At 36.3% G+C, this 69,449-nt stretch overlaps 4 protein-coding genes and 1 long non-coding RNA gene across 6 annotated transcripts; 1 reads left to right on the top strand and 4 right to left on the bottom strand.

Annotated features, from left to right (window-relative positions):
* The first annotated feature begins 34,326 nt into the window (after positions 1 to 34,326).
* LOC101890708 (putative uncharacterized protein DDB_G0271606) lies at positions 34,327 to 68,774 on the top strand. 2 transcript variants are annotated; one of them, XM_059121985.1, is made up of 2 exons: positions 34,327 to 34,704; positions 67,977 to 68,774. In XM_059121985.1, the coding sequence occupies exons 1-2, from the start codon at positions 34,450 to 34,452 to the stop codon at positions 68,763 to 68,765; spliced, it is 1,044 nt and encodes a 347-aa protein (XP_058977968.1). In that variant the 5' UTR covers positions 34,327 to 34,449; the 3' UTR covers positions 68,766 to 68,774. The 2 variants fall into 2 exon arrangements, with proteins under 2 accessions (XP_058977968.1, XP_005183372.2); XM_005183315.4 differs by lacking the exon at positions 34,327 to 34,704 and adding an exon at positions 67,714 to 67,880.
* LOC101890539 (uncharacterized) lies at positions 37,310 to 37,940 on the bottom strand. The gene is made up of 2 exons (XM_059121986.1): positions 37,737 to 37,940; positions 37,310 to 37,663 (listed from the first exon to the last, which is right to left on the bottom strand). Exons 1-2 carry the CDS (start codon positions 37,803 to 37,805, stop codon positions 37,388 to 37,390), a joined length of 345 nt encoding a protein of 114 aa, XP_058977969.1. The 5' UTR covers positions 37,806 to 37,940; the 3' UTR covers positions 37,310 to 37,387.
* Positions 43,937 to 44,430, bottom strand: LOC109612531 (uncharacterized). The gene is made up of 2 exons (XR_002194576.2): positions 44,281 to 44,430; positions 43,937 to 44,220 (listed from the first exon to the last, which is right to left on the bottom strand). It is a non-coding gene; the product is annotated as an uncharacterized LOC109612531 (long non-coding RNA).
* LOC105261794 (uncharacterized) lies at positions 54,334 to 55,570 on the bottom strand. The gene is made up of 3 exons (XM_011294150.3): positions 55,526 to 55,570; positions 55,102 to 55,250; positions 54,334 to 54,912 (listed from the first exon to the last, which is right to left on the bottom strand). The coding sequence occupies exons 2-3, from the start codon at positions 55,243 to 55,245 to the stop codon at positions 54,529 to 54,531; spliced, it is 528 nt and encodes a 175-aa protein (XP_011292452.1). The 5' UTR covers positions 55,246 to 55,250; positions 55,526 to 55,570; the 3' UTR covers positions 54,334 to 54,528.
* On the bottom strand, positions 59,837 to 63,243 carry LOC101891527 (protein no-on-transient A). The gene is made up of 2 exons (XM_005183319.4): positions 62,988 to 63,243; positions 59,837 to 60,739 (listed from the first exon to the last, which is right to left on the bottom strand). The coding sequence occupies exons 1-2, from the start codon at positions 63,096 to 63,098 to the stop codon at positions 59,906 to 59,908; spliced, it is 945 nt and encodes a 314-aa protein (XP_005183376.2). The 5' UTR covers positions 63,099 to 63,243; the 3' UTR covers positions 59,837 to 59,905.
* Positions 68,775 to 69,449: the final 675 nt, after the last annotated feature.

Below are 69,449 nucleotides of genomic sequence, written 5' to 3'. Positions count from 1 at the left end.
TATCCGAAGACCTAGACCCGCACAGACAATTTTCTGTCACAGACTGTAGTTCCCATAACGAACATCAAATACCAATTTTAAAACAATTCCGGTGAATAATGTCGCTAAAATCATCAAAATACCGAATATAGGGAGATACCGTTATATGGGGGCTATATGAAGACGTGGACCTGCACAGACAATTTTCTGTCTTAGGGTGTAGTATCCATTTTGAACTTCAAATACCAAATTTGAAACAATACCCGTGAATAATGTCGCTAAAATCATCAAAATACCGAATATCGGGAGGTACCGTTATATGGGGGCTATACGAAGACGTGGACCTGCACGGATAATTTTCCGTCTTAGGGTGTAGTATCCATTTTGAACTTTAAATACCAATTTTGAAACAATTCCCGTGAATAATGTCGCTAAAATCATCAAAATACCGAATATCGAAGGGTACAGTTATATGGGGGCTATACGAAGAAGGTCCACGTCTTCGTAGCCCATTTTCAATACCACATTATTAACCGGACATTATTAACCGGAGTTGTTTCAAATTTGGCATTTAAAGTTCGTAATAGATACTACAGCCTAAGACAGAAAATTGTCTTTGTAGGTCCACGTCTTCGTATAAGCCCCATATAACGGTACCTCCCTACATTATTCACCCATTTTTTTTCTAAGTTTCGCATTTGAGTATTGTAATGGCTCATGCAAAAAATTACCTAGGCATGTCCATGTAGTCGTGTTGACCCTAATATAACGAATACATTCGGTATTTCTAAGATTTTAACGGATTTTATTGTTTTTGAGAATTGCCAAATTCGTTCCAAATGGTGGAGGGTATTCAAAGTTTGGGCCGGCCGAACTTTTTTACTTGTTTTTTTTTTTTTTTAATATCATGTTTATACTTTGTATGTTGTAATATTTTATCAAATTAATTTTATTGCCTTGAAAAAAGTCCACAATTATGGAAAAATGCATCATGTATTTTTTTTAATTGACGCATTTAAAAAAAATTTAAATTATTAATTGGTTTTATTGACAGAGGAATACCCTCAGCCAAGTATATTTTGGCTTGCGCTATGAAAATTTAAACTGTAGACCCTCTTTTAAAATTTTTTATTCGAGGCGAATATAAAAATTATTTTAAAATTTTATTGGGGAAAACAATGTAAATATCTATTTCGAAGAACCTACGTTTTCGTCCCAGAAGAATACTTAATTTTTTTTAAATACCTTTAATTATATTCTAGTGAAATATTATTTAATGAAATTCCACATTTCCATATTAAAAACATTTAAAAAATTTCGATTTACGATTTTGTCGTACAATTTAAAAAACTCTGAAGTAAAAATTAAACGCTCATTGGACTGGAAGACCAAAAAAAAAAAAAAATAAAAAATAATCTTTGGCAGGAGCCACATAACATCGTCCAATTTAAACAAATATATTTAGGAGTGCAAAAATTAGGAAAAATCGAAGATTTCGTTTAAACAATACTAAATACACAGTTTTCCAGAAATCAACCTTTGATTCCCTTTTTTATACCCTCAGCCATATGGCTAGAGATGGTTATATCATTTGATATGGTCGAAATAACGATTTTAGACTCTACGTCTCTTTGGACCAAATCCGTTTCAGAACATTTGGAGTCGATCTAGCGATGTTGGTCCGTCCTTCCGTCTGTCTGTCAAGCTGGTTGGTGAACACTATAACTCTCGAAGGGAGTATCTGATTTGATTTAAACTTGGTACATCGTAATGTTATTGTCAAAATCCGATCCACTGCGGAGATGGGCAATATCGGTCCGCTCCTTGGTCGAAATTGTTTATATTTTCTGCACAAAGAAGAGAAAGGATAATCCGATTTTGCTCCAAATTTGCAAATCCTAATGTTTGCGTCAGTGCTAGGTCAGGTGCGAATATGGGTCCACTCCATCAAGTACCTTCCCCATAAAGGGTCAACATTTTGAATAATTATGGCTCCTATAAAGTGTGGTGTAAGAGTCCGATTGTCATTTAATTTCACATATCCCAATTTTTTATTAACCCAAGGCCTGGTGATAAGATGGAATATATCGGTTCACTCCTTCTGGTACCTCCCCCACAAAAGGTCGAAGTTTTGAATATCCATAAAGCTCATAAAAAACAAAATTTATATCCGATTGCATTCGGACTTGGCACATCTGCATATTTCTATCAACGCAGGATATGTAATAAAGACGGTAGAGATCGGACCATTCCTTCTGGTACCTCCAACACAAAGGGTAAAAGTTCTGAATAACCAAAACGTTACTAATATACGAAATAAGAATCAAGTTCCCTTTATATTTCACACAACCCATTATTTCTAAAGCGAAATTTACATCCGATTGCATTCACACTCGGACCATTTCCTCTGGTACCTCCCACACATAGGATTCAATATTTTGAAAAACAAAACGATGAGGAAGAAAGCGAAATAAACATCCAACTCTCTTCAATTTCACACATACAAACATTTTTGCTAACACAAGATTGGTTGCGTAGATGATATATATCTGCGAACCCCTTGTGGTACCTCACCCACAAAGGGTCACAATATTTAATATTTTTATCTGGCATAACTTGCGAAACAAATCAATAGTTCTTTTCAACTTGCTATGCCTTAATATTTTTTTCAACCAGAAATCTCTGATGAATATGGAATTATCGGATTTTATGACTTCCCATAAAATTGGATATAAATGTTCGATTTTCTTTTAATTTTACCCATATCAATATTTTTATTTGTATTAGATGACGTATAAAAATGTAATACACTTTGGTAGACTATATCTGGTACCTCACGCATATTTTAACATTTTTAAAAATCATCACATATCTAATATAAAGTGAAGGAAGTAAACAGTATAGTCCAAACCTATCACGTCACAATATTTATATCATATTTATTTAGGTCCGATACGAAATGGACAATATTGGCCTATTTGAAATCGGAATCTACTCCATAGGGGGTCAACAATTTGAATACTCATAACAGTAGTTAGAATATATTTAAATAATCGTACATTGGATGAGGGTATACATCTGTTGGCAAACCCGACTGATGCTTTTTAACCTGTTTTTTGTTTTTGCATTCACATTCGTGCACCCATACAGAAGCAGACGATACTTGCCACCAAAATGTTCAAAGTGTTTCGACAAAAACCTTTAGCATTCAAAAATATTTCACTTGCCATTATGGTATTAGGATATATATTTCATTTCCGGAAAATACCACTCATATAACCACAATATATTTGTCATACATATACGCACACACACAGAGTGAAGACTTCGTTGGAGTTATGTCATTTATGACTTCCATTAGTTAATGAAAAAAATGTACCATATGCCTCTAACATCTTGAAATAAACATAAACACATGCACATGTCTGTATTTATTTAAATAGAGATCAATTTACCCAGTTTTCCGACATGTGTTGCAAATAATAAAAAAACAGTTTCAACACCGTTTTTATTGATTTTGCAATTAATGTCAGCTATAAACATTCGCTACTCTTTGTATCACACACACACACATACTTGACTTTCGAAAAATTGGCTTCGTCTGAACGAACACTCATGTACTCACACGCACACACACACGCAGAGACACAGTAATGCATTGAAGAGTACCCATACACAAATTTGCATTTTTAGTGATGCATTTATTCACACCTGATCCAAGAGAGAGAGAGAGAGAGAGAAAGAGAAACAGAGAGGGAGCGACATTATCCAAAACGAAAACACAAACACCCACACCGTTTCGAATAGCAATGCATTTTAAAAATTCATGATGACAATGAATGCATGAATTCATGCATGCATCGTACTCTTACACACATTTGTAGTTGTCAATGAATGAGGATGTTGCAGCAATCCAATGTACGAAGAACAACACATTGTGAGGAGAGATTATGTAATGGGGTGGAGTATTCCCAGAATTGAAATGGGGAACCTGTGCCTAACTTTGGCAAATGAATAAAGATGTTAATTAAACAAGTTAAAACGTATATGTCGATTCTGCCGATATATGTATACCCTCAGCAAATGTTCGATTATTGAAATATATTTTGACTTGTGTTATGATTATTCAAAATTTTGACCCTATATGGGGTAGACTCCGAAGGAATGGGCCAATATTGTCCATTTCTTATCGGACCTAAATAAATATGATATAAATATTGTAACGTGTCAGATTTGGACTATATTGGTTACTTCCTTCACTTCATATGTGCTATGCGATAATTTTTAGAAATTGTTAAAATGTGCGAAAGTTACCAGATATAAAATCGACCGAAATATTCCATTTTCATACTTCATCTGGTACAGATACAAATATTGGTATGGGCAAAATTACAAGAAAATCGAATATTTATATCCAATTTTATTCGAAATCATAAATTTCATATTCATTTCAGGTTTCCGTTTGAGAGAAAAATTTAGATATAGCAATTTTTAAAGAATCGCTGACTTATTTTGCAGGTTATGACAAATAAATGTATTGGAAATTGTGACCCTTTGTGGGTGAGATCCTCACAACGGATCTTGTGTTAGCGAAAATGTTTGCATGTGTAAAATTTGAAGAGAGTTCTTTGAGCATTTTGTTTATCAAATTCTTAAATCCTATGTGGGGGATCAGAAGAAATGGTCCGATCTCCACCATCTTTATAAGTTAACTTGTGTTGGTGGAAATATTGAGATATTCCAAGCCTGAATGGTATTCGATATTAATTTCGCGTTTTATGAGCTTCATGGATATTCAAAATTTTGACCCTTTGTAGGGGAGTTACCACAAGGAGTGGATCGATATATCCCATCTTCACAGCAAATTTTGTGTTAGTAGAAATAATGGGATGTGCGAAATATGAAGAGAAACGGATGTTTATTTCGGATTTAATAACCGTTTTGGTTATCCGAAGCGTTGACCCTTTTTGGGGTAGATACCAGAAGGAATGGTCCGATCTCTACCATCTTCATAACAGCTATTGTGTTGATTGAAATATTGAAATGTGCAAAGTCTGAACGGAATCGGATGTTAATTTCGTGTCTTATGATCTTCAGGAATATTCAAAATTTTGAAACTTTGTGTGGAGGTGCTAGAAGGAGGGGACCGATATATTCCAACTATACAACAGATTTTGTGTTAGTAAAAATAATGGGATGTGTGAAATATAAAGAGAACTGAAAGCTTATTTCGAATTTAATAATAGTTTTGGTTATTCAAAACTTTGAACTTTTGTGGGGAAGGTACCAGAAGGAATGGTTCGACCTCTGCCATATTTATAACGGATATTATGTTGATAGAAATATTGAGATGTGCTAAATTTGAATATAATCGGATGTTAATTTCGAGTTTTATGCGCTTCATGGATATTCAAAATGTTGACCCTCAGTGGGACAGGTACCAGAAGGAGTGGACCGATATATTGTATCTTCACAGCAGACCTTGGATTAATAAAAATAATGGGACGTGCGAAATATGAAGAAAAACTGATGCTTATTTAGGATTTTTATAATCGTTTTGGTTATTCAAAATTTTGACCCTTTATGGGGGAGGTACCAGAAGGAATGGTCCGACCTCTGCCATTTTTATAAAGGATATTGTGTTGATAGAAATATTGAGATGTGCCAAGTTTGAATGGAATCGGATGCTAATTTCGCGTTTGGTGACCTTCATGTATATTAAAAAAATGTTAACCCTTTGTGGCGGAGATACTAGAAGGAGGGGACCGATATATTCCATCTTCATACCCGACCTTGGCTTAATAAAAATAATGTGATGTGTGTAATTTGAAAACAACCGGACTCTTACATCATATTTCATAAGAGTTATAATTATTCAACATTTTGACCCTTGGTGGGTTGGGAAGTACTTGAAGGAGTGGCCCTATTTTTTCCATTTTCGCACCTGATCTAGCACTGATGTAAATATTAGGATTTGGAGCAAAATCGGAGCATCCGTTTTCCTCCGTGCAGTATTATATTTTTTTTTTTTAAAATGTCGATCTTCTGTATCGAAGAAGTGGTCCGATATTGCCCATCTCCAAATTCGATCTGAGGTTGATTATAATATTACGATGTAAAAAGTTTTGACCAAACCGGATAACCCCTTCGAGTGTTATCGTGCGCACCAGCCAGACAGACTGACGAAGAGACAGGCATTGCTAGATCGGCTCCAAATGTCCTGAAACGGATTTTGGCCCAAAGAGTCCTAGGGTCTAAAACCGCGATTTTTATGAGTCACGTTATGGCCGTATCAAATAATATATACCCCCTCTTGCATTATGGCTTATATAGTTGAGGTTAAAACAATTGACTGGCTTGCTGCCCGGCTGGCTACTTGACATGACTGCAGGGTGCATTATTTGTCACTGGCCTGAATGTGCAACATTTGTTTGCTTGTGCGTCTGTTTGTTTATCAATTACCCTGTCATTCACAATGGCTCGGTTAGAGCCAGTTTAAGCGTTATCTGCAAATGTAAACAAATGTGACATATGTCTTTAATAATCGACACATGTTGGTGGGTATTTTCAGAAACTCTAATTAATCTCTTTAATTGTATGCAAACAACAGCAACGATGCGACACGAGTGCTAGCCAAAATGACATTATCATGGCAAATATTATTATGGGAATTTTAATGGCAGAGCGATTTAATCTGAAAAATCAATTTTACAAAATTGCTGAAACTCAAAATATTTGAAATATAAATATTGGTAATAAAACGAATCGAATTTAGCCAAAATAGAGATTGGTCAAGGTCGTGCAATTCATACGCACTAGCTGATTCATCGGAGCTTACGTAAAGCGGCTTGAATTTCATTTCTGATATTTGGCATGTAGTTCATTTTTGGTGTGTAGAGATTAGACAGGGATATATTTTTGGAAATTCGCACCAAAATTAGAATGTTTGTTGTATCACAGCTATTGAGTAAGTGGGAAGTAATACTTTCAATTATAGCTAAGGTGAGATTTCGGGCAGAACCAGAAAAGAAAAAATAAATCATTCAAAGTATTATACTAAACAATACGAAAAAAGTGACCGAAATTAATAATTAATTTTAATTCTGCAATTAAAAAAATAATAACGGAAGAACTCAGTAGAGCTGAATGAGAAGACACGTAAATCGGAGTTTTCAAAGTTTACATGGCAAAGTAAACAAAATAGGTCGGGCAAGTTTCTCTCTTTCATATTTTTTTTTATTTTTTTTAATTTTTGGAATAGGTTTCTTGATATCCTCACATTATAGACTTATAGTGCCTTCGGCAATTTTACTAATGACAATACGAGGATAATTTTGACTAAAACTTCTAATTCTCAACAGATTTGCCAAAGGATATTTTTTTTCAAAAAATGGCTGGAGACTCCCTAGAAACGGGATAGGGGGAAGTCAAAATATTCTAAAAAAATTATTTTCCATAAAATAGTATAAATGTCCAGGAATACATCCGAAGTTTAAATCTTACATTAACACCCTCACTATCATGAACATTAAAACACATTTTAGTGTTAAAGACGTACTTTATACGTCAAAGTTTCCAATTTCACTATAGGTCAACAAAGAAAAGAAATTTCTATTTCCATGGCATACCAAGAAAACCTCTGTTTCAGTTTGCCAAAACAAATATTAATCGATTTTGCCGATAGATGTATACACTCAGCCTATATCCGTTTATCTTCATTAAAAAAGGAGTGAATTAATTGACTGACTGACTTAACGATTCGTCAACGCCCGGATTTTGGGTAGGGGTCACTCTGGGTCCGAAAGGGGTCAGATAAAGTCCCATTGTATTTGAAGAAGTAGTAGAGCCAGAACCCTTAAATTTGGAATGAGGGTCACTGATGGAGTGTATGTTAGTTGTACCTCAGGGTTTTTGGAAATTCGCTCTATAAGTGTACGACAAGTACTAAGCGGTACTAAATTTAATATAATTTGAATTTGGAAGAAAGGATGGAGCTGGTATCCTGAAATTTGAAGTGACCATTACTGGAGGAGTGTAGGATTGAGATATGGAGCTAGTTTTGGAAATTTGAACTTATGTTCACGAAAAGTGCTAAATAATTCACATGAACCGAATAATATAACTTTGAATTGTTGGACTGAGGAATGTAGATTGTTTTGCAATTCGTACATATAAGTACTAAATGGTACTAAATTTTGGTACTATTGGTATTGGTGGTACAATTTAAATTGTGGCCGAACCTTTAGAGTTGGAATCCTAACATTTGAAAAAAAAGATTTTTGTTAGATAGGTAGGTATGATGTAGGTAGTTATGAAAATATATACCTAAATGTACTAAATGGTACTAAATTTGGTACAATTTCCATTTTGGTGAACCAATAGTGCTGATATCTTAAAAATTGTAAATAATATTACTGTCGAAGTGTAGAATTGGGATATGTGAGATCATAAAATTTCGAATTGAGATCACTGTGGGAGTGTAGAATTTTGGTATGTAGGAAGCTTTAGAGATTCGTACTTATGTCTACTAAATGGTCATAAATTTGGTATAAATTGGAGTTGTGATGAACCGAAGGAAATGGAATTCTGAAATTTGGAATGAGAGTCAATGATGGTGTGCATGAAAGATGCACCAAAGTTTTATTGGAAGTTCAAATTTTAAATTTAGGAATGTTGCAAAACTTCTAAATTGGTACCATATTATTTGAACGGGTAAAGCTAAAAACTCAAAATGATATATGAAGGTGTTTTTAGAAATGAGTACTAAGTTTGCGAACTATACTGTACATGCAACAGTTTCGTTTAGGGTGAACAAATGAAGTTGGAATTTTTAAATTTTTACAGTTGGTGGTTGGACTTAAATTTGATATTTAGGTCACTGCTGGTATCTTAGGGTTGAGATGTGAATATTTTTATGAAATTGTGTGTATTAACTGTACAAGTAGAACTAAATGCTGCTAATTTTGATATAGGGTGAAGAAATAGAGCTGACATCCTGAAATTTGATATGGATGCTACTATTGGTGGTTTTGAAAATGCGTACTATGAACGTACGAAAAGTGCATAACGCCACAAAATGTGCCGTTATGAGATTTTTAGTATATCTTTGTGAGAGAAGGAGGGGGATTTGGGAATATATGATATGCTTGTTCGAAAAGTACTAAATTGTACTAAATTTGCCGTTGAGTGAATGAATATAGCTTGAGTCCCAAGGGCAAGGAATGCTTGAAGCAAGAGATTAACTAATATGCTCTTCGCTGAACTTCAAAACGAACGCTTTTGAATAATTTTAGTGCAATAAGTTATCATTTTCCTAGCATTTTGAATACCAAAAAGGCATAACACGAAGTGCTAGTGAATATTTCGTAAATAGTAACACTTAGCTCATATTTGATTTGAAAGGTAGTTAGTTTTTTCCTTCCGCTGAAAAATATGGTTCTGTATGCGCTTAAACTACATTGGGAAATATAGCGACATTACTTCAAAGTCATGGCAATGTTGTATGTAAACCAGCAAAACTGTCGTATATGAGGAACCTAAAATCCTGTACGGATTTTGACCCAGAGGCATAATTGGGAGCTTTCTTATCATTATCGAACCATGTTGAAAGAATTTAAGAGGAGCATATTGCCTACACATGACAAATTGCCTAAAATTGGACAAGGCAGTAATTTTCGTAATTTTTTTCCCCATTATTAACCGGAAGGATTGTACTCTCAAATAAAAAAGAGTATTAAGAAAATATCCAGAAGTTCCTATAAAATCATTACCAAAAAAATATATCTTCCCACCAGATCTTATTCTGACAAAAATATTAAGATGTGCGAAATTTAAGATGATCGAGTCTTATTATTTCATAATTGATCCCCCTTTGTAGGGTCGATCCTTTATATATAATTTATGTATATATATATATATATATATATATATATATATATATATATATATATATGTCGATCTTTTGTGGGGAAGGTGCTTAAAGCAGTGGTCCGCTATATCCCATCTTCCCACCAGATCTTATTCTGACAAAAATATTAAGATGTGCGAAATTTAAGATGATCGAGTCTTATTTCATATTTCATAATTTGTTTAGTTTTGTAGAAACTGTACTTGTTGTATAAATAGTTTTGTATGTTTAATATACTTCTTTAGATTCTTATCTCATTCTTATTTGTCTTTTCCGAAGAATGTAAATTAGTTAAACAAAGAAAACACTTAAAGATGCATGTGCTTTCTATATGCTATGTTTATCGTCGGTAATAAATAATGTAATTAATGGTACGGCCACAAATAGAAGATAAGAAAGGGTCGATCACACAGTAGGTATGTTTCGTTCTCCCGCAACGTATTGTGTGCGTGGAGTGCATTATGTATTTTGGGAGAGCGTGCATTAGTAAATAAGCTCATGTGTATTTTTATGTTAGATGTTAAGGCTAGATTTAGTTTTTCTATTGAATAAAGAATCAGTTCTCGTCAAACACTCAACAACATCGTTTCATTCCCTCTCCCCCTAAACATAATTGATCCCCCTTTGTAGGGTCGATCCTTTCTTTTTCAAAAAGGTAAATTAATGTTGACGCTGAAAATCTTGACATTTGATGGGGCAGGTGCCAGAAAGAGTGGACAGATATTGTCCACTCTTTCTGGCACCAGATGTTAAAATAGATCTGGTCCAAAGACCTAGCGTCTAAAACAGTTTGAATGGATACAAATTGTCCTATATTTTTTCACAGCTTTCACGTTTTCAATTTTCAAGAAATTTCCCAGTGTATCTGGTCCCACAATTTAATACTTAAATCCAATAACTTTAATTTCCAATATTATCATTTTTCAAAGCGCTCTGGTTTTTAATAAAAATTATTCACACAAAGATATTAAATATTGTGCGTTGCAACTGATGCTGCTCTATTTACAATTATTTTACAGAATAGTCTTTTATATGCTCTCTGACGATTATTAGCTAAATGTAAAATTTGAGCGCAACAAACGAGCGAGCATTGTGTCGTATAATTTTTGTTTTTATAACTGACCATAATCACTGAATTTGCAATTGTAACTGCAAATAATGTCATGCCAACGGCGGTAAATAATGCTATGCACTCGTACAAGCATTCACATACACGTACACACACATACAGTTAATACTTGAAAGTAAATGTCTGGGTATGTATGTACGTGAACGGGGGGATCTATCACAAATGAAAGCAAAAACCTATTGTCCATACACATGATTGTCATTACTTTAAATGTGTACCAAGTACGCATACAAATTGGTAGCACACAGACACATTCTCACATACATATGGCCAGTTGGAGTGACCATAAGCAGCAAATACCCAGTAAACAATTTTTGAGGAATTCGGTCCGATTTCTGTCAGAATCTCTGAAAAAATGTCCGATTCTGATTCCGAATTCCTTCCGATTTCGGTACGAAAGTTGTATGGACGTGGTCACCGAATTCGGAAAGATTTTCTGAAAAAAATCTGAAAAAATATTAGATTTTCTGGACGAATTCGGTCCGAATTCGGTGAAAATTCTTGAAAAAATAGGAGAAAAAATTAGATTTTCGGAAAAGATTCGGAGGACAACTCCGAATTTCTGAAAGAAATCGGGCAGAAATCGTCTGGAAATTCGGCGGAATATTCTGATTTTCTGAAAGAAATCGGTGAGAATTCGAAAGAAAATTCGGAATAAAATTCAGATTTTCTGAAAAAAAAAAACGCTCAGAATTCGGGAGAAAGTTTCGATTTTCTGAAAGAAATTGTTCAGAATTCGGAAGAAATATCGAAAAAATCGTCACACCACTTAAAAATGAAAAAAAAAAAAAAACACATATTTATTTAAAAAACAAACAATTTATTTCGGGTTTCGTAAAAATGTAGTTTAAAAATTACATCTATAATACATTTACATTATAAATATTATTTTTATTAGGAACATAACATACAGTAGCACGTTTCTGTTTCAACTGCTAAACAAGAACTAAAAACAAGTTAAAAAGTATCAGTCGGTATTGCCGCCAGAGATATACCCTCAGCCTATGTTCGATTATCTAAATATATTTTGACTAGTGTTAAGGTTATTCAAACGTTTGACCCTCTATGGAGCAGATCCCGAAGGAATGGGCCAAAAGATGATATAAATATTTCGACAGATGTGCCAAGTCTAAATGGAATCGGATGTTAATTTGGCGATTTATGAGCTTTATGGGTACTCAAAATTTCAATATTTTGTGGGGGAGGTACTTGATGGAGTGGACCGATATTGTCAATTTTCACACCTGTCCTAGCACTGACGCAAATATTAGGATTCGCAAAGTCGGAGCAAATTCGGATTAGCCTTTCTTTTTCTGTGCAAAAAATTTGTTTTTTTTTTTTGAAAATTTCGACCTTTTGTGGGGGAGGTACCAGAAGGAGTGGGCCGATATTGTTCATCTTAACACAACACCTTGGGTTAATATAAATATTGGGATGTGTGAAATTTGAAGACAGTCGGATTCGTACATAACATTTTATGAGAGTTGTAATTATTCAAAATTTTGACCATTTGTGGGGGAGGTATTTGATGGAGTGGACCGATATTGCCCATTTTCACACCTGACCTAGCACTGACGCAAATATTAGGATTTGCAAAGTTGGAGCAAATTTGGCTTATCCTTTCTCTTCCTGTGCAAAAAATATATTTTTTGAAAATTTCGACCTTTTGTGGGGGAGGTACCAGAAGGAGTGGACCGATATTGTTCATCTTAACACCAGACCTTGGGTTAATATAAATATTGGGATGTGTGAAATTTGAAGACAATCGGACTCTTACATAACATTTTATGAGAGTTATAATTATTCAAAATTTTGACCATTTGTGGGGGAGGTACTTGATGGAGTGGACCGATATTGCCCATTTTCACACCTGACCTAGCACTGACGCAAATATTAGGATTTGCAAAGTTGGAGCAAATTCGGATTATCCTTTCTCTTCCTGTGCAAAAAATATATTTTTTGAAAATTTCGACCTTTTGTGGGGGAGGTACCAGAAGGAGTGGACCGATATTGCCCATCTCCGAACTCGATCTAAGTTTGACAAAAATATTACGTTGTAGCCAATTTGGAGCAAATCGGATACTCCCTTCGAGAGTTATCGTGCGCACCAGCCAGCCAGACAGACAGACAGACAGACGGACGGACGGACGGACGGACGGACATCGCTAGATCGACTCCAAATGTTCTGAAACGGATTTGGTCCAAAGAGACCTAGGGTCTAAAACCGTTATTTCGACTAGGCACGTTTTGGCCGTATCAAATGATATATACCCTCTGTAGCCATATGGCTGAGGGTATAATAAAAAGCAGTGCACACGGAAAACCGGTATGTAGTTGTTTTTGCAATTTTTTTCCATCATATTTTTTTGGGAACGAAAGAGAAAGAGGCTGATTCACAACAACAACAAAACGCACATTTTTACAACGGAAAATCTAACAGTTCACAATAACAATAACAAATAGCATTTTTGCTTTGCGCTTTGTTGTTGTTGAGATCTTGAAATGAATGATCACAACAACAACTACTATGGGAGAGAATGTGTCAAACCACCACCATCCGTTTACATGTGGGAGAGAATATGCCAGAGCAATAGACAATCTACTCTCTCCGTTTGTACATTTTTCGAGTTTTTTTCGCTTAAAAACACAGGAAAATGTGCAGAAATTCTAAAAAAAAACGTTTAGAAAATCGGACCAATTTCTATCAGAAATTTCTGAAAAAAACGTCAGAAATTTCGGAAAAATATCTAAAATCAGAGCAGTCGGAAAAAATTGTTTACTGGGTAGTAAAGGCACACACAGACACACTCACGTACTTATGCGGAAAGACAAGTCTGCATTTAAATGCCGCTCTCACTCTCTCGGCAACGATAACAATAATGACTTATTTTATTTTTATACCCTACACCACAAGGTGGTCAGGGTATTATGTCTTTGTGCATTTGTTTGTAACAGGCAAAAGGAGACGAGATAGACCCATAGTTCCTTTTGATGATCTGCATAGAATCACATTCTGAGACGATTTATGCATGTCTGTCTGTCCGTCCGTCCGTCTGTCCATATATTTTTGTAAACAAAGCACAGTTCGCATTTATTGCCCTATTCAGATGAAATTTTGCACAAATCATTTGTTTGGCCCAAGGACGAACCTTATTGAAATTGGAGATAATCGGTAAAAATTTAGTTATAACTCCCATATATATGTTCGTCCGATTTGCCTTTTATTGTGCACCAAACGTGTAATATCAGCCCGAATAGTATGGAATTTTGCACATACAACCAAATTAGGCCTAAAAATAAGTATGCCAAATTTGATCGAAATCGATCGGTTCAGATATAGCTATAGCTCCCATATATATTGTTCATCCGATTTGTTATTTTTTTCATCCGCAGTCGTAATATGCACTCTATAACAACAATATTTGGGGAAATATATCGAATATAGCTCAGAAATACATTTGCTAAATTGGTTGGAGATTGGTTCAGATTTTGATATAGCTCCCATATATAACTTCGTCCGATTTACCTTTTATTGTACACCAAACGTCTAATATTTGCCCAAATGGGATAGAATTTAGCACTTAGGACCGAATTGATTGTCTAGAAGCTAGTATGTCAAATTTGATCGAAATCGGTTCAGATATAGCTATAGCTCCCATATATATTGTTCATCCGATTTGTTATTTTTTCATCCGCAGCCGTAATATGCACTCTGTAACAACAATATTTGGGGAAATATATCAAATACAGCTCAGATATAAATTTGCTAAATTTTATCGAGAACGGTTCAGATTTGGATATAGCTCCCATATATAACTTCGTCCGATTTACCTTGGATTGTGCACCAAATGTCTGATATTTGCCCAACTGGGATGAAGTTTGGCACTTACGACCGAATTGAGTCTAGAAGCTAGTATGTCAAATTTGGTGATGATCGGTTCAGATATAGCTATAGCTCCCACATATACTGTTCATCCGATTTGTTATATTTGTTACCCACGGCCGTAATATGCACTCCGTAACAACGATATTCAGGGAAATATATCAAATACAGCTCAGAAATATATTTGCCAAATTTTATCGAGATTGGTTCAGATGTGGATATAGCTCCCATATATAACTTCGTCCGATTTACTTTTTATTGTGCACCAAACGTCTAATATTTGCCAAAATGGGATGGAATTTGGCACTTACGACCGAATTGAGTCTAGAAGCTAATATGTCAAATTTGGTGATGATCGGTTAAGATATAGCTATAGCTCCTGTATAAATTGTTCATCCGATTTGTTATTTCTGTCCTCCGCCGCCGTAATATGCACTCTATAACAACAATATTTGGGGAAATATAACAAATACAGCTCAGAAATACATTTGCTAAATTTTATCGAGATCGGTTCAGATTTGGATATAGCTCCCATATATAACTTCGTCCGATTTACCTCTGATTGTGCACCAAACTTCTAATATTTGCCCAAATGGGATGGAATTTGGCACATACGACCGAATTGAGTCTAGAAGCTAGTATGCTAAATTTGGTGAAGATCGGTTTAGATATAGCTATAGCTCCTGTACATATTGTTCATCCGATTTGTCATTTCTGTCCTCCGCCGCCGTAATATGCACTCTGTAACAACAATATTTCGGGAAATATATCAAATACGGCTCAGAAATATATTTGCCAAATTTTATCGAGATCGGTTCAGATTAGGTTATAGCTCCCATATATAACTTCGTCCGATTTACCTTTTATTGTGCACCAAACGTCTAATATTTGCCAAAATAGTATGGAATTTGGCACATACGACCGAATTGAGTCTAGAACCTAGTATGTCGAATTTGGTGAAGATCGGTTCAGATATAGCTATAGCTCCTGTATATATTGTTCATCCGATTTGTTGTATTTGTTACCCACAGCCGTAATACGCACTCCGTAACAACGATATTCAGGAAACTATATCAAATACAGCTCAGAAATATCTTTGCCAAATTTTATCGAGATCGGTTCAGATTTGGTTATAGCACCCATACATAACTTCGTCCGATTTACCTTTTATTGTACACCAAATGTCTAATATTTGCCAAAATCGGATGGAATTTGGTACTTAGGACCGAATTGAGTCTAGAAGCTAGTATGTCAAATTTGGTGAAGATCGGTTCAGATATAGCTATAGCTCCCATATATATTGTTCTTCCGATTCGTTATATTTGTTATCCACAGCCCTAATATGCACACCGTAACAACGATATTCAGGGAAATAAATCAAATACAGCTCAGAAATATCTTTGCCAAATTTTATCGAGATCGGTTCAGATTTACAATTCCGAATTTTAAAGATACAAATGCTTCAGCATATTTAGTCCTTCGAACTTTAAATTATAATTATAATCATAGCGTGTATGATTGAATTCTCCCATAAAAACTTTTAATTGTTATGTGGAGCTCTACTAACTAAGCAAAGTGGTGTAGGGTATCAAAAAGTGGGCACCGCCCGACTTTAAGACTTTCTTTACGTGTTTTTGTTGGAGTACTTCCAACCAACAACGACAGCCACAAGATACATACCTACATAAGTATGTACTTATGGATATGTACATATAAGCTTTGTTAAATCATTCTTCAGTGTTGTTGGTAAGACTTACTACCAATGCGGTAATGGCCAAGAACACCAAACAGCTGATGCAGCCAGCAACAGCAGTGACAAGTAGTAATAAACAAACAGCAGCAAAAGCAACAGTAGCAACAGCTGTTGTGTTGTTTTATTTGTTGTTGCCGTCGTTACTAAGTGGCAACTGTTGAGTGTGTGTGCGTGCGTGCGTGTTTGTGTATCTGTATAAAAGGTATAAAATGTTGAGTGAGTGCTCTGCCACCGTTAAACGTTAAGTTTATTGGCTTAAAGCACGTTACGTGTTTTGAATTAAAATGAAATGCAACAATACCGGCAATACATCGACACATACCACACATTAACAATGACAACAACAGTAACAACAACGACAATATGTGTCTTACAAAAAATACCCAGTAACACACTTGTTGTGATAATAATGGCAACGATGTTGATAATAATCGGACATTATTGCATTACAAATGTAGATGTTTCGAATGTTGGTATGTAACGGAAAGTATGTATTTATTTTTTATTTGGAAGTAATTGAAAATATCGTAAAATATTTTGAGGTGTGCGGCTTCAGATTCCGTCAAGATAATTAGTTGGTAAATTTGACAATGGAAAAATACAGCTCTGCACCTTCAGCTCGTGAACATTTTAACAATTTTTTTTCTTTTCGCAAATCCTAGTAAAATACAAAATATGCTCGATTTGGACAATATATTGATATTGTTCCATTTTTGTACTAAGTTTCAGAAAGGTTGGAAAGAAAGTGTTCATTTATATCTATTGAACATAATTGTTGAAATTTTGATATAAATATTCGGACCAATCTAAACAGATACGTCTTCCGATTTGTTTCAAACTTAGTACATCTTAATATTTTATCGAACTTAGATGGAGTACGGAGATGTCTATGTGAATAACAAAACCGATCCTTTCATTCGTAATAACCATACGGTTCTCTTCATATTTCACACATCCCAATATTTCTATTAAAACAAAATCAGCTGTGAAGATGGGATATATCGGTCTACTGCTTCTGGTACCTCATCCACAAAGGTCACAATTTTCAATACTTTTATCTCTCATAGCTTGCTTTTTATTTGTTATTATATATATATTTCTATTTCTAATATTTCTCTCAACCAGAAACCTGAGATGATTACACATAAAATTAAATATGCAGGGTGAAATAAAAAAACTGCAACAAAGTTAAACGCCATAATTTTCACATTTTTTTTCTTTTGTTTAAATTATTTAAATTATTTATTAAATAGCATCAAATTTTAGAATAACTTTAGATTTGTTCGAATTGGTGACCTCTGGCACGAATTATAGCCTTTAAACGGCCAATTAAACCGTCACACGGTGCCCGAATGTTGCTCTGCAGTATTTTGGCCCATTCCTGGCTAAGCGCTTGCTTGAGGTGATCGACACTTTGGTATTTTTCATATATACTGTAGATATAATAGTCCAACGGATTGGTATCCGGAGATTTTAGTGGCCATTTTGCGCTGGAAATGAAGCAAGGAACCTTATTTTGTAACCATTCTTGTAGTGTCCAAAGTCTGCGGCCAAAATGTTTGCGTGCCCAAGGCTTTAATTAATACTGTTATGGCGGCCCATACCATAACCATGGCCGGTAAAGGTGCACATTTTAAGCTGAAATCTTTGGCAAGTAAACACGATCATTTTGTTTGCTGCTGCTGGACAACGAATGTTTTCTCATTGGAGCGAAGAAAACCAAATTCGGCAGTTCACCAATTTCGACCAAGCGAAGCAGCTCTTTTGAGTCTTTTTTCTTTCTGTTGCGGTGTAAGTTCTTGCACTTTTTGGTTTTTCAATGGCTTTATTCCGAGCTCATTTTTCAATATTCGCGATATGTTCAGCTCACGAGCCATTTTTCGGCCACTGCGGCGCGGGTTTCGATCAAGTCGCTTCTTTACTTTTTGAACCATTTCTGCCGATGTTGCTTTTTCTTCCGTCCACTTCCTTGACGTCGGGCTACGCTACCAGTATCACGGTAACGAGCGTGGTATAAGACACAAATGATTTTTTCACATTTAAATGCTGGAGTGCTCTAACGATATCCACTTGAGGTTTTCCAGCCAAGTATAAAGATATGACGCTTGAATTCCATCACGAAAAACCTTTTTTTCTGGAAAATTTTCACCAAAATGCTTTGGTACGCTTGTAAACAATAAAATGAGCTGTCACTGGAAAATTTTAACAGCTGTCGGACGAGTGGCCTAAAAATAATAACAGTCTGAAGTTGGTCGCAGTTTTTTCATTTTACCCTGTATGACTGAGTGTATAAAAATATTAAATTCGGACGGGCCGAACTTTCAATGCCCTCCATCATTAAATAAGTGTCATTTTTAAATAAAAGTATCTGAATACAAACGTGTTCCATTGTAATCTACAAATGCCTGTGAGAGTAGGCAATGTTTTAAAATTCAATGCAAGAATTTACTACTACAAATTCAAGACAATGTGGAAAAATGTGGCTAGGATCACCAAAATACCGAATATTGGTAGGTACCCTTCTATGGAATTAAACGAATATGGACAATATTTTGACACATATGAACTGCAAATATCAATTTAAGAAAAAAAATCAATAGAAAATGCCGCCTAAATCGTAAAATACAGAGGAAGTATTGGAAGATCTTAATGGGTACTACCATCTATGGAAAAAAACTCGTATACAAGTCCACGTCTTCCTAAAGCCCCCACATGACGGGGGGTATTTTCATTATTTTAGCAACTTTATTTGCCGGAATCTTTTCAAATTTTATAATTAAAGTTCATAATAGGTACTACAGCCTATGACAAAAATTCTTGTATGCATGTCAAACTCTTCGTATAGCCCCCATATAACGGTACCTCCCGACAGTCGGTATTTTGATGATTTGTGCGACATTATTCACAGGAATTGTTTCAAATTTCGTATTGGAATATCTTAATGGGTACTACAAGCTATGGCAAAAAAATTCCCTATGCAGGGCCACGTCATAGTATAGCCCCCACATTACGGTACCTCCAGATACTCGGTATTTTTATGATTTGTGCGACATTATTTACAGGAATTGTTAACAATTTCGTATTTAAGGTTCGTAATGGGTACTACAGCCTATGACAAATGATGTCATAAGCAGGTCCACGTCTTCGTATAGTTTCCATATAACGGTTTTCATTTAAGTAGTAGTTTTAGGATTTTTTTTTGAAAATTTTTTCAAACTAGGCGTTTTTCGAGTTTTCTGAAGATGTATCGGATAAATTTAGGGAAATTACATATAAAGGGACCCGCTGTACAGAAACTAAGAATAAAAGGTCTCGGAGAGTAATTTTAAATTGATAAATTTCCAAAATAATCGAAAGTACCCTGAGTGTGAGTTTTTTGCCTTTAGATTGAAAGCGTGGCTAAAACAATAATAATACGGAAAATTAGGTATTGCAAAAAAACCTTATTTTTATTATAAACAAAAAAATTGGAAGATGATTTATAATCATGAAGATTGTATGGATGTCAACATTGCCCCTACAAAGCCTTGTGGCGCTAAGGCTTAAAAAATTAATACAAATAGAGAATTGATGGATAAAAAAAAATAGAACAGTTATATGGGTGCTATACCAAATAGGAAGTTATCGGCATGAGAGTTTAGGTGAAAACTGCAAATGTAAATATATAGCTAATTAATAGCAAAATCGAATTAGAATTATTGGTATGAAGTATACAGAACTTAAACGAATTTCGAGATTTAAAGTACACATTTTTGGTGGATGTCTTACAAATTGATTCTACCATCTACTTACAAGATATAAAAATCGAAATCCCTAGAAGACTTTAGGTTAAGCTGCAAAAATTGAAGTTCGACTTTTTTGTTTGTGAATATTCATCTTGGCTACGTATTTTTAAACCACTATTTTGTTTTCAATATAAACTTCTTGATCTTTTATGGATCATGGTATATAAAGTTCTTTTTTTAAGTAACACATAAAATTTCAAAATCATACTTCTTTATAGACATTGTATTGTATAGCTATGTCCGTCAAGATAATTTTAAATTTAATTAGCAAAGACACAATCCAGGGTGATTTTTTCTCCGGTTCGCAAAGAGAGAGAGAGGGAGAGACAGATAGAGGGAGTAGTTAACCAGAGAAAAATTAAAGGTAAATTAAATTATATTAGTTTTCATCAAATTTCATAATTTTCCGTACAAATTTCAAATTTAAAATGAAATTTTAATTAGTTTTTTATTTAGCGATTTCATTTTCATTGGCTCCCCAGTTTTTAATTTCGATATACCCCAATATGTACACGCATATTGTGTACATACACGAAAGGACTACGTAGGATAGTTGCTATAGTTATGACCACCGTTACTGAGAAAATATCCCAATATTGTTTTCGCTGCATTTTTTATTTATAGCAAAAATTCTTAATGCCTTTATAAATACAATACAAAACGAGGTATTTGTTGTCGGTGAAAAGAATTTATTTTTAAATAAACGGGTTTTTTATATATTTATATATTTTTTTTTTATATATTCATATTATTAGCAGAAAAATGGTATTTACTTTTATCCTTAACGAAAGAAAAAATTCCGAATTTTATGATTGTTAGAGATGTTAGCATTCTCCATGGGGTACAAACTATGAGTTCTATTAATATTCCTCTTTATTTATATCTAAAAACTTTGTTTTTTATTTATTCAGAATCCAAAGAAGCACATAGCAGTATGCATGTTTCGTTTTATTCTAGATTAGATCTTTGCCAAAAAAAAAAAAAAAAAAAAAAAAAAAACAATTGTTAACCTTGTTCAGCGAGTGCGATTAATTGAAACATTCTAAATATACAGCAATCACCTCCATCGCGAGTGAGTATTAAGTAGATACTTATCATCATTATCACGTACACGCTTATGTGACGTGGAAGCAAAAGTGAGGCTCAAAATGAACACCCGCAGACTTCACTAAAAATCTTCTTGTTAACTACTGTTGGGCTCCAACAGGTGCATTATATCGCAGCTTGACTTTATATTGATTTGTAACAACAATTTGAGCAAGAAATTCCTAGGGAAAAATTTAATTACCCTACATGGGCATTAAACTGGTACGTGGCTATAATGTTTGAATTTTGTTTGGGCATTTTGAAAAGGTAGGTAGGTGGTTAAATACAGAGTTAACTTGTTAAGTTTTTGTGTGTCTCCATATGGTTAAGGGCTACCGTGGCCGCACGTGCTTCTTTATCGAGTAAAACGAAAATATAAAGCCGTATCACGTTGAGTGAAATTTAATGAAAGTCATAAGTAATATTTGGTTGCAAAGGTAGGCACAGTCACAGTATTAAAAAAATCGAATTCGCACAGTGGGTGCATTTTTTAAAATCTTACCATTTATACATTTTTGAAAAAAGAAATCAACCAAAAGTTAATCTTATGCCTCGAAGGGGTATCATTTAACCTGGTCAGAGAGATGTGCAGGGGAATCGTAAGATTTCTTGTTTCTTTGGTCCTACGATTCGTTTGCTCCTTGCGATTCGTTCGCTCCCTGCAATTACTTGCTGTCGTCACCTACCCATATAATTTCTTTGCAGAAGAACCCCGAAATTCGTATCATGTGAACGGTTAGAGCTAAATAATAGCCATGTATACGAAAAGTACTAGACGGTACTAAATTTAGTATAATTTGAATTTGGCGCCGGAGTTCTGAAATTAGAAATTAATATTGCAGCGTAGGATTAGGAAGAAGTTTTCGAAATTTGTACTTGTGTGCACGAAAAGTACTAAATGGTACTAAATTTGGCACAATTTCGATTTGGGTGAACCAATAGAGATGGAATTCTGAAATTTAAATTTATTATTTCTGTTGTATTGTAGGACTGAGGAATGTAGGTAGTTTTAGAAATTCGTACTTATGTGTACGAAATGGTATTAAATTTTTTGTACAATTTAAATGTTGGGAACACCAATAGAGTTAGAATACAGAAATTGGGAAAAAAGATTTCTATTGGACTATGTGATATAGGTAGTTATAAAAAATGTGTACTAAATAGTATTAAATTTGGAACAGTTAGGAATTGGGTGAGCCGATAGGGCTGGAATCCTGATATTGGGAAAAACGATTTCTATTGGATTGAATTGGATGCAGGTTGTTATGGAAATGTGTTCCTATGTGTAAAACATGGTACTAAAATTTGTACAAATTGGTCAAAACTAGAAACTTGAAATTTTGCACGAGGTGCGTAGGCGTGTGGTAAGGCTGGGTTTTTGGAAATTCGGGTACGAAAAGTACTCAAATTTATTTAAAACAAGTAAGCAAAGGCTATAGTCGTGCGGGGCCGACCATGTGATACCCTACAACACTACAATATGTTCAAAGTCACTTTTGTCCAAATCAATTTTGGAAGATTTCGGTTTTGAAAAAAAAAAAATAATGTCCCTGTTCTTAAATTCCGTGTCGATAAGTTTTCAATTGTGGCCTATAGAGCGACTACAAAATTAGAAAAAATAATTTTTTTAGTCAATTTGCATCTCTAAATGTCCATCTTGAGAACAAGAGGCTTTAATTTTGACCCCATGAAAAATTTCGTGAGGATCGGACGATAATTGCGACATGCATATAATACCCTCAAAACGTAGTGTTGGGGGGTGTAAACATTCAGAAAGTTTACAATTCAAAATTGTAAGTCAAATTGAAAAAATCGCAAGCGATAAAAAATATGACAAAAATTAAAAAAAAATCGACAAAAGATATTCACTTTTTATTGGTATATTTTTCCGCGAATTTCTTAGATTTTATCGTTTTCTGGCAATAGACCATTCCGAATTTATTGGAATTTTGAAAATCCACCCAGCGGTTCTTGATTTGTATGCAGAATAAATAAGATCAAATCTTTTACATACATATTGTACCTATTTTGCTATATATCCGATTTCTTGGCTATTAGCATCACTGTAATGGTCAGAAGTGCTCTTTTAATGTATTTGTGATTTGGCTGGGATTGAAAATATTCGCGGTTTAGTGTAAATTTTCCTATTTTCTTACATAATTGGTAGGTTTCTGCCCACTCCAAAACTCTAACTCCATGTAAATTTTCTCGTCGATTGGTTCATAATTGTGGCCTATAGAGCAAGTGCAAAATCAGGAAATTTTTCTGTTTTTGGTTCATTTTAACCCCATAATATATTGCGGACATCTTTGAAAACAATAGGCCTAGCCCTTCTCAGCCTAACCCTACCCTTTTTCGTGAGGATCGGACGATAATTGCAATATGTGTATAATAGCCCCAACCTGTGTTGTAAGGTAAAAAAATATTACAAAATGTACACCTCAATATTATAGGTCAAATTGAAAAAATCGCATGCGATAAAAATATGAAAAAATAAAAAATGTCACAAAATGCTACAAAATCAATATTAACATCATTATTCGCATCTTTAAATGCGATTTTTTAAATTTTATTCTTTCATGTCAAGATGGCATTCTGAATTGACAAAATTTGTCAAAATCAGTCCAGCCATTCTTGAGATATAAGCATTTTAGCTTACATCCCCTTTCTTTGTTTATGCACATTGTATATGTTTCGCTATATATATCCGATATATTTACTATAGGTATCTACGTAACGGTCAGAATTGACCTGTTCGTCTATTTGTGATTTTGCCGGGACTAAAAATATTCGCGGTTTAATGGAAAATTTGGCTTTTATATAACACAAATGTTATAGTTTATTTCACCTACTAAATATTACCCGATGACCATCAAAATTGGAAGGCTTATGCCCAGCCCGAAGCTCTTTCCCCATACTATTTTCCGCGTCGATTGGTCCATAATTGCGACCTGTAGAGCAACTGCAAAATCAGGAATTTTTTCAGTTTTTGGTCCATTTCGACCCCTAAATATTATGCGATCATCTCGAAAAGAAATAGGGTTCTATTCCGACCTTAACCCCACTTCCATAATAAATTTCGTGATAATTGCGACCTGTAGAGTGATTACAAATTAACATGGACAGACGGACATACATAGCTAGATCGACTCACCTCGGCGAGATAGGAAGAAGCATATATACTTTCCTATGTGGGAAACCAACATTTCGTGGTGTTACATAATTTTTGGCCCAATCAAACTTATAATACCCCCAACACATAGTGTTGTAGGGTATAATTATATACTTGGTATTGTACATAGAATTTGGAACGAGAGTCGCTGATGGAGTGCAGAATAGATGTACCAAAGGGTTTTTGGAAATTCGAACTTTAAGGTTAAGGTTGTATAAGAATTAATGTGGGAAAAGTAAGTTTGATATGTGAAGGTGGTTTTAGAAATGTGTACTAATTATGCGAAAATGTGTACTAAATTATGGATTTAGTACTAAATGGTACTAAATTTGAAGCAGTTTGTTTTTGGGTGACCGAATGAAGCTCGAGTTTTGAAATTTTGCATTGGAGTCCCTGTTGAAGTTAGGTTTGTGATAAAGATATAGTTTTGGGAATACGTACTACAAGTACACGAAAAGTACTAAATAGTACTATGTTTGGTACAATCTGATATTGGGTGAAGAGATAGTGCCTGAAATTTAAAATTTCGTATTAGGGTTGCTGTTCACGTGCAGCATGTATGAAAAGTACTGGTTGGTACTAAGTTTGATCTTGGTTGAAAGGAACTTGATAAAATTCGGGAATTTAATACTTAGATTACTGAAGGTATCTGTGTTTGAAATTCGGCGGTGGTTCGGAAATGCGCCCTTACTTTGTACGAAAATTACTTAATTTAACTAAATTTGATATTGAGTAATAGAATAGAGATTGAATCCTGAAATTTGATATGTGTATCACAGTTGGTGTCAGTGGTAAGAGATGGAGAATGTTTTGCAAATGCGTACAGTAATTGTTCGAAAAATACTGGATGGTACTATAATTTGTATTGGATAAAAGGGATATAGAAAAAATTCTGAAATTTGATATTTAGATTACTGATGGTATATTTGTTTGAGATCTGGCGGTGGTAGTTCGGAAATGCTTCCTATATTGGTGCGAAAAGTACAAAATGGTACCAATTTTGGTATTGGGTGAAGGGATAAGGCTGTAGTCCTCAATTTCAATATTGAGGTCTCTGTTGGTATCTGAAATTAAGATATGGAGTTGTTTTTTAAAATGTGCACTGTAATTGTACGAAAAGTACTAAATAGTACTAAATTTGGTATTGGTTTAATAGATAGAACTGGAATTCTGGAAATTGATATGAATGTCATTCAATGTTGGTATCTGGAATTGAGATACAGATGTGTTTTTGGAAATGTGTACTACAAGTGCATGAACATTTTTAAATAGTACTATATTTGATATAATTTGGCATTGGGCGAACAGATAGTGCCTGAAATCTGAAATTCGGTATTAGGGTCGCTGTCCATGTGTAGCCTGGACAAATGGAGGTGGTTTCCGAAATTTGTATTATAATTGTACGAAAAGTACTGAATAGTACTAAATTTGATTAAAGGGATAGGACTGAAATCCTCAATTCCGATGTTGAGGTCTCTGTTGGCTGGGATTGAGATATGGAGATATAATTGTAGGAAAAGAACTAAATTGTACTTAATTTGGTATTGAGTGAATTTATAGATATTGAGGTCACTATTGGTTTTTAGGCTTTACACATGGAGACGTTGAAATAGTCTTGCACAGAAAAATTGGATGTGAATCAATTGTGCAATGGTATTATTAATTTCCTCCTCGGTAAACTTCAACATAAAAGATTTTCAATATTTTTGGCCATAAAAGGTAAACAATCTCCTTTCATTACTTCCAAAAAAGGAAGAGGAAACTTCAATAATATATAAAGCCTCAAAATTTGATACGATGTATGAAGATTTGACTAAAAAATAATAAAAATTGTTTATTTTTAATTTTGGTTACTAAAAAAACCTAACACGGACTGTTAGAACGAATCTCAGATTTTAAAGTGAACTTTGCTGTCGAAGTGGCTTCCACTTGCTAGTCTTATAAATAAATTATAAAATAGTTCTCCAATTTCACCGAACTTAGTACATTATGATATATCTTCCACCACTAGATCAAGAGTGAATATGGAATATATCAGTCACCTTCTTTTGGTAACCGATATTAAACCGATAAATATTCTCTTTATTATAATCCACTACTTTTTTCAACATTGCAATTGATGACAATGTAGCCTAACTGGACAACTTAATTCAAAATATTTTTTCTTCTGTAGACTTTTTTATTTTTTCAATTTATACTTCCTATTGGTATTTAAAATCCACACCAATTCCACCCACTGTATCATCTACCTTTACCGCAAAATTACCTATGGACAAATATTTTACTTAGCTAACAATCTGCATGTATGTGAACACATATACATACAAATTCCAACAATTTCCATAAAATAATTTCATCGAATTACCTTTTTTTGTTCGACGTGAATAATAATGCATCCATAGAGTTTGTGCGTTGATTACCTTTATTGTAACTGTTGCAATCAAATTGTACTCTTTCACCGAATTTGGAATTAGGTATTATTTAATTGGACTTTTTCAATCGGTGGTGTTATATAATAGTATTTATTTAAAAGGGCTGGCTACTTTTTCGATTGGGCTGTTCATTTGCTTGATTTAAATATTTACAAAAAAGCGGATAAACTTTTTTGATATGGCGCTATATGGAAATTAAATTATTAGTTTTTTTTTACTCTGTTGATATGCATTTTATTTACATTCGAAATTAATTTGACATTTTCATCGAATTAGTAATGCAAACAAAGAGCAATTCATTTATATTGGCAAGCAAAATTTTAAATGTAATTTTAATAAAGAGCAATTTGTTTACATGGATGATTTAAGAAAAAAAATTAAATATATTACATGAATTTTTATAAACAAACAAACGTATTGTAAAAAAAAAACAAAATCATAATTGTAAAGTTTGACAACTTTTCCAAGAAATTAAAAAAAAATGTGAAAAAAATCAGTAAAGGGATTATCTATAAAAAAAACTCTCTACAAAACTAAAAAATAAATAAACAATAATTGGAGAATTGTGGAGCAAAGGGGGTTGAGTAAACATAACATACAATATTGCTCCGCATACAAATTTAAACAATAAATGGGTATTTCACACACAGTTGCCAAAATCTTTCGCAAATGGTAACAGTCGAGAAAACCTTAGCACTTACATTTTTCGGCCACTGCGACACAAGTCTCGATCAAGTCGATTCTTTACTTTTCGAACCATTTCTGCTGATGTTGCTGTTTTCTTGCTGTTTTGCTGTTTTCTTGACGTCGGGCTACGCTGGTAGCGGTATCAGGGTAACGATGGTAAGACACACAAAAGTTTTATTCACATTTAAATGGTGGAGTGCTCTAACGATAGCCACTTGCTGTTCTCCAGCCAAATATAAAGAAATCATACTATCACGCTAGAATTCCATCACGAATAACTTTTTTTCTAGAAAATTTTCATCAAAATGCTTTTGTACGCTTGTAAACAATATAATGAGCTGTTATTGGAGGAATTTTAACAGCTGTCGGACGAGTGGCTTTGAAATAACATCAGTCTGAAGTTGGTTGCTGTTTTTTTTTTCAACCTGTAGACTATACCATTCCAGGGGTTAAAGTACTCAGAAGGAACTCCTTTTGTGGATTTTTAGACAATTTCAATAAAATACCGATTATGGGAGGTTACCATTTTATGGGGGTTATATAATACCGTGGACCGATATAGCCCATCTTCGAACTTACCTGTCTTATCTGTGCAAAATGTTAGCTTCCTTTCTATGTATGGTGGAGGGTATAACACTGATTGCATAACCCTTTTTATATCCTCCACCATACAAGTCGATTTAGCCATGTCCGTCTGTCTGTCTGTTGTAATCACGCTATCTTTCGAACGAATTGAGATAGAAGGCTAAAATTTTGCACACGTGTTTATTTATAGACCCCATTATAACGGCTATATTCGGTATTTTTAAAATTTTAACAGAATTTTTTAGGGACTTTATTTTTTGAAAATTACCAAATTCGTTCCAAATGGTGGAGGGTATTCAAAGTTCGGCCCGGCCGAACTTACTGCTTTTTAACTTATTCCAATATATATATGGGCGCTCAGGAAACTCTTTTGAGTCAAAGCAAAGCAAAGGTCAAACATTTCCACATAATAAAATTTAGATTCTCTAAAATTTTTGTATGGAGCTGACAAATGTACTAGTCTTTTTGAAACGTCCAAATTATATAGAATTAATAAAAAAGCCAATCTTCTTAAGATTTTTTTATAAATCAAAATTAAGATAAATATTTGGACACTTGATTATAAAAGTTCTTCTTTGGCAAATTCGATTTTTTATTCAAAATGCAATTGGTTTTAATTTTCAAGGAAGTGCTACAATTCATGTCGCGTCTTCAGCCGTTAATTTCGTGTTTGTTTTGCATTCGCAGATTAGTTTTATCTTCGTCCGCATTGCTTTAACACCCACCATCAACTTTTTTTCCATTTTTTTGCATAACCATGAAATTTAACATTCTGCTCATTTCTGCTACCAAAAGCTTTAAAATTCACAAATTAAGACAAACCGTCCGAACAATGAATAATTCACTGCTGACAATGTTAATCCCGAGTAGAGCACGAACAGAACTTCCAGAAAAGCAAAACATTTAGCGTTTGAAATGCCAAAGAGTTGAATGGCATTTACTTCCTTCATCATCAGCAGCAGCGCTTAGCAGGCAAAGTGAACGCCATGAATTACTTATATTACGTGAGAGTGTGTGTGTTTGTGTTGGAGAGCGGTCGGGTCGATTGCAAGTCTAAACATTCCATCAGTGGCTGATGATTGTCAGTCGCTCTTGTCTTCTTCGTCTGCAAAAATTATGAGTGGAATAATACATTTTGGGGGGCGAAAATTAAAGCACTTTGTCGGAGAGAATTTGCATTGCAAGCAGTGGCTGTGCACAGCTCTTCTTCTTCTTGGCTTTTAGGGCCAGGTATGGAAATGTTGAACTATAAAACTTTTACTGCACATTTAAATATTTAAGAAAATTCTTTCTGGAGAAAATTCTGGAGGTTTTTAATGGTTGAAGACTTACTGAGGGTCTTATATGGGTATGAATGATTGAAGAGAAGACATTCTGGAGACCACCTATGCATGGATACATTTTTCGGGTCCTTCTGTGGGTAAAAGACTTTCTACAGAACTTCTAGAAAGGAGATCTTCTAAGGCTAGTTCATGGCTTGAAGACATTCTGTAGGTTTTTTTATGAAAAAAAAAATCCTGAACCCCATCTACTAATTGGAGAATTTTTATGGGGCTTCTATGGATAGGAGAACCTTTATTAATGAAGTTTTAATTGGAGACCTTCTGGGGGGCTTCTATGGATAGGAAAACCTATATTGATGGACTTTTTCAAGACGAGCTACTGGGGCGATTTCCGGCATAAAATATTTTCACGGGGCCTTTGATATATAGTAGACTTTTTAAGGTTATTCGTCTGAAGATCTTCTATCAATTGGAAATCCTATGTGGGCTTATTCTAAATAAAATAAATTCGGATAAGAAAATTTTGCAAGATCTTCTAAAGATAACAAATTTACTGAATACTTTGGGTAGTTTTTATACCCTCCACCATACTATGGAGGGTATATTAATTTTGTCATTCCGTTTGTAACTCCTCGAAATATTCATGTCAGACCCAACAAAGTATATATATTCTTGATCAGCGTAAAATTCTAAGACGATTTAGCCATGTCCGTCTGTCTGTCTGTGTGTCTGTCTATCTGTCTGTCCGTCTGTCTGTCTGTTGTAATCACGCTATCTTTCGAACAAATTGAGATAGAAGGCTAAAATTTTGCACACATGTATTTTTTCCCAGTAGGCAGGTTAAGTTCGTAAATGGGCCATGTAGGTCCAAGTTATCATATAGCCCCCATATAACGGTACCTCCCGATATTCGGTATTTTGATGATTTTAGCGACATTATTCACCGGAATTATTTCAAATTTGGCATTTGAAGTTTGTAATGGATGCTACAGCCTAAGACAGAAAATTATATGTGCAGGTCCACGTCTTCCTGTAGCCCCCATATAACGGTACCCCCCGATATTCGGTTTTTTGATGATTTTAGCGACACTGTTTACCGGAATCGTTTCAAATTTGGTATTTGAAGTTCGTAATGGATACTACATCCAAAATCAAAAAATGAGCCATGTAGGTCCACGTCTTCATATAGTCCCCATATAACGGTACCCCCTGATATTCGGTATTTTGATGATTTTAGCGACATTGTTTACCGGAATCGTTTCAAATTTGGTATTTGAAGTTCGTAATGGATACTTCATCCAAAGTCAAAGAATGAGCCATGTAGGTCCACGTCTTCATATAGCCCCCATATAACGGTACCCCCCGATATTCGGTATTTTAATGATTTTAGCGACGTTATTTAAAGGATTGTTTCAAATTTCGTATGTGAAGTTCGTAATGGATACTTCAGCCCATGCCAGAAAATTGTCTGTGCAGGTCCACGTCTTCGTGTAGCCCCCATATAACGGTACCCCCCATATTCGGTATTTTGACGATTTTAGCTACATTATAAACATATTTTTCTTCAAGTTTCGCATTTAAATATTGTAATAATTTATGACAAAAGTTGCCTATGCAGGCCCACGTCGTCGCATAAGCATTCGGTATTTTTAAGATTTTAACAGAATTTTTAACGGGTTTTATTTTTTGGAAATTGCCAAATTTGTACCAAATGGTGGAGGGTATTAAAAGTTCGGCCCGGCCGAACTTACAGCTTTTTTACTTGTTTTAGATAGAGTATCACCTGGGGTTTTACTCTGAACAGAATACCTTATAGATGCCCTCTATGAATAAATTACATCCTGTAGGTCTATTTTTGATAAAACTTTTCTTTCTTGAATATGATGCCTTCTGGTGGTCTTCTCATTATAGGAGCTTCACTATGAATGGATGACCTCCAGAATCTCCTCCTTTTAATAAAATAAAATCGGGGGCCTTCTGCTGATATAAAACTTATGTAGGTCTTTCATAGGTATTATATTTAAATAAGATCAGAAGGTATTATATTTAAATAAGAACAAAGAAGGTTCAAAGTTCTTTGAAAAGAATACCTTCTGGAGGCCGTCTATAGATAGAAGAAGTAGCTCGACGCATTCAGTGGATGGATGTTTAGATACAAAACTTCGCGAGGTTTTTTATAGAAGTCCTGCTGGCAGTTTTCTATTGATAAAAAACATTCTGGAGCCCTCCTTTCGAAAGAAAGCCTTCTTGGACTCCTTTATGGATAGGATAGGTTTTTTATATATAGGAAATCTTCTGGAGGCCTTCTATCAATAGACGATCACTTAGATATCTCTTTTTGATAAGACAATTTCTGCTGGCCTTCTATGGATATACAAAGTTCTGGAGGCTTTCTTTGCATATGATACCTTCTGTGGGTCTTCTTTGACTGGGATTCTATCTGAAGGCCTAAAAATACCTTCCGGAGACCTTCTTTGGATCGAAAAATAGCTCGACGTATTCCGTTGATGGACGTTGAGATAGAAGACATCCCGAGGCCTTTTAAGAGCAGAAGTTCTTGTTGGCGGTCTTCTATTGATAAAATAATTTCTGGAGCTTTTCTTTAGAAAGGAAACCTTAATGAGCTCTTCTAGAGATTGGAGACCCTCTGGAAGTTTTTTACGTATAGCAGAACTTCTGTAGGCTTTCTATGTATAGGTGATCGCCTGGAGATATTCTTTGATAAGACAAATTCTGGTGGCCTTCTAGGGATATTAAAACTTTTGGATGCCTTCCATGAATATGGTACCTTCTGTGTGTCTTCTTTGACCTTCAACCGATAGAGAACATTTTAGAAGAAGATACATAGAAGAATTTCATACACAGAAGATTTGCTGGTGGTCTTCTGTGGATGGCGCTTAGATAGAAGACATTTTGCAGGCCTTTTATTCATAAAATACCCTCTGGAGGCCTACTATGGATATAAAACATTCTTGGTTTATCCTATGGATAGGAGACACTCTGGAGGTCCTTGGATGTATATAATATCTTCTGGGGGTCGTCTGTGGAAAGAATACCTTGCAGAGTCCTTGGATGTACATCATATCTTCTGAAGAGGCGCTTCGGGATGTCTCTATAGATGCCCTTAAGGATGTATCTTTAGACGCCCAGAAGGATATCTTCGCAGACTCCTCCAAGGACGTATATGTAGACGCCCTTACGGATGACTCTATTCATACCCTTTGGGCTGTCTCTATAGATGCCTTCAGGGCTGCCTCTTTCGAGACACCCTTAAGGCTGTCTTTATAGACGTCCTTAAATCTATTTATATAGACGTCCTAAGGGCTCTCCCTATAGGACGAACATAAGGGTGTCTCCATAGACTCGCTTGGGGATGTCGCTTTAGACGCCCTTATGGCTGTCTCTATAGACGCCATTAGGGTTGCCTCTATAGTGTCCCTTAGGGCTGTCTCTACAGACGCCCTAAAGGCTATAGCCGCTATAGCAATCCTTAAGGATGTATGCGCCACAGAAAGACTCCTGTCTCTATAGACGGCCTTAAGGCTGTCTCTATAGGCGGCCTGAAGACTGTCTCTATAGGCGGCCTGAAGACTGTCTCTATAGACGGCCTTAAGACTGTCTCTATAGACGGCCTTAAGGCTGTCTCTATAGGCGGCCTTAAGGCTGTCTCTATAGGCGGCTCTATAGGCTGTCTCTATAGGCGGCTCTATAGGCCGTCTCTATAGACGCCCTTAGGGCTGTCTCTATAGACGACCTTAGGGCTATGTCTATAGACCCCCTTAGGGTTGTTTCTAAAGACGCCCATAGGGCTGTCTCTATAGATTTCATTATATATGTCTCTATAGACGCCCTAAGGGCTATCTCTATAGTCGCCCTTAGGGCTGTCTCTATAGACGCCCTTAGGGCTGTCTCTATATACGCCCTTAGTGCTGTCTCTATAGACGCCCTTAGGGCTATCTCTATAGACGCCCATAGGGCTTAGGGCTGTCTCTCAAGACGCCCCTAGGGCTGTCTCTACAGACGCTTTTATGGCTGTCTCTACAGACGCCCTTAGGGCTGTCTCTATACAATCCCTTGAAAATTCCTCCACAGAAGCCCTTAGGAATGACTCTGCAGGCAATCTTGGAAATATCTCGTTGAATTGTCATCTTTTGGTTTTCCATCCCTGCTTGTGGCACTGTCTTCTCCTCACCTCAGCCATTTTCCCATCTGTCTCTTCACCATAACAAATGACCAAAAATTTGGAAATTTTTGGTAAAATGTCAGTAAGTGTGTTTGTGTGTCAATTACTGCTGTCATAATATTAGCCACTTACAGAGACAGTAGTCACAACAACAACAACCAAGCGATTAGCCAGCTTTGGTTGTATTACGTCGACGAAACGTTTAACATAATAATTTATAAACGAAATTGTATGACACAGTTTTGAGTGAGTAGCATGAGTTCGCACATGTGTGTGTGTGTGTGCGCGCGCTCGCTTGACTGATAACGATTGAATGCACGTTTAGGCCATCTCCAAAATGTCTTAAGCAACGTTATGTCGTCGCCACTAGTTTAAGCATTCACATTTTTTTTTTATTTTTTTTTTGTTTATTATTTCAAAACAAATTGTTCACTTCAATAAAATATAAAATCTAAATACCCATCGAGAAGTATAAACAGTTGCCAAAATCCATTCAAACGTAACGTAGCCATTTTTCGCTTGTCCGGTTGCCATTGCATTAACACCTCCATATTTCGTGAAACGAGAAAAGGATACAACATCATTATGTTTGCCCAACGTCGTCATTCATCTTCCGGTCGCATGGCCTTCAGTTCCGTTGCCGTCGTTGTCTTGTGCTGCCTGGCCGTTGCAGCTGAGGCTCAACTGGCCTTCCACACGGATGCCAATACCAATTCGTTTACTTTGAAAACACCCGGATTACAACAAAGTTTCACACGTTATTTTGGTGGACAAGGTGCTAACTTGCAACAACAACAGCAGCAACAACTCCAACAATATCAACAACCACAACAAGCCCAGGTAAGTTGCTGGTGTTCTCCTCCGTTTGTGTTTACCCGTGTCCGTGACAAAACAAGGATATTCAACGATTGTCATCCTCCAACAATGCATTAAGCCACCATCCTGTGTGTGAGTGTATGTTTGGGGGTCATTTGCCATATGGCTTCATTAGAACAGGGAATTAATGGGAGTCGATTGTTGTTCTATGGAAATTTCCCATTATGACCTTATCAAAGGGGGCGGTTAAATATTGCGGAGAAGCCATAAGGATGCACCATAAATGTTAAGAGAATTTCATTTGAGATGGCATCAGAGGTTGGGTAAGGAAAAAGGGATATAAAGGCTAGATGATTGGAAGCCAGGAAACATTAAAGAGAATTCAATGCAAGAAATCTTAATAATGTCTTCTGAGACGGTCATAAGGCTGTCTTTAGATATCTTAATAGTGGAGTAAAAGACAGTCTATATAGACACTTTCAAGGATGTCTTTAGATGATTTTAAAGATCTCTCAATAGACGCTTTTAAGGCTTCCTATTTAGCTACCCTCAAGGCTGTCTCTGTTGACGCCCTTAAGGCGTAGACGTCCTAATGGTTCTCTCTATATATGCCCTTAAGGCTGTCTCAGTAGACGCCCTTAAGATGGTCTTAAGGCTGTCGCTATAGACTTCCTTAAGGTTATCTCTATAGACGTCCTTAAGGTTGTCTCTATAGATGACGGTAAGGATACCTCTCAAGACGCTCATAAGGCTGTCTTTCTAAATATCTACAAAGCGGTCCCTATAAAAACTCTCTACTTGAAGATGGCTCTGTAGAGGCTCTGAAAGATCTCTTCACTCAAGCCATAATGGATGTTTCTTAAAACGCCCTTAAGGGTGTCTCTAAAGAGAGTCTCTATAGACAGGTTCAAGGAGCAGTAAATCTCTATAGACCAGCTGAGGCGCAGGGAGTCTCTATAGAAGAGCTGAGGCGCAGTGAGTCTCTATAGACGTGCTCAGGCTCAGGGAGTCTCTATAAACGATTTGAGTCTCTATAGACGAGCTGAGGTGCAGTGAGTCTCTATAGACGAGCTGAAGGCGCAGTGAGTCTCTATAGACGAGCTGAAGGCGCAGTGAGTCTCTATAGACGAGCTGAAGGCGCAGTGAGTCTCTATAGACGAGCTGAAGGCGCAGTGAGTCTCTATAGACGAGCTGAAGGCGCAGTGAGTCTCTATAGACGAGCTGAAGGCGCAGTGAGTCTCTATAGACGAGCTGAAGGCGCAGTGAGTCTCTATAGACGAGCTGAAGGCGCAGTGAGTCTCTATAGACGAGCTGAAGGCGCAGTGAGTCTCTATAGACGAGCTGAAGGCGCAGTGAGTCTCTATAGACGAGCTGAAGGCGCAGTGAGTCTCTATAGACGAGCTGAAGGCGCAGTGAGTCTCTATAGACGAGCTGAAGGCGCAGTGAGTCTCTATAGACGAGCTGAAGGCGCAGTGAGTCTCTATAGACGAGCTGAAGGCGCAGTGAGTCTCTATAGACGAGCTGAAGGCGCAGTGAGTCTCTATAGACGAGCTGAAGGCGCAGTGAGTCTCTATAGACGAGCTGAAGGCGCAGTGAGTCTCTATAGACGAGCTGAAGGCGCAGTGAGTCTCTATAGACGAGCTGAAGGCGCAGTGAGTCTCTATAGACGAGCTGAAGGCGCAGTGAGTCTCTATAGACGAGCTGAAGGCGCAGTGAGTCTCTATAGACGAGCTGAAGGCGCAGTGAGTCTCTATAGACAAGCTGAAGGCGCAGTGAGTCTCTATAGACAAGCTGAAGGCGCAGTGAGTGTCTATAGACGAGCTGAAGGCGCAGTGAGTCTCTATAGACGAGCTGAGGCGCAGGGAGTCCCTACAGACGAGCTGAGGCGCAGGGAGTCTCTATAGACGAACTGAGGCACAGGGAGTCTCGATAGACGAGCTGCAGTGATATAAATATGCAATGAATCTGTATATACGAGCAGGCGTCAGGGTTTCCTATGAACCATCTTAAATTTCTGAGTCAGAGACGAGTGGAAGCTCTGGGAGTCGCTATAGACGAGCTGAAGTCAGGTTCTCCCAATGAACGAGCTGATGGCAGGGAGTCTCTATGAACGAGTTAAATTGAGTTTTTGAGTTAGAGACGACTCAAAGCCCAGGCATTATATATAGAGGAACTGAAGTTCAGGGAGTCTCTGTAGGGGGTCTGAAGCGCAGGGAGTCGCTATAGACGAGCTGAGGCGTATGTATTCTCTATAGACGAGTTGAGGCTCAGGGAGTCTCTATCGACGAGTTGAGGAGCAGCGAGTCTCTATAGACGAGCTAGGCCGCAGAGACTTTCTAAAGATAATCTGGAGTGCTTATACATTGCTACTTCACTCCAGATTGTATTTAGAGACTCCCCGCGCCTCAGCTCGCCTATAGAGACGCCCTGAGCTGCAGATCCCCTATAGAGACTCCATGTGCCACAAATCGTCGATAGAGAACCCCTACGCCTCACCTTAAGTCTGTCGTTGTGGGAATGTGTTGTGGTTTTTTCATGTGCTTGGTAATGGCAGAACGGTAATGCATGCCTGTCTGGTTTTGGTACTATTTTGTTTCAACTTTTTTTTTTGTTTTTCAAACAAATCATATTTAAATTTCAATAGAGAGTGCATGTCTTTATTTTTATTCTACGCTTCCCATCTGCATGTCATCATATCGCATGTTATTTATATACGCAAAATATTTTCATATAACGCTTTTATGTCATCCGCCAACTCATCATAAACAATGGAACGCTTACGTCTATCATCCCCATCCGACGAAGAATCACTGTCCGAACTTGAACGTTTCTTCTTCTTGATGGCATCACCAAAACCCACTTCCATGTCATTTTTCCATTTGGTACCAAATACCTCGACCGTCTTGTCATAACGAGCCGCGGCACCATTGTCAAATGCCTCTTTGACTTGGGCTGCAGCCATGATGACACCGGTTTGGAGATCCTTAAATAATTTTTTTTTTCAAGAATTTTCAATTAAAATTAAATGATTTGAATGTTTTTTAATATTTATTTACCTGGGGCCTGGTTTCTGTTACGGCCAAAAGAGCCAAGGTTATGGTCACAACACACAGTATTTTCATCATCCTTTGCTTTTTCGTTTTTTGCTTGGCTTTAATTTTTTATTTATATTGTTATTAAATTATTTATGATTTATTTTAAAATTTGCTTGCCTTTCCTAATGCATGTTTGTGCATGAATTGCTTATATTTGCAAAACTAAAATATTTATTTAATTCTATTTTGTTTTTATTTAGTTTTAGTTGGTACTGGAACGTTGCTTGTTTTGCTTTCACTTCACTGCATCATTCATTTTCCATTGCCACAACACCTACCAGATTTATTATCTATCTTAGTTTTATTTTATTATTAATCTTTTTTAGTTAATTATTTTTGTACATGTCAGAAAATATACAAAACAGTTAGTAATGTATATAATTTGTTAACAACATTTGGACGGGGCAAACTAGTTTAATTACGCAGTTAGATTTCTGGAATTTTAATGTCAAACGGATTTTCAATATCAAAGGGTTGGGAAAAATAGCCAAAAAGACAAAATCTTTAGCAAGGGTTTGTCTAGGAAGCCTTAAGAGAGGAGGTGGAGCGCAGGGAGTCTTTATAGACGAGCTGGAGTGCAGGGAGTCTTTATAGGCGAGCTGACCCTCAGGCAGTCTTTATAGGCGAGCTGGAACGCAGGGAGTCTTTATAGACGAGCTGCAGCGCAGGGAGTCTTTATAGACGAGCTGGAGCGCAGGGAATCTTTATAGACGAGCTGGAGCGCAGGGAGTCCTTGTAGGCGAGCTGGAGCGCAGGGAGTCTTTGTAGGCGAGCTGGAGCGCAGGGAGTCTCTATAGACGAGCTGGAGCGCAGAAAGTCTCGATAGACGAGCTGGAGCGCAGGTAGTCTCTATAGACGAGCTGGAGCGCAGGTAGTCTCTATAGACGAGCTGAAGCGCAGGGAGTCTCTATAGACGAGCTGAAGCGCAGGGAGTCTCTATAGACGAGCTGGAGCGCAGAAAGTCTCGATAGACGAGCTGGAGCGCAGAAAGTCTCGATAGACGAGCCGAAGTCTCTATAGGCGAGCTGAAGTCTCTATAGGCGAGCTGAAGTCTCTATAGGCGAGCTGAAGTCTCTACAGGCGAGCTGAAGTCTCTATAGGCGAGCTGAAGTCTCTATAGGCGAGCTGAAGTCTCTATAGGCGAGCTGAAGTCTCTATAGGCGAGCTGAAGTCTCTATAGGCGAGCTGAAGTCTCTATAGGCGAGCTGAAGTCTCTATAGGCGAGCTGAAGTCTCTATAGGCGAGCTGAAGTCTCTATAGGCGAGCTGAAGTCTCTATAGGCGAGCTGAAGTCTCTATAGGCGAGCTGAAGTCTCTATAGGCGAGTTGAAGTCTCTATAGGCGAGCTGAAGTCTCTATAGGCGAGCTGAAGTCTCTATAGGCGAGCTGAAGTCTCTATAGGCGAGCTGAAGTCTCTATAGGCGAGCTGAAGTCTCTATAGGCGAGCTGAAGTCTCTATAGGCGAGCTGAAGTCTCTATAGGCGAGCTGAAGTCTCTATAGGCGAGCTGAAGCGTAGGGAGTCTTTTTGGACAAGCTGAAGGCTGTCTTTATAGACGAGCTGAAGGCTGTCTTTATGGATTTTTTTTCATTCTTATGTGACTTTTTCTAATTGCTTTCCTTTTTCCACTAAAAGAAACACAAAAAATTGGGGAACTAGGGATTTTCTAACATGCGCATGTATTTGATTATTTTGATTACACTTCGAATACTCTGATAAAAATTTTGAAACCATTTAAGAATAACAATTTCCAATTTAATAATATAAATCATTAATGAATTCTACAGTCGATCGTTTGCGTCTTGATTTCTCCTCATCTTGTTGGGCGCCATTATCGTCCTTTTGAGGTGAAGTGGGTGCAGATGGTGTTGGTGGCACTGGTGGCGACATCATGACATTTTGAGGCAATGACTAAGGATAGGTGATTAATTAAAAATAAAAATAATTTTCACAATTTTAAATTGGGAATAATTGGGACTTACCTCTGGCATGGCCTCAACTTGGGTCATTATGCCCAAAACTACCAAACAAATGGCTCCAATGAAAATAACAGATTTTTGCATTTTATTAGGTTAACTTTTACACTTTTCAAACTGAAGTGATTTTGAAAGCTATTTTTTGAAAATATTTATAGTGGAATTGTTAAGTAATGTTTCATAGAAATTTTACCAACCTCCGACCGATCAACAATATGCATTTCAGATCTGTTAAATCTTCAAAGAAACCCATAATTTTAGTAATCAAGTATCACTGATATTTGCAGAGAGAACAAATGAGCTCTAAAGACAGTAATTAAATATTTTTCAATATTGCTGATTGTATTGAAATCAGCGAGAACAAAAAAGCTCGCACCTATTATTAGAGGAGAAAATATGAAACAAATAATGAACTCCACCATAACAGGAAAAATACTTGAAATTAAATGGATGAAATTTTTTTTAGAAGGTCGTGAAATAATTTTAAAATCTATTTTTTATGGCGGACGAAAGGGGTTTTAAAGACGTGAGGGAGTCTCTATAGACGAGTTAAAGTCAGCTGGAGTCTCTATAGACCAGCTGAAGTCAGCTGGATTCTCTATAGACCAGCTGAAGTCAGCTGGAGTCTCTATAGACAGCTGAAGTCAGCTGGAGTCTCTATAGACCAGCTGGAGTCTCTATAGACCAGCTGAAGTCAGCTGGAGTCTCTATAGACCAGCTGGAGTCTCTATAGACCAGCTGAAGTCAGTTGGAGTCTCTATAGACGAGCTGAAATTAGCTGGAGTCTCTATAGACGAGCTGAAATTAGCTGAAGTCTCTATAGACAAGCTGAAGTCTCTATAGGCGAGCTGAAGGCTCAGTGAGTCTCCATAGACGAGCTGAAGGCTCAGTGAGTCTCCATAGACGAGCTGAAGGCTCAGTGAGTCTCCATAGACGAGCTGAAGGCTCAGTGAGTCTCCATAGACGAGCTGAAGGCTCAGTGAGTCTCCATAGACGAGCTGAAGGCTCAGTGAGTCTCCATAGACGACGCTCCGGGAGTCTCTATAGACGAGCTGACGCTCAGGGAATCTCTATTGACGCTCAGGGAATCTCTACGGACGAGCTGAAGCGCAGGGAGTCTCTATATGTCAGTTGAACTTAGCTGGAGTCTTTACAGGAGAGCTGAAGTCAGCTGCAGTCTTTATAGGCGAGCTGAAGTCAGCTGGAGTCTTTATAGGCGAGCTGAAGTCAGTTGGAGTCTTTAAAAGCGAGCTGAAGTCAGCTGGAGCCTATATAGGCGAGTTGAAGTCTCTATAGGCGAGTTGAAGTCTCTATAGGCGAGCTGAAGTCTCTATAGGCGAGCTGAAGTCTCTACAGGCGAGCTGAAGTCTCTATAGACGAGCTGAAGTCTCTATAGACGAGCTAAAGTCTCTATAGGCGAGCTGAAGTCTCTATAGGCGAGCTGAAGTCTCTATAGGCGAGCTGAAGTCTTTTGTAGACCAGCTGGAGCGTAGGGAGATTTTTTAGACGAGCTGAAGGCTGTCTTTAATGCCGTTTTTTTATTTTCACATTTATGAGAATTTTTCCAATTGCTGTCCTTTTTCCAATAAAGGAAACTCAAACATTTGAGGGAACTAGGGATTTTCTAACATGCGCATGTATTTGATTATTTTGATTACACTTCGAATATTCTGATACAAATTTTGAAACTATTTAAGAATAAAAATTTCCAATTTAATAATATAAATCATTAATGAATTCTACAGTCGATCGTTTGCGTCTTGATTTCTCCTCACCTTCTTGGGCGTCATTATCGTCCTTTTGAGGTGAAGTGGGTGCAGATGGTGTTGGTGGCACTGGTGGCGACATCATGACATTTTGAGGCAATGACTAAGGATAGGTGATAATTTAAAAATAAAAATAATTTTCACAATTTTAAATTGGGAATAATTGAGACTTACCTCTGGCATGGCCTCAACCTGGGTCATCATGCCCAAAACTACCAAGCAAATGGCTCCAAAGAAAATAACTGATTTTTGCATTATGTTAGGTTAACTTTTACACTTTTCGAATGGAATTGATTTTGGAAATTAATTTTCAAAAATATTTATAGCAGAATTGTTCACTGACGTTTCATAGAAATTCGATCAAAATTCAGATCTGTAAAGTCTTCAAAGAAACCCATAATTTTAGTTATCAAATATCATCGATATTTGCAAAGAGAACAAATGAGGTCTAAAGATAGTAATTAAATATTTTTCAATATTGCTGATTGTTGATTAAAATCAGCGAGAACAAAATAACTAGCATCTGATATTAGAGGAGGAAATATAAAACAAAAAATTAAGTCCATCATAACAGGAGAAATACTTGAAATTAAGTAGATAAAATGTTGTTTCGAAGGTTGTGAATTAATTATAGAATATATTTTTAAAGCAGACGAAATGATTTTTTATAGGCGTCCGAGCTGAAGGGAGTCTCTATATACGAGCTGAAGCTCGGGGAGTCTCTATAGACGAGTTAAAGTCGGCTGGAGTCTCTATGTACGAGCTTAAGCTCAGGTAATCTCTATAGATGAACTGAAGTTCAGGGAGTCTCTATAGACGGACTGAAGTTAACTGGAGTCTCTATAAACGAGCTGAGGTCAGCTCGAGTCTTTACAGACGAGCTGCAGTTAGCTCGAGTCTTTATAGACGAGCTGGAGTGTCTAAATGCGAGCTGAAGTCAGCTGGAGTCTCTATAGACGATTTGAAGTCGGCTGGAGTCTTTATAGACGAGCTGGAGTCTCTAAATGCGGGCTGAAGTCAGCTAGAGTTACTATAGACGAGCTGAAGTCAGCTGTAGTCTCTATAGATGATCTGAAGTCAGCTGGAGTCTCTATAGACGAGCTGAAGCTCTACAGACGAGTTGAAATCAGCTAGAGTCACTATAGACGAGCTGAAGCTCAGGGAGTCTATATAGACGAGCTGATGTCAGCTGGAGTCTCTATAGACGAGCTGAAGTCAGCTGGAGTCTCTATAGACGAGCTGAAGTCAGCTGGAGTCTCTATAGACGAGCTGAAGTCGGCTGGAGTTTTTATAGACGAGCTGGAGTGTCACTATAGACGAGCTGAAGCTCAGGGAGTCTACATAGACGAGCTGATGTCAGCTGGAGTCTCTATAGACGAGCTGAAGTCAGCTGGAGTCTCTATAGACGAGCTGAAGTCAGCTGGAGTCTCTATAGACGAGCTGAAGTCAGCTGGAGTCTCTATAGACAAGCTGCAGTCTCTATAGACAAGCTGCAGTCTCTATAGACGAGCTGCAGTCTCTATAGACGAGCTGCAGTCTCTATAGACGAGCTGCAGTCTCTATAGACGAGCTGCAGTCTCTATAGACGAGCTGCAGTCTCTATAGACGAGCTGCAGTCTCTATAGACGAGCTGCAGTCTCTATAGACGAGCTGCAGTCTCTATAGACGAGCTGCAGTCTCTATAGACGAGCTGCAGTCTCTATAGACGAGCTGCAGTCTCTATAGACGAGCTGAAGTCTCTATAGACGAGCTGCTGTCGCTATAGACGAGCTGCTGTCGCTATAGACGAGCTGAAGTCTCTATAGATGAGCTGGGGTCTGTATAGACGAGCTGAAGTCTCTATAAACGAGCTGGAATCTCTATAGACGAGGCTGAGGTATCTTCTATAGGCGAGGCTGACGTCTCTTATATAGACGAGGCTGAAGTCTCTTCTATAGGCGAGGCTGTAGTCTCTTCCATAGACGAGCTGATATCTCTTCCATAGAAGAGCTGAAGTCTTTTTACTCCGTTTACGTTACGTTTTTGTTTTTGTATCGACAAGCCGAAGAGGAGTCTTCATGTAGAGTATCCGTGAATCTCAATTTCAACCAATTTGTTTGAAAAATATGGAAACTATATGGGGACGGCATCAAAATTTTTTTTATATTTAAATTTTCTGATGGAGAACTCTGAGAACTTGAAACCTCAAAGTAGAACTTATTTAATTGGCAATGAACCTGAAACCATTAAAATAATTTAGATCAGAGAGGACATTTATATGAGAGAAGACAAATAATGGACACACACTGAATTTTTTTTAGCAAAGGGAGATTTTACCCATTGAATACCAGAAATGTAGTTTGAAATTTGTGACTGAAATCGATGAAATATAAAAAATCGGGGTGTTTAAACTATACACAGGATGTAAAGGAGAAATTCAAATTTGAGTAGAAGCTAATAAAACTTATTCTCTAAGAAGCCTTTGTGATTGCTTTCATTAGATTCAGGATACTTTTTTATTCTTTACATTTCATTTTGCAACAAATTATTATTTTAATCTGACAAGTGTCACAGGACCTTCCTCACTCAAATCACTTCAAAAGACTCACTGCTTAAGGAAATGCCAAAGAATAGTCGTCTGATGAATATTCCCTATAGACATAATCCGATGAGAAATAATCCGCATCAGAGGGCTTTAGTTGTACTATATCTTCTGAAGACATTTCCTGCAACGAATCACTGGCATATAAATACATTTTTAAATTAGGAAAAAAAATCCAGTTTACCTCTGAGCTGCTCTCAACAATGGAAGTCACAAGCAGCAAGAAAATGTATGTTATTACAAAAATCCAAAAAAGTTTTAACATATTGAAAAAAAAATTGAAATTTTTCAATAAAATTTGTTTGGAAAAATAGGCAACGGGATTTAACGAAACCGTAAGCATGAATTGTTTGTTATAAAATGTTGAAATATTTTCTATTTATATATTTGTGTAATCCATGCAATGGATTTCATGATTGTGCTTAATAAACTTTTGCTATTCAATTCACTAATGGGAAATTAAACGCTATTGGGATTTACGTTGGTTAACCCTTATGTAACTTTAGAAAGTTTTCATACCTCATTTGCACTTCTGAATTCTTTATTATCATATCATTTCTATAGTGTATGACAATTAAATAAACATATAACCCATTATTAACATATTCTTAAATAGAACAGTGTTGACATATTTGTTCGGTTCAGGGGGTAAGGCAGGGAATACCTAGGATTCGAAAAGAGACACCAATCCTCATCAGTTTAATTTTTTTGTCTGGGATATTCTCCCCAGGGGACCAAAAACAAACGAGGAAACTGATGATGATGGATGGCTCTTTCCGAAACCTAGGCATTCCCTGCCATACACCCTGGTAAAAAATATTGTCTTTCTTCACCTATTTTTTTAAAAAAATAACAATAAGCCTGGCAACTTTGCAATAACACAATATTCTTATATTTAAATGTTGCACGTGAAAACCAAATGTGTCCATCTGGAATGTAGCTTTTTCCAATACCTCGTTTCGGTATATGAAAACCCCCAGAGAATAACTTGAAATAAAAGAAAATCACAATTCCATGTTAATTAAGCTGTATCCGAAAGTCCGTCCGTCCGCCCGTCCGTCTTTTGAAATCATCATAGAATTGGCACCATTAAAGAAAGAACTTTGATGCTTTGCTCAGTCCTTGCTATTATTCTTAGATTGGTTGGTATTGAACATACTACATTCGGTCCACGCTTTGGTTTAGCCATATAATGGTACCTCAGGTTTTTGGCATTTCGGAAACATAGGTCCCAATTTTCAACTAAATCAGCTGTAAATTGGTATTTCGGATTCCCAACCAACAGATAAATTCCTCTAAAACATTTTTAATCTAGGTCTACTTTTTGATATAGCCCCCCATGCGGCGATTTGTCCTAAAATCCTGCATTTTGAAGGTTTCAACTTGGGTTGGAAATTTATATTCAATATGCCTAATGTTTCGAGTTTTTTGTAGGTAGGCAAACTCCTCTCCTCTGCAATATACAGGGTGAGATAAAAAAACTGCAACAAACTCAAACGCCATCATTTTTAAATTTTTTTTTAATTTTTATTGAATGAAAGCAAAAAATGTCGGAAATATCATCAAATTTAAGAATAAGTTTAGATTTGTTCGAATTGGTTACCTGTGGCACGAATTATGGCCTTCAAACGGCAAATGAAACCGTCACACTCTGCCCAAATGTTGCTCTGCTGTATTTTGGCCCATTTCCGGAGAAACGCTTGCTTGAGGTGACCGACACTTTGGTATTTTTTTAGTGCCAACCTTGCTTTTCAAAATGCTCCAGACACAATAGTACAACGGATTGGTATCTGGAGATTTTGGTGGCCATTGTACACTGGAAATTAAGCGAGGAACCTCATTTTGTAACCATTCTTGGGTGGCGCAAGCTGATTGCGATTGTGCAGAGTCCTGTTGGAATTCCCAAGGTCTGCGGCCAAAATGTTTGCGTCCCCAAGGCTTTAATACACCCTCTAGAATATTTTCGCGATAATATTCGGTATTTATTCTGATGTCACGGTTAATTAATACGAACGGAGAGCGACCATCGACTGTTATTACCATCACCATGGCCGGCGCTTGAGTTCTGTAGTAGGATTCTCTAACTCATTTTTTGTGTTACTGACAAAAATCGGTAACTTTGAGACCCAACATTTTGATATAAAAAGAAGTTAAAATTGAAAACATTGATATCAACCGGTAGGTCTTATCGGCTGCTTAGATTTCGTCGCTAACTTACCGACAAATGTCGCAAATTACGGCAATTATAAGCAATTTAATTTTAGCGACTTTTGTCGGTAACTCACAAAGTTGGTTTGAGAATTTCATTACTGGTGGCCAACCGAAGGTGCACATTTTCAGCTGATCTCTTTGGCAAGTAAACACGATCATGTTGTTTGTTTACAAACTGCTGGACAACGAATGTTTTCTCATCGGAGACGAAGAAAACAAAATTCGACAGGTCACCACTTTCGACCAAGCGAAGCAACTATTTAGCTCTTTTGAGTCTATCTTCTTTCTGTTGCGGTGTAAGTTCTTGCACTTTTCGGAATTTCAATGGCTTTACCCCGACCTCATTTTTCAATATTTTTGCGAATGGAATATTGCGATATATTCAGCTCACGAGCCATTTTTCGACCACTGCGACGCGGGTTTCGAGCAAGTCGTTTCTTTACTTTTCGAACCATTTCTGCTGATGTTACTGTTTTCTTCCGTCCACTTCCTTTACGTCGGCCTAGACTACCAGAATCACGAAATCGGTAACGAGCAATAGTACGAGATACAAACGATTTATTCACATTTAAATGCTGGAGGGCTCTAACAATAGCCACTTGTGGTTTTCCAGCCAAATATAAAGAAATCTCACTATCACGCTTGAATTCCATGACGAATAACTTTTTTTCTGGAAAATTCTCACCAAAATGCATTTGTGCGCTTGTAAACAATATAATGATCTATCACTGGAATAATTTTAACACCTGTCGGACGAGTGGCTTAGAAATGACAGCAGTCTGAAATTTGTTGGAGTTTTTCCATCTCACCCAAGGACTCTCCAAAAATGTGATATTGGTGTCCGATTTTCTTTAAATTCGCATAGCCCATCATAAAATCTGTCATGAAGGTGTGTCGATCCCCCCATTGTTTTACCTTCACCACAAAGGGTTGAAATCTTAAATAACCATACCTCTAATAAAATACGAAATTATTTCCCAGTTATTTTAAAAATACGAACAATATTTCTACATCTTGTTTTAATATGGGGTATGAAGGCCCAGTCTTTATGATACCTTCCCCGAAAAGGGCCAACCCTGTCCACTAAAAGTCGATAAATAAGTAATTTTTATTCGGCTTTTAGGGCCCAAAAAAATAATTATTTTATGCTACCCAATTGGAAACCTCACTTTTTATTAGTATTTCTGCTGGGTGAGCAAATATCGCTCGCTTATAATTGAGCTTTCGAACTAAAAGCTGGAAACATGCCATAATAATCTTCAAGGTTTTTTTTTTTGAGCTTGAAAAAAAAATTGTTATCCAAAAACGTCTTATCAGTTTTTTATACCATCCACCATACATAGTATGGAGGGTATATTAAGTTCGTCATTCCGTTTGTAATTTATCGAAATAATCATTTTAGATCCAACAAAGTATATATATTCTTGATCAGCGTAAAATTCTAATTGTCTGTCTGTCGGAATTGTCTGATAATCCACACAAGGAGTTCCTTGTAGGTACTTTATCCCTTGGAAGAGAATTATCTATTTAGGTCCGCAATATCGTATAGCCCCCATATAACAGTACCCCCCGATATTCGGTGTTTTGATGATTTTACCCACATTTTTCAACGGAATTATCTGAAAATCCACACAAGGAGTTCCTTGTAGGTACTTTATCCCTTGGAAGAGAATTATCTATTTAGGTCCGCAATATCGTATAGCCCCCATATAACGGTACCCCCCGATATTCGGTGTTTTGATGATTTTACCCACATTTTTCAACGGAATTATCTGAAAATCCACACAAGGGGTACATTGTGGGTAATTTATACCTCAGAAGAGAATTATATATATAGGTCCACGATATCGTATAGCCCCCATATAACGGTACCCCCCGATATTCGGTATTCTGATGATGATTTTACCCACATTTTTCAACGGAGTTATCTGAAAATCCACACAAGGAGTACTTTGTGGGTACTTTATACCTCGGAAGAGAATTATCTATATAGGTCCACGATATCGTATGGCCCCCATATAACGGTACCCCCGATATTCGGTGTTTTTATGATTTTAGCCATATTTTCCTATGGTATTGTCTGAAAATCCACACAAGGAGTTCATTGTGAGCACTTTAACCCCTGAAAAGTAATTGTCTATATAGGTCCACAATATCCTATATCCCCCCATAAAGATCCTTCCGATATTGGATATTTTAAAGATTTTAACAGAATTTTTAATGGATTTTATTTTTTGAAAATTTTCTAATACGTTCAAAATGGTGAGTATTTAAAGTTCGGCCCGGCCGAACTTACTGCTTTTTTACTTGTTCTTTTTGAAGTTTTTGGCATTATATGAATCGTAGATCAAAGAACCACTCTCAAATGTGCGTTCCTTTGCATGAATCAACATTTATTCAAAACCGCTTCAAAAACCTTTTTTCAAATGCAAAACATATTTTATTTTATTATTACACAATTCAAACTAATTATACAATGACTTAGCTTGATGTATCAAATTTTCGAAAGAAACCGATCGTTTGCGTCTTGACTCCTCGCCATTTGAATCCGAGGATTCACTGCTGCTCGAAGAGCTACCGCTGCTGTCGGATGAAGTCTCATTTGATGAGGATTGTTCATTAACTTCCTTGGGCATTGGCGAATACATGAGGGTCTCCGAGGGTAATTCCTTTTTACAAAAAAAAAAGAAAGCATTCGAATTTCTCTCTCAATAAAATAATAATACAGAAAAAGCTTACCTGTAGCCTAGCTTCACTTTGGTAGACCATGCCCAACAATACCACCATGCAGACGGCAACAATAACAAACACGGATTTCACCATTTTTGCAAATGTTAGTTTTACAACAATTTACTGGAAATTGATTATTGGGTTTTTCGTTTCAAAGATTTTATAGGAAAATATTATGAAATTTCCAATGCGCATCGCATCGCTATCTGTAATGGCGGCTATTCATCATCATTTTTTATGAGAAGATAAGGAGAGAATAGCTGTCTGGATATTATGCAATTATTATAATTATTGTATAATTATTTATGAGTGTGTACAATGTCATTTAATTATATATTTGCATTTTATTATGAATTTCCAAAATAAATGAAATTAAATGTGAATGTTATTACATATGAGAGGAAATGGGCAAATGTATTGGTTATTTTGATTATTTTCGCCAAATTTTCCAATTGAAATTTTACGCAAGAAGCTATTTGTAAGTACTTTACCCTGAAATAGAATTGCCTATATAGGTCCATGATATCTTATAACACCATATAATTATATATTACATAACAACATAATTTTGACAATACAGGGTGAGATAAAAAAAAAACTGCATACATTTTTTTTTAATTTTTTTTTTTTTTTTGAATGAAAGCAAAAAATTTAGAAAATAGCATCAAAATTTAGAATATGTTTAGATTTGTTCGAATTGGTCACCTTTGGCACGAATTATGGCCTTCAAGCGGCCAATGCAACAGTCACACGCTGCCCGAATGTTGCTCTGAGGTATTTTAGCTCATTCCCGGCGAAGCGCTTGCTTCGGGTGGCCGATACATTGGTATTTTTTAGTGCCAACCTTGCTTTCCAAAATACTCCAGACACAATAGACCAACGGATTGGAAATGAAGCGAGGAACCTCATTTTGTAACCATCTTTGGGTGGCGCGTGCTGAGTGCATTGGTGCTGAGTTCTGTTAGAATGTTCAACGTATGCGGCCAAAATGTTTATGTGCTCAAGACTCTAATACACCCTCCAGAATATTTTCGCGATAATATTCGGCATTTATGGACAACGAATTTTTTCTCATCGGAGAAACCCAAATTCCGCAGTTCACTACTTTCGACCAAGCGAAGCAACTTTTTGGCTCTTTTGAGTCTATTTTCTTTCTGTAGCAGTGTAAGTTTTTGCTCTTTTTTGGATTTTCAATGGCTTTACCCCGAGCTCATTTTTATATCCTACATCACAAGGTGGTCAGGGTATTATGTCTTTGTGCATTTGTCTTTAACAGGCAAAAAGAAACGAGATAGACCCATAGTTCCTTTTGATGATCTGCATAGAATCACATTCTGAGTCGATTTATGCATGTCCTTCCGTCCGTCTGTCCATGTATTTTTGTAAACAAAGTACAGTTCGCATTTATTGCCCTATCCAGATGAAATTTTGCACAAATTCTTTGTTTGGCCCAAGGACGAACTCTATTGAAATTGGAGATAATCGGTCAAAATTTAGATATAGCTCCCATATATATCTTCGTCCGATTTGCTTTTTATTGTGCACCAAACGTGTAATATCAGTCCGAATTTTGCACGTACGATCAGATTGGACCTGAAAATAAGTATGCCAAATTTGATCGAAATCGGTTCAGATATAGCTATAGCTCCCATATATATTGTTCATCCGATTTGTTATTTTTGTCCTCCCCAGCCGTAATATGCACTCTCTAACAACAATATTTGGGGAAATATATCAAATACAGCTCAGAAATACATTTGCTATATTTTATCGAGATCGGTTCCGATTTGGATATAGCTCCCACATATAACTTCGTCCGATATTTGCCCAAATTGGATGAAATTTGGCACTTACGACCGAATTGAGTCTAGAAGCTGGTAGAAGCCGTAACAACGATATTCAGGGAAATATATCAAATACAGCTCAGAAATATCTTTGCCAAATTTTATCGAGATCGGTTCCGATTTGGATATAGTTCCCATATATATTTTATATCCGATTTTAAATTAATTGTGCACCAAATGGGCAATTCAAGTCCGAATTTAAAAGATACAAATGCTTCGACATATTTAGTCCTTTGAACTTTAAATTATAATAATAATCATAGCGTGTATGATTGAATTCTCCCATAAAAACTTTTAATTGTTATGCGCAGCTCTGCTAAATTAGCAATGTGGTGTAGGGTATCATAAAGTCGGCCCTGCCCGACTTTAAGACATTCTTTACTGGTTTATATCTGCCGAATGGAATATTGCGATATGTTCAGCTCACGAGTAATTTTTCGGCCAATGTGAAGCGGGTTTTGCTTCGATCAAGTCGCTTCTTTACTTTTCGAACCATTTCTGCTGATGTTGCTGTTTTCTTCCGTCCACTTCCTTGACGTCGGGCTACGCTACCAGCATCACGGTAACGAGTGATGGTACGAGACACAAAAGATTTATTCACATTTAAATGCTGGTGTGCTCTAACGATAGCCACTTGAGGTTTTCCAGCCAAATATAAAGAAATCACACTATCACGCTCGAATTCCAAAACGAATAATTTTTTTTCTGGAAAATTCTCACCAAAATGCTTTTGTGCGCATGTAAACAATATAATGAGCTGCCGCTGGAGTAATTTTAACAGCTGTCGGACAATTGGGTTAGAAATGACGGCAGTCTGAAATTGGTTGCAGTTTTTTAATTTCACACTGTATTAGCGGCATTATTCACCGGAATTGTTTCAAATTTCGTATTTAAAGTTCGTAATGGGTTTTACAGCCGATGACAAAAAATTACTTTTAAAGGACCACGTCTTCCTATAGCCCCCATATAAACGTCTTCCTTTGAGCAATATTTTTTGACGGAATTTTTTGGAAATTTTTCGAGTTCCTTCAAAATGGTAGAGGGTATTAAAAGTTCGGCCCGTCCAAAATCAACTTATTTTTTACTTGTTTTTGTTGAATTATGGTCTTCAATGGACTCGTATTATATACGATATATTAATTATTCATATATTTTTCGCAATTATCTCATTCGATTTCGTAAAAATTCTGGTCAAATATATAATCTGGCAAAAGTGTAAAAAATAATTTCGGCTGTCCCAAATTTAGATACCAAATTTTTAACATTCCCCAGAAAAATTTGGCTGAAATAATCAAAAATACCGAATATCGGGCAAAACCGTTATATGGAAGCTATAGGAGACCGTGGATAAATATAGACCATGTTCTCACACCAGTGGTAGAACGCTTTATGAACCACAAAGATACCTTTATATGGTGATTATGGCAAAAAAATGGACTCATATGGGAAATGTCTCCTTTGCACCAAAACCGTGTAAGTTGATCTAGGGGGGTACGTACGGCCGTTAGTCTGGCTGATTGCTGCACACTATAACTCTCGATGGGAGTAATCGATCTGCTCCAAACCTGCTAACTCATAATAGAATTAGCAAACTTAGATCGAGTTCGGAGATGGGAAATATCGGCCCTGGCCTTGTAGCATCTCCAGAGGTATTCACTTGCCTTATAGGACAAGAAAAAATCTTTAAATTTTGAGCAAAACTTTACAAATACTAATATTTGCATAAGATATAGGTTAGGTGCGAAAATGGATAATATACATAGCTCTACACCATCAAGTACCTCCATCCACAAAGGGTCAGAATTTTGAATAATTTTAATTCTAATAAAATGTGATATAAGAGTCCGATTGTTTGCAAATTACACATATCACAATATTTTTACTAACCCAAGATCTGGTGTGAATATGTAATATATTGGTCCACTCCTTCTGCCCCCCCTCCTACAAAGTGTCCAAATTTTGAATTATCATGAAGCTCATAAAACACGAAATTAACATTAGATTCCATTTCAGACATGGGAAATTTCAAAATTTTTATCAACACAAGATCTGTTATAAAGGTTGTAGAGATCGGACTATTTCTTCTGGAACCTCCGCCACAAAGGGTCAAAATTATCTATAACCAAAACGATTATAAAATACGAAATAAGCATTCTGTTCTCTTCAAGTTTCACACATCCCATTATCTCTACCAACACAAGATCTGGGATATATCGGACCACTCCTTCTGGAGCCTCCCCTACAAAGGGTCCAAATTTTGAATAAACACGACTTTCAAAAAAATCCCAAATTAAAATCCGATTCCACTCAGACTTTCCATATCTAAATATTTCAATTAACACAAGATCTGTTACAAAGATGATAGAGATCGGACCATTCCTTCTGATACCTCCTCCACAAAGAGTCAAAGTTTTGAAGAACCAAAACGATTATAAAATCCGAAATAAGCATCCGATTCTCTTCATATTTCAGATATTCCATTATTTCTACTAACACAATTTCTGATGTGAAGATGAAATATACCAGTCCACTCCTTCGGGTACCTCCCGCACAAAGAGTCAACATTTTGAATACCCTTGAAGGTCATAAAATGCAAAATTAACATCCGATTCCATTTCAGACTTGGTACATCTCAATGTTTCCATTAACACAATATCTGTTATAAAGGTTGTAGAGATCGGACCATTCCTTCTGGTAGCTGCCCCACAAAAGGTCAATGATTTGAAGAACCAAAACGATTATAAAATCCGAAATAAGCATCTGGTTCTCTTCATATTTCTCATATCACATTATTTATACTAAAACTAGATCTGCTGTGAAGATGGAATATACCAGTCCACTCCTTCTGGTACCTCCCCCACAAAGGGTGAACATTTTGAATACCCATGGAGGTCAAAAAATGCAAAATTAACATACGATTCCATTTCAGACTTGGCACATCTCAATGTTTCCTTCAACACAAGATTTGTTATAAAGATGGTAGAGATCGGACCATTTCTTCTGGTAGCTGTCCCACACAAAGTTCAAGATTTGGAAAGCAAAACGCTCTGTGTTAGATGAAGTATGAAAATGGAACTCTTCGGTCGACTATATATGGTACCACACACAGATTTTGACATTTTCCAAAAATTATCCTCTACCTCGTATAAAGTAAAGGAAATAGTCGATATAGTCCAAACCAGGCACCTCGCAATATTTATATCAAATTTACATAAGTCCGATATGAAATGGACAATAATGGCCCATTTTTTGGAACCTACTCCATAGAGAGTCAACAACTTGAATTATCATAACATAATCCAAAATATATTTAAATAATCCAGCATTGGCTGAGGGCATACATCTGACCAACTGATAATTTTTATCTTGTTGTTTTAAAGATAACACAAAATTTATTTAAAGATACATTTCAGTTTTTTTGTTTCACATTAATTCTATTTGATATTCCAATTAGCGTTAAAAATCACATTTCGTATTCACGTTTAAAAAAACTCAAGTACTCAAGTATCTTAAATGTCCCTGATTATACCTCAGGAAATTCGATACTTTTGCCAAAAATACAACAATCATTATGTCTGGCCATCATTTGTTATTTGTACTCCTTTTCGTCTCTCCATCCTCCTCTACATTGTCCTTCCTTTTTTCCCTTATAATTGATTTTCATAGGTACTACGCCAAATTTCATTTTGCTCCTCAATGGCTTGGCCACGTGCCGCCATCTCTTCAGCAGTCAAATGATATTCCTCCTCATCGGCAGTAAAGAGTTGGCGTATGGCATCGGCAAAATGTTTGGCGGTGTCCACCATTGACTGCCACATGTTGGCAAAGGTCTGGGCGATTTGTTCGGCTTTTTCGGATATATGGTCACCGGGAGATTTGGGTCCATCTTCCACTTGCCCGGCAAATGAAGGTATGATTTCGTAGTTTTCGTCATCGTCGGCATAAGTATCACGTCTCAGGCGATGATGACGTAAAATTCTCCTGGGGCCCTTCATCAACAGAGATGATGAGGCGAAATCCGGTTTTATTGCCTTTTTGGAGTTGTTTGTTTTTTTTTTTTGTGTGTTTTGTTTTGTTTGTGGAATGGGATGGGATGTGTAATCCCTCCCCGAAGAAGAGAAAAATGAAGGAAAGGGATAACATTGAAGAAAATTAATGATTTGTATGACACGAAAAAAAGAGAGGCAAAACAATTTCCAAAAATAAATCCTCTTACATACCTTGGGCTTAGTTAGGGCCTCCACCTCCCTTGTCATTAACGCCAGGCAACTTAAAGTCATTATTGTGGAAAACATCAAAAGCATCCATGTTCCATTCAGGGCAATGCTAATTTTTGACATCCTTCTCAAGGGGCTTCCGAACATGATTGCTGACAAATAATAATTGATATTAAAAGTTTTTGTTGTTGTTTATGTTTCTCTTTTTTATGGAGGCTTTTAAATTTATTGAGTTTTTAACCGTTTCCCAATTTCTAAGCCATTTAATTGCCAAGAGCCATTGTTTGCCCATTTATGGCCTTATTTTCTTTGTTTATTTGATATCCTTTTGTTTTTGTTGCTTTCCCCATTAAAAAGCAGAAAATTAACAAAACCAACAACAACAAAAAACAGATTTTCTTTTAAACGCTTATTTATTATTTCCTACCGTTGAAAACTGTTGCTGGAAAATTTTCCAATTGCTAACAAAGCCATTTTCTAACGGGGCTATTATACTTTTGTTGCCTTCAAAAAGGTAGACAATTACTCTTTTTTTGTTGAGTACCCAACCAGGGAGAGAGGGAGAGGGCCCATCTAACATGTTCTATTATCTGTTTGCATTTCATCATCAGCAATAGCATCATCAACAACAACAGCAGCCTGATTATTTGCCTTTGCCGTGTTTGATGTAACGGAAGTGGCCGGAAATGTCGTTTCTTGTTGTTGTTGTTTTTATTGCTGCTGCTGATGTTATTTTTGTTATTTACTCTCTAGGTTGTTATCTTTTAGTGAGACAAACATGCAAAGTTTTGTAGCAAAGTTGGCATATTGTTCAAATAATGTCGTTCGTGTCGGTTGTTAGTTGATGCCAGATATTCGTCGTGATAAGCTCCATCAGCATCAGATGTGGCAGAGCTTTCATTAATATTCATTAAATTAACCTAAATTCGAAATGGCTGTGTTTTGAGCTACTGCGACAATTTTAGGCAGTCAATTTTAGCTAGAAGGTATTCGAATAATTCTAGTAATGATTTTATAAGGTACTAAATAATTCGAAAAGGATGAAAAATATGCAGACTGTCATAAAAAGCCAATGCTTTGTTCTTAAGGGGCCACAACCACATTTTTCCGAATTAATAAATTTTGGTGGACTAAAGTAGCCAAAAGCTAATATAAGAAGTTAAAAATTGTCAGACGATTCTGCCGACAGATGTATACCCTCAGCTAACGTTTGCTTATTTAAATATATATTGACTTCTGTTATGATTATTCAAATTTTAGAGTAGGTTTCGAAGGAATGAACCTATATTGAATCGGACCGGAATAAATATATATAAATATATCATAAATATTGCGACGTGCCAACCTTGGACTACTTTGGTTACTTCCGTCACTTTATACGAGATATGTGATCATTTTTAGAAAATGTTAAAAAGTTCGACCTATTGTAGGGGAGGTACCAAAAGGAGGAGGACAGATATATTCCATCTTAACACCACATCGTGGGTTTATAAAAATATTCAGATGTCTGAAATTTTATAAGAGTTATAATTATTCAAAATGTTGACGCTTTGTGGGTGAGGCACTTCATGGAGTGGACCGATATTATCCATTTTTTCACCTGACCTAGAACTGACACAAATATTGGGACTTGCAAAGTTTGAGCAAAATCGGATTATTGCTTCTCTTTCTGTGCAGAAAATATATATTTTTGAAAATTTCAATCCTTTGTGAGGGAGGTACCAGAAGGAGTGGACCGATGTATGCCATCTACACAAGACCTGGGGTTAATAAAAATATTCGGATCTGTGAAATTTGAAGACAATCGGACCCTTACATCACATTTTATAAGAGTTGTAATTATTTAAAATTTTCACCCTTTGCGGGGAAGGTACTTAATGGTGTGGACCGATATTGTCCATTTTCGCACCTGACCTAGCATTGATGCAAATATTAGGATTTGCAAAGTTGGATTATCGTTTCTCTCTCTGTACACAAAAAAAAATATTTTTTTTTTTTTTGAAAATTTCGACCTTTTGTGGGGGAGGTACCAGAAGGAGTGGACCGATATTGCCCATCTCCGAACTCGATCTAAGATGGACAAAAATATTAAGATGTGCAAAAGTTTGGACTAGATCGGATACTCTCTTCGAGAGCTATCATGCGTACCAGACAGTCAGACAGACAGACGGACGGACATCGCTAGATCGACTTCAAATGTCCTGAGAGATGAGATTCATGATTTAATATGAGATTCATGGAATGACGAACTTAATATTCCGTCCATACTATGTTTGGGAAGGGTATAAAAACAGAAGAAATGAAATTGAATTCTCATCCACATTTTTGGACATATTAGGATTAAATTCGTTTATTTTTGGGCAAATTAAAATTGGAGGATTATTTTGATCAAAAAAATTAATTCTCGTGTTAAGAAAGGAATCTTTTTGGTCCCATTTTGAAATTATGGTTAAAAAATCTTTTTAAACGGGATCGTAGCAAGTGAAAAAGTTCTACAAAATGTATTGTCATCAAATTCTACTCTAGGCTACTTTATGTTAATTCATGAAAAAATCACCAAAATAGCATCATTTTAGAAGAATAATGCCAAAGGCATAAATATTCTTCATCGAATTTCACTAAGGGTCACCAAAGAAACAAAATGCCTATTTTCATTATATGTCCGGAAAATGTTTGCATCAATGTTGCCAACAAAGCGGAAAACTATTTTCTATTTTTTTTTTTTTTTTTGATCAACTTTTTTCAGACTTTTTTTGAGTTTACGCCTGAAAGTAATATAAAATTTTATTTTATGCAGGAGGTATCAAAAGAAGAAATATTCTACACAAAATTTCAGGATAATTCTCAGACTAAATAACATATCTACGTATTATAGTTTTTTAAAAAAATGACATTCAAATTTGACATATTACAAGCGGTAGGTATGAGTTTACGGTTTTTACTGCTAATATAACACTTTTCCATTCTAAGTCAAAATCTCCCTTAAAACTTCACTTTTTTGGAAAAATGTCAAAAGGATAAATATTCTAGATTAACTTTCATTAAGAGTCTCCGAACAGAAGAAATTTGTATACTTAATATACCATTAAAAATGTCATCAGTTTTGGTAAAAATAACCCTTTTTACTTTCGACAAACTTAAGTTGCAAGTAGAAGTAATGTGTTTACGTTTTTTACTGTTCATTTCACGCGTTTCAATTTTAAGTCAAAATCTCTCTTAAAACCTCATTTTTTGGGGAAAGTATAAAGGGAAGAAATATTTTAAATCTAATTTCATTGTGGGTCTCCGAACAAAAGAAAGTTGTATACTTAAAACGAACCTTGGAAAAATGTTATTTATTTTGCTTAAAAACACCCTTTTATTTTGGGCAAATTTAACACCTTTTCCAAATTCGCTGCAAATTTTCTTATAATTTCACTATCTAACAGCTAGTCTGGGTTGTGTATTTGGCCTATTGACCGAAGAACCTCAAAAAAATCTTACTACATATCATAAAAGAAATAAATTATATTTCCATTTTTATCAAGAAAATAGTTGTATCAGAGCTTTCCTAATATTTCCTAATTTTTTAATCAGTTTTTCCTTCGCTTTTAACTATTTATTGCCTGAAAGCAATATAAAATGCCGTTTTTGGCAGAAAGTTTCAAAAGAGGAAATATTCTACATAAAATTTTACTCAAATTCTCAGATTAAATAATATACCTAGGTATTATAGTTTTGAAGAAAATGACATTCGAATTTGACATATTACATGTGAAAAGTATGTGCTTACGTTTTTTAATGCTAATTTAACACTTTTCCATTCTAAGCTAAAATCTCCCTTAAAACTCCATTTTTTTGGGGAAAGTGTCAAAGAAAGAAGTAATCTTCGTCAAATTTCAATATAAGTCACCGAAAAAACGAAATCTCTGTATCCATTATATATCAAGAAAATCTAAGCATCAATGTTTGCCAAAAAATACGCGAAAATATTTCCAATTTTTTGTATCGATTTTTTCTCGGCCGTTTTTCGAGTTGAAGCCTGAAAATGAAATAAAATTTATTTTTTGGCAGAAAGTGTCAAAGAAAAAAATATTCTACAAAAAAATTCACTACAAATCTCAGACTAAAAGATATATCTAGGTATTATAGTTTTGAAGAAAATGAAATTCGAATTTGAATCATGAAAGTATTAATATATGTGTTTACAATTTTTATTTCAAATTTAACACTTTTCCATTCTAAGTCAAAATCTCCCTAAAAACTCTATATTTTTGGGAAAGTGTCAAAGAAAGAATTATTCTTCATCAAATTTCCCCATAAGTCAACAATGAATCGAAATCTCTGCATCCATTATATATCAAGAAAATGTTAGCATCAATGTTTGCCAAAAAAAAAAACTCGAAAATAATTAGAAAACTTTTTATCAATTTATTCTCGGCCGTTTTACGAACTGAAAGCGTCAAAAAATTTCGTTTTTAACACAAAGTGCCAAAGGATGAAATATTCAGCACAAAATTTCACCATAAATCTTAGAATAATCGAATAATTCTAGGTTTAATAGTTTTGAAGAAAATTACATTCTAATTATTTGATTTTTTGGACTTTAATAAATTAATTCCAATATAAAATTTTTAAATTTATAAATAGGAAGTCCAAAGTCATTGATTTATTTTTTTACAAATAAATTCCAATTCTCGTTAAATCAGTGCTACATACCAACCTAAAATATCCCTAAAAAATAAAACGAACTCCCGACTATTGTTGACAAAATCTTCATATGTATTAGCCATTCGCAAAATGTACAAAATATTACAGAGAAAATACTCTAAATTTCCCCCGTTTCACCACCGCCATCGCCTCCACTGCCACCAGCTCCCGACGTGTTACCAGCAAATGCCTGCTTAACCTTCTGAGCTATTTGATTCATAGAATTGGCAAAACTCTCCCAAGCACTGCGCACCGTCTCGGCAAATTGTTGGGCATGCTGTGATATATCTTTGCCACTCTTATTCATATTATCGCCTAAATCCTCAATTTCGGTTTGACGTTTACGTCGGGAAGCAGTTGACACAACCCCGGCATCATCTTCGCCTCCAACAATGCCCTTCTTCGTTTTACGTGTGGTTTTCTTTCCCGTTGTACGGGATTTTTTACGTTGTTGGGCCGCCTTGCGTCTGCGGGCAGCCATTTGACGGCGTCGTCTTTCAATGTCGAAAACGTCATCGTCAATGCCATCACCACCGCCTCCGCCACCAGTACCACCGCCGGTGCCACCACCTCCATTTCCAGCTCCCCCACCTACTGTACCGCCACCAGTTCCACCACCTGTTCCCGTACCTCCCCAACTAAAGCAGGGTGCCCGCTTAGAACGATGATGATGAGGTAACGGCATAAGAGCCTCCAATTCATACAGCGACTCCAAAGCCAGTTCATTACTTAAGCTTAGGGAACGTTTACGTCTTCTGCGATCTTCTTCCGAAGAATCGGAAACCCTTTGTTGCCTAATGGCTTCACCAAAACCAGCCTCCTGTTTGGAGTGTACCTTGGCAAATGGTATCTCAAAGCCATTGTCATTTTTCAGAGCTCCACCATTCGACATCATTTCCGCAGCCTGACCCGCCATTTGGACGGCTCCCATTGCCACACTTTCAAAGAAGTCCTAAAGCAAGGGAGATAGGAAATCAAAAATATTACAAAACAGTACACTGGGCGACAAAATTCGCTTTTTAAGTAATTTCAGACAAAATTCAGCAGATTATGAAAGTACAACTAAAAATAGAAGATACGTGTACCGGCGTTACTCCTAAAAATAACCTAAATAGAGGGGGCATCTTCAACACATTTCGAAGTTTTCGGATTATATGGAGTCTTCAACAATATTGCAGATACAATTTCAAGGATTAATTAGGACATAAATCCTCCATTAACCCACACGCGGATCACCAAATCTGTCTCTTTGATCCATTTTTTTTTATTAAATTTTAAAAACTCCCTTAAAATACGAACGTATTAGGTCAAAATATTCTACAAAATTATTTGTCATGAAATTCCCAAAAAACGCTCAAAGTCGCTATCATACCTACACGCCAGGAGAGCATATACAGGGTGAGATAAAAAAAATGCAGCAAAGTCAAACCCCATAATTTTTAATTTTTTTTTTAATTTTGTTGAATGAAAGCAAAAAATGTCGGAAATAACATAAAATTTTAGAAAAAGTTTAGATTTGTTCGAATTGCTCACCTTTGGCACGAATTATGGCCTTCAAACGGTATTTTGGCCCATTCCCGGCGAAGCGCTTCCTTGAGGTGATCGACACTTTGGTACTTTTTAGTGCCAACCTTGCATTCCAAAATACTCCAGACACAATAGTCCAACGGACTGGTATCCGGAGATTTTGGTGGCCATTGTGCGCTGAAAATGAAGCGAGAAACCGGTTTTTTTTTTGGAATGTCCAAGGTCTACGGCCAAAGTGCTTGCGTGCCCAAAGCTTTAATACACCCCCCAGAACATTTTCGCGATAATATTCGGCATTTATTTTGATGTCACGGTCGATTAATACGAGCGAAGAGCGACCATCGGCTGTTATGATGGCTCGCACCATCACGATGGCCGGCGCTTGAGTTCTGGTGGCCACCCGAAGGTGAACATTTTCAGCTGACTTCTTTGGCAAGTAAGCACGATCATTTGTTTGTTTGCAAACTGCTGGACAACGAATGTTTTCTCAATGGAGCGGAGAAAACCAAATTCGGCAGTTCACCATTTTCTGCCAAGCGAAGTAACTCTTCAGTTCGTTTGAGTCTATTTTCTTTCTGTTGCGGTGTAAGTTCTTGCACTTTTTGGAATTTCAATGGCCTTACCCCGAGCTCATTTGTCAATATTTGCCAAATGAAATATTGCGATATGTTCAGCTCACGAGCCATTTTTTGGCCATTGCAATGCGGGTTTCGACCAAGTCGCTTTTCGAAACATTTCAATCTGAAGTTACTTTCTGTTTTTTCATCTCACCCCGTATATTTAGCGTCAACGGGTTCTGAGAAAATTACCTTCGAACCTTACATAATACAATTGATAATTACGTGTTTATAGTTTTTACTGATAATTTCCATTCTAAGTCAATATCTCCCTTAAAACCTATTTTCTTGGGGAAATTGTCAAAGGAAGAAATATTCTGGATCAAATTTCATAGGGAGTCTTTGAGCAAAAGAAATTGGTATACCTAATATTTACCATGGAAAAATATCAAAAAATTTTGTTCGTCAAGAAAAAATTTTAATTTCGACAAATTTAACACTTTTTCCGAATTCGTCGCAAATTCTCTTATAATTTCAATATCCAATTGCCACTCTGGGCTGAGGTACATTCCAAAAGGATTCAATAGTACTTGGTTTTTAGATCAAAACTCCAAAAATGAGTCTCCTAGTGGGAAGAGAAGTGAAAATTATGTGTTTACATTCTGTACTGCTAATTTAACACGATTCCGTTCTAAGTCAAAATCTCCCTAAAAACCTAATTTCTAGGGGAAAGTATCAAAGGTAGAAATATTCTAGAGCTAATTTCATTGTGAGTCTCTGAACAAAAAAAAAATGGTATTCCTTATATTTGCTAAAAAAAATCGCAAAAATGTTGGTTGTTATAAAAACCTTATTTTCGACTAATTTAGCACTTTCACCGAATTCGCCGCAAACTTTTTTAAAATTTCCCGGCCTCGGACTTTTAAAATTCCAAAAATCGGTAGATATACTCTAATTCAAATCCATCTCAGTAGGAATAACCCCTTTTCTACATCCTTTATTCCCCTTTTTTGTGGTTCCACTTTGCCACCTTTTTTTTTCCAGGAACATCACAACAGATTAATCAATCATACACCAACACATGTTCACAAACTAAAAAATTCTATTTATTCTTACCTGTGGTCTGCCATCGGCCGCCCGCAGACACACCACTGTCATATATATCATTGCAATTTTTAATGCATTTCTATGAATTTTAATTAATAAACCAAATTTGCAATTATACATAATTGCAGTTAGTTTAGGTAAACCGCCAAGCCGCCAAAAATAAATCAGTAATTCTCGAAATTCCACTTAATTTTCAATATCAATGTCAATTGTTATAATTGACTGTGTGTGACTGTTTTCGGACGAATGAAACATTTTGCAGTCGCATCGAACATTATATAAAACTATTTAACAATTAAAAATTAGTTCGGCGTTTTCATTACAGGGTATTTATTATTAAAATAATTACGTTTTTTTCGCTCTCTTCAAAAAAAAACAAAAATAAAAAATAAAAAAAATACAGAAGAAAATACATTGCATGTTTCTGCAGGCATGCAATACTCGGTTTTTGTTTTTCGATAAAAATCTCAAAAAATGCATAGGCTAGCCGCAAAAATTATAATTATTTATGTAGATGAAATTTTGCAATGCTCTTTTTATATGGGTTTTTAAATGGAAATTGTCCATTTTAATTAAATAAAACAAAATGGATAATAATTAGTTGTTTTAAACAGGGCTATAATCCAAAAAAACAGTCTTTATGATACCCTACACCATTTCCATATTGAATTTAAATTCGAAATCAGCAAAAAACGTAAAAATATATTTTTCACTTTTAATATATAAATTTCTTAAAAACGGTTAATTTTAGGTATATAATTTATTCTGAGACTTATAGTGAAATTTTGTGTAGAATATTTCTCCCTTTGATAATTTCTGTCTGAAATGTACTCTTATACCACTTTTACGCATCAACTCGAGAAACGCCGGGGAAAAAATGACTTGCAAATATGATAATACGATAATATGACTTTTATGTATATAATGAATTTTTTTTTTGTTCAGAGACTTACATTGAAATTCGATTTAGAATATTTCTTCCTTTGACACTTTACCCAAAGAATGAAGTATTACGGGAGGTTTTGACTTAGAATGGCGAAGCGTTAAATTAACAGCAAAGAAACGTAAACACATAATATTCTGTTTTAATATATACATTTCAAATGTAAATATCTGAAAAAACTGTTATACCTACATATGTGCGTAGAACATATCTTCTTTTAATAATTTGTGTGTAAAAGGAAATCCTACGTTACATTTATGCATAAACTCAAAAGAATGCAGGAGAAAAATTGATTAAAAAATTAGGAAATATTTTAGCGTTTTTTGGCAAACTTTTTTCAGGTATATAATGAAAATACAGATTTCTTTTGTTCAGAGACTTATATTGAAATTCGATTTAGAATATGTCTTCCTTTGACACTTTGCCCAAAGAAGTTTTTACGCGAGTTTTGACTTAAAATGAAAATGTGTTATAAAAACAGTAAAAACGTTAACATTTCATTTTCACTTGTAATAACTGAATTTCAAATGAAAATTTCTTAAAAACTGTTAAACCTAGATATATAGTTTATCCTAAAATTTATTGTGAAATGTTGTGTGGAATTATTCTACCCTTAACAACTTCTGTCTAAAATGAAATCCTACGTTACTTTTATGCAATGACTCGCAAAAAGCCAGAAAAATATTCAAAATTTAAAAAAATATGTTGGCAATTTTTTGGCAACATTGATGCAAAGTTTTTCTAGGTATATAATTGAAATAGAGATTTCTTTTGCTTGGAGACTTACTTTGAAATTTGAAGTAGAATATTTCTTCCTTTGACACTTTCCTTAAACAATGAAATATTAAGGGAGATTTTGACTCAGAATGAAAACTTGTTAAGTTAGCAGTAAAGAGAGTAAACGCATAATTTTAGTAGTAAAATATAAATTTCTAATGTAGTTTTCTTAAAAACTATTAAACATAGGTGTATCATTTATTCTGAGATTTATAGTAAAATTTTGCGAGAAATATTTCTTCTTTTGACAATTTCTGTCTAAAACTAAACCCTATGTTACATTTATGCGTTTTTTGGTACTATTGATGACCTTTTTTCTAGGTATACCGGGTGAGATAAAAAAAAACCACAACAAAGTCAAACGCCATAATTTTTAAATTTTTTTAAATTTTATTGAATGAAAGCAAAAATGTCGGAAATAGCATCAAATTTTAGAATTAGTTTAGATTTGTTCGAATTGGTAACCTTTGGCAAGGATTATGGCCTTCAAACGGCCAATGAAATCGTCACACGTTGCCCGAATGTTGTTCTGCGGTATTTTGGCCTATTCTCGGCGAAGCGCTTACTTGAGGTGATCGACACTTTGGTATTTTTTAGTGCCAACCTTGCTCTCCAAAATACTCCAGACACAATAGTCCAAGAGATTGGTATCCGGAGATTTTGGTGGCCATTGTGCGCTGGAAATGAAGCGAGGAACCTCATTTTGTAACCATTCTTTGGTGGCACGTACTGAATGCGATGGTGCTGAGTCCTGTTAGAATGACCAAGGCCTGCGGACAAAATGTTTGTGTGCCCAAGGCTTTAATACACCCTCCAGAATATTTTCGCGATAATATTCGGCATTAATTCTGATGCCACGGACGGCTAATGCGAGGGGAGAGCGACCATCGGCTGTTATGGCAGCCCACAACAGAACCATGACCGGCGCTTGAGTTCTGGTGGCCAACCAAAGGTGCACATTTTCAGCTGACCTCTTTGGCAAGTAAACACGATCATTTTGTTTGTTTACAAACTGCTGGACAACGAATGTTTTCTCATCTCCCATCGGAGAATACCAAATTCGGCAGTTCACCACTTTCGGCCAAGCGAAGCAACTCTTTAGCTCTATTGAGTCAATTTTATTCCCATTGCGGTGTAAGTTCTTGGAATTTCAATGGCTTTACCCCCAGCTCATATTTCAATATTTGCCGAATGGGATATTGCGATATGTTCAGCTCACGAGCCATTTTTCGGCTCCTACGACACGGGTTTCGATCAAGTCGTCGCTTCTTTACTTTTCGAACCATTTCAGCTAATTTTGCCGTTTTTCTTCCGTCGTGTTACGCTACCAGTATCACGGTAACAAGCGATGGTACGAGACACAAAATGCTGGAGTGCTCTAACGATAGCCACTTGTGGTTTTCCAGACAAAAATATGGAGAAATCTCACTATCACGCTTGAATTCCATCACGAATAACTTTTTTTCTGGAAAATTCTCACCAAAATGCTTTTGTACGCTTGTAAATAATATGAGGAGCTGTCACTGGAACAGCTGTCGGCGGAGTGGCATAGAAATTACAGCAGTCTGAAGTTGGTTGCAGTTTTTTCATCTCACCCTGTAATTGGCTTCTATTTTACTCAATAGATTTAGGTTTAAAATTAAAGGCTGGATTTTTGGATTTTTATACTGTCTTCGTATATCCCCCACATAACTGGGCCTCCCGATATTGGGTATTTTCAAGATTTTGGCGGCATTGTTCTTTCGAATTGTTTCAAATTTCGTATTCGAAGTTTGCAATGTGTACTATAGCCTGTGCCTAAAAAATTCGAATGCAAGTCCATGTCTTTGTAGAGCCCCCGTATAAAGGTATAATGACATTTTTCGTCATGTTTTCAAGTTCCTTCCAAATGGGAGAGGGTATTAAAAGCTTGGCCCGGCTGAATTTTGCTACTTTTTACTTGTTTTGTTATACCCTCAGCCATATGGCTAGAGATCATTTGATACGGCCAAAACTTGCCTCATCACAATAATAATTTTAGACCCTAGGTATATTTGGGGCAAATCTGTTTCAGGAAATTTGGAGTGAACCTAAAGGTAGGTGTCCATCCGTCCATCTGTCAGGATGAAGTTGTTTGCAGTTTTGACCATATATAAAGGGGCCCCTATAGTTTCAGATATATTTCGCAACAACAAAATAACAAATCGGATGAACAATATATATGGGAGCTATAGCTATATCTGAACCGATTTCGATCCAATTTGGCATACTTATTTTCAGGTCCAATCTGATCGTACGTGCAAAATTCCATACTATTCGGACGAATATATATATGGGAGTTATATCAAAATTTTGACCGATTATCTCCAATATCAATAGGGTTCGTCCTTGGACCAAACAAATGATTTGTGCAAAATTTCATCTGGATAGGGCAATAAATGCGAACTGTACTTTGTTGACAAAAATACATGGACAGACGGACGGACATTATCAATTGACTGAGATTGTGATTCTATGCAGATCATCAAAAGGAACTATGGGTCTATCTCGTTTCCTTTTGCCAGTTACAAACAAATGCACAAAGACATATAACCCTGACCACCTTGTGGTGTAGGGTATAATGAAGTTGTGTAATATTGACTCCCCGAAACGGTTTCGAAATGCTTTGTTTGATAATTCGCTCCTAACCTATATTACCTAAATATCTAAATATAGTTTCGGTTCACTCTCTCTCTCTTCCGTTTTACTTTTTTCACATTTATTTATTTATTTATTTTATTTTTTTTTTTTTATTTTTTTTATTTATTTATTTTTTTTTTTTTTGTAAAAATATTGAAAGTTTCGTTGTTACCACTGAAGTAGTGCCGTTTTGAAATTAAGGAAACCCAGGCTTAAATAATCCACTTAAAATATTTTCCATGCTAAAGGTTATTTTATCTCAAAATACTTGCTGGGATATTGCCAATAATTTCATAGCAGGCCTCAAAAAAATTTCCGGATTTCAAAAATTAAAAAATTGCAATTTATTTATTTGTGTAATTTTAACAAAATTGTTGGTGTTTCGTTCTTATTTTTAAATTATTTGTCAAAAAATTGTTTTTTTTTTTTTTTTTGTAAAAATCGCAATGTATCAAACCAAGGCAATGCATGGGCCATCAAAGATGATAGCAAATGCTTTACCAGGAAAATGTTGTTTCGCAACGGTACGAGGAAAACACAATAGACCACAAAAAAATAAAAATACCCATTAAAGACAAAATTTCTAATCGCCACTTTTCCCCTCTTCCTTCTCTTTGCAGTACACCTCCTTGGCTGCTAACCAACAGCAATATCAACAACCTCAATTTGGAGCCGGCGCTGCCTATGCCCAACAATTGCAACAGCAACAACAGGCGACCCAATATGCCAACTACGCCGCTGCTGGTGCCGTTCCTGCTCAGGCTGCTGCCTATCAACCCAATCAATATGCTCAGACTTTGCAACAATTGCAACAACGTCAACAATACGCTGCCCAGCAACCTCAATATCAACAACAATTGGCCGCTCAACAAGCCCAACAACCCCAAGCCCAACAGCCACAGGCTCAATATTCCCCCGATCAATACAATGCTTATTATGCTTATCAGCAACAACAACAAGCTCTTGCCCAGCAACAATTGGCCCAACAACAACAACAGCAGCAACAACAACAATTGTACTATGCCCAACAACAACGTGAACTGTTGAAACAACTCTACAGCAATCAACCCGCTGCCCAACAACAACAAGCCGTTGCTCAACAACAACAACCTCAAGCCAATCAATACTACACCGCTGAACAGTATGCCGATTATTTGAGCAAGCAACAAGCTGTCCAACAACAAGCTGCCCAACAACAACAATACCAGCCCACTAACTATGCCACAGCTGCCACCGTTGCTACTCCCACCACCCCAGCCACCCATACCCAGGCCTATACCACTTCTGCTGCCCCCGTCGAAGCCTCACCCGTTCCACCTCGCAACGGTTTGGAAAGTGGCCAATACTCACCCTCCGATAAGGTCTCGTCCGTCAAATTCCAAAGCGGCAATTTGGCCTACAATTTCTAGGGAGCGACAGTAACCCAATAACTAGAAAAGGCATTGTAACCACCAATGGAGAGAGACAGAGAGAGAGCGAGAGAGAGTTCTTTTTACTAATTACCCATCTTGTAAGGAGAGGTAATTAGTGTCAACTGCTCTTAGGGCATACACCTCGTTCAGTTCGTGGCATAGTTTTGACCTGGTGGTTACAATGTGTGGTCGTTCTCCCTTCCTTTTTCGTAACTCAGTTGAATGCCAATGTCTAGTGTTTTGTAGATGTCCTACTTTTTATTTCAAAATTTTTATGCCATTTTCCTATTTATCATTTTCATCCCCTCAATCATTTGCAGCCCCTTTATTGGCCCAAAAAATATCTCATTTAGTTAAGTTAAAATTATTTTTATGAAGAACAATAAAATTGAAAAAAAAAAAAACAATATTTAATTTTGTTTTTATTATTGGATTTCTGGTACTGCAGGCCATATAGGTCCACGTTTATGTATAGCCCCATATAAGTGTACTGCCAAATTGAAGGTATTTTGGTTGTTGTAGTCATAATTTTAATCCAAATCTGCTGTAAATTGGCAGTTTGTGTTAGCAGTATGTAATAATATTTGGAGAGAGTTGTCTATATATGTTTTGGTATTTGGTGTAGGCCCCACATAACGTTATCTACTCATATTAGGTGTTTTAACGATTACCAAACCTTCG

Source organism: Musca domestica, unplaced genomic scaffold (assembly GCF_030504385.1).
Source record: "Musca domestica strain aabys unplaced genomic scaffold, Musca_domestica.polishedcontigs.V.1.1 2, whole genome shotgun sequence".
Taxonomy (NCBI): domain Eukaryota; kingdom Metazoa; phylum Arthropoda; class Insecta; order Diptera; family Muscidae; genus Musca; species Musca domestica.
Note: the sequence above shows the minus strand (reverse complement) of the source record. Positions and strands in the feature narration are given on the sequence as shown.

What these genes read in the sequence shown, in the direction of transcription:
- LOC101890708 (XM_059121985.1), top strand. Translation starts at nt 34,450, where the DNA reads ATGTTTGCCCAACGTCGTCATTCATCTTCCGGTCGCATGGCCTTCAGT. An exon ending in AACAACCACAACAAGCCCAG is followed by an intron (nt 34,705 to 67,976) that starts GTAAGTTGCTGG and finishes TTCTCTTTGCAG; the next exon opens with TACACCTCCTTGGCTGCTAA.
- LOC101890539 (XM_059121986.1), bottom strand. Translation starts at nt 37,805, where the DNA reads ATGATGAAAATACTGTGTGTTGTGACCATAACCTTGGCTCTTTTGGCC. An exon ending in TAACAGAAACCAGGCCCCAG is followed by an intron (nt 37,664 to 37,736) that starts GTAAATAAATAT and finishes AAATTATTTAAG; the next exon opens with GATCTCCAAACCGGTGTCAT.
- LOC105261794 (XM_011294150.3), bottom strand. Translation starts at nt 55,245, where the DNA reads ATGTTCGGAAGCCCCTTGAGAAGGATGTCAAAAATTAGCATTGCCCTG. An exon ending in AGGCCCTAACTAAGCCCAAG is followed by an intron (nt 54,913 to 55,101) that starts GTATGTAAGAGG and finishes AACTCCAAAAAG; the next exon opens with GCAATAAAACCGGATTTCGC.
- LOC101891527 (XM_005183319.4), bottom strand. Translation starts at nt 63,098, where the DNA reads ATGTATAATTGCAAATTTGGTTTATTAATTAAAATTCATAGAAATGCA. An exon ending in CGGCCGATGGCAGACCACAG is followed by an intron (nt 60,740 to 62,987) that starts GTAAGAATAAAT and finishes CCCTTGCTTTAG; the next exon opens with GACTTCTTTGAAAGTGTGGC.